Below are 70,731 nucleotides of genomic sequence, written 5' to 3'. Positions count from 1 at the left end.
TGAAGCAACACAAGGAAGGAAACCACAAAGTAAACCAGGAGATAGCAAACTAAATACAAGAAGGGATTACAAAAGTAAATTAACAAGTCCACATGAGTTCAGGCGAGCAGAATCATCACTCACACACACACACACACACACACACACACACTACAAACTGCCATTAAACATTAAACTGGTGCCATCACTTTAAAACACTTGAGTAATGACGCCTATGGTTTCACCCCAGAACAACACAACAAATGTCAAATAACCTACAGTAATGTACTGTAGAATACAGTAGAATAATTTCCTGACCAACGAAAAAAAAGAATCTAATACTGGAATAAATAATAACCTAACACAACAGGAAGCAGCATCCTGGGTGTGGTCTGCGTCAGCCGGAGAAGCTCATCCACATCACAGGCGACATCAGCCCGAGCCAGTCATAGACCTGCCACCGCTATGCCAAAAAAAACTCAATCCAATAGTCCCGCGGTCCATCCAGGAAACCCCACAGAGGTAGAGAGGTACGTGGACCAAGAATGGGATGGAGGGGGAGGACCCCTCGGAGGCCGATGGCAGCACACGTGGTCACATTCCCTCCTCGCTGGCCAGGGAGGCCCCTCCCCCGTCTCCTCCTTTTGATGAAGCAGGAACTCTCATCCACATCCCATGGACAAGGACATGGTCAACACGAGTCACACCAATTTCATCTGAAACAGTTTGTTTCCTTCCTCCTCCTCCTCTTCCTTCATGTGGATCCATTGATCCACAACCAGTGAACTGCCCCATGGCCCTTCTCTCCATCTACCCTGAGCTTCTGATTGGAGTGTGAACAAGTTGGACTCCTGTGTTTCCACCTGGGGAACTGTGTTCAAGTTGTGATGACTTGAGTTATGAATATTGATGATATTGATCAATGACAAATGAACCCGAACCCCTTTTGCACAAGTTCTTCAACAAGCCTGAATCGTGTGTGTGTGTAAACGGGGAAATAGTGTTTAGAGTTTTGGTAAAAGTCTGTCAGTCTTTTGGTAGCTTGGTTATGGTTTTCAATAATAATATCTGGGAATATGTCAGCAGTCGAGATATCCGCCCTCCTTGACCCGTGCTTCTAGGAATATGTATCAATATGATTAGTGGGTGAATATTAATTTAAACCCACATGTTCTGGCTGCAACCAGGTTTCCGTCATACACAATAAATCACATCAATGTGATGAGGGTTTTCATGAATAACTATTCTTCTGTCTACTGACTTAATCAAATTCAAGTGGTCCGGGGGCAGACAATCTCCATGTGGTGTTGGGTGGGGAGGGGGACTGCTCTAGTAAGAATAACAGAGAAGCATGTAAGACTGGAAACTTTGCCTCCGGGTCTTGACCGTCTAAAAAACAGAAACCAGGCACACAGAAAACTGCAAAGTCAGTCATTGATGTTGCATTGTCATTTGTAACCACTTCCCTGCATGTACGTTTGAATTTCGTCCAGCTCAGCTACAAATTATTTACAGTTCCTTCCCCTCCCGCAATCTGTGTCCACTCCACTTTTGTGCAAATGCTCTGATGCAACTGGTGCGAATGGTGTTTTCCTCTTCTCTCCGCTGTGTCATAAGGGCTCCTGAAGTGGGGAGTGGAGGTCGTGGTGGGTCTGGAGAGCATGGAGTCATCGGTGGACAGGCCTGCGGATCAAGTGTCATACACGCACAGTAACCCGCTGTTTGACATGTCATTCAGCCATAGTGAACTGAACAGTTTCCATCCCAACGGTGAGTACTGCGGCAGGACAACATGACAACCACACTACTGGAGAGAGCGTTCAGTTATCACGTCAACCAACCAGTTGTCATCACAGCTCTCATCTTATTTCTGTGAGCTGAAGTTATATTTGTATTCATCATGTGGGCTGCGAGAGGTTGCACATTTAAAACCATTTGCAGATGAGCTGCAGCTCCCATACCATAATAAATAATGGCATCTAGTTGTGAAAAAGCTAAATGTTGGATTAATTAATAATACAATTTGTTCACATTAACAACTCAACTCTTTTTCTATCAGTCTCTTTTTCGCCTGCTTTTGTTCCTCCGCCGACGGGATTCTTTGTCTCCCGCGAGCACGACTTGTTTTCGACACTATAACACAAGATAATGTACATAACAGATGAGTCAATGTCTTGAATGGGTGTAAAATGAAGGGAATAACAGCAGCAGCAGCAACAGACACTGTGATACGAATCAAGGTGGATTAACAACCTGATCAGAGTCAGAATGGTTGTTTCTGTATGAGCAGGGTCTCACATACAAGTCATTGCTTTAACAATTTGGTGAATACCAACAAAGTAAATATGGTGTAAAAAATAGTGTCACTTTGTACACGTTACTAGAGCATTGAATGTTTTCACTCCAGCCATATCATACGAAACACATGTTTAGTTTCAGTGGATATACTTCTTTTTTTATAAATGATTCAGTTGCTGACAAGAATTGGAAGATGCTTTTTCTCTAATTGAACTGAATTAAAACAAGTCCCCATTGCTCACCTGAGGAATCTTAATGTGAGTCCGAACCTTACACTCAAGTGCCGTGTGAGCCTCTACAGAACCATGAAACATTTGCCAGGGTCACTACAAAATGAACATTCATATATCATTTTTTAATATTTGTGTACTGTCATCTGTACTCTAAACTCCCACGTGTGAATCACAAGTGCGACAATTTGAGAACAAACTTGTATTGCATTGTCTTATGTCTCGCATTGTATGGGTAATGTCTTTTATTGTTTAATAAGGAATCTATCTCTCAAGTGGTAATTATACCACAACATCAGATATTTTGTTGAAGAAAAAAAAACATGTCTGTGAATATTTTTACTGATACATTCAGTATCAATGCATTTGCGGCCTGCCCAGGACATAGATTGATTGCAAAACAACATAACTGCTGTTGCACTTGTACAGTGAAATAGAAACATACAACGTACAACAGAGTAACATGACTCCCCCTTCACAACCTCACAGCTCGGCGCTACACTCCCAACAGCAGAATGACCCTTCATACATAGCGACAGAATTAGTCGACAGAATTCTTTGTGTTTCCTGCGATTTTTGCAAAACACATTGTTGCAGGATAATCCATGCATTCAGAGACAGAATGAAAAATATACACCGACCACCTGAATGCTTATTCCATATTCCTCTGCACCTCATGGAAGTAGTTTACCATTCAGTCATCGACTATCAATTACCAACCGGGTGTTTCAAATGTATTTCCCTCTTTGTGTTTCAGATCTGAAGCCGGCGAGGCCCAAAAGACAATGGTGTTTTCATGTGATTGTTGTGTACCTGATCTTGCAGACTGCCCTCAATGCCTTTCTCCTTTATAAAGGTACAACTGCATAAATGATTGGTAAAGGACATATTTATAGACCAATTTATATAGTAGACTACACAAACTACTTGTCATATTGATGTAATTGTGCACTGTACATGTGAAACAAATGTTACTAATTATTTGTTCTCTGTCTGTCCCAGTTTTCACATTGGAGTTGTCACTGCACCCCAGGACGGAGAAGCTGGTGGACCACCGTGTTCCTCAGGGTGGAGCGGCTGGTGAAGACGACATCCAAACTCTCATCCACAACAACAGTCAAGAAACCAGGACCCTACGAGGACACCTATGGGCCTTGCAAAGCCAGGTCACCCCTACTGTTTCAATGTTGCCAATTTTCTCATATTTTGAGTTAGTACGAACAGAAAATTAATCTTCCACTTACGCGTCATTTTTTCTTCACGTTGAAGCAATTATACATTTATAAAGTAAATAAAATGTGTGTATATATATATATATATAAATTTCACCTCATAATGTCAACATTATTCTGTTGAAGTTTGCAATTCGAATGTACCTGCTAAATGTTGTGGGGAGCCACGGGCGCGCACATCTTTGGTAGATGGAATTGCGTGGCTTGATATGTCAGTTGTTAATCGTCGCCATACCCAATATTTTCCGCTAATTTACCTCAAATTCACAAAAAATTAGCTTGTGACGTCAACCTGCAGACGAGACAGGAGCGTCATACAACAGGCGTCATGTGTCACTCGTGCCGTGGTAAAGTCAGAGTTGGTGATGTGAGGGCAGGTGATGAGCCTTAAGAGAGAAGGGACGTCAAATCATTTTCCCTTGCTGCATATTGTGTAAAATTGCAATGAACGGAGGTGTTCTGATCCAGCACCAGCAGACACGTCTGTGCAACATCACGTGTTGGCATGTTTTTTTTGTAACTATATCAGTGGGGTTAAAGACTTCAGCTTGACCTCCTTGCGGTCATCGATCACCTCGCTGTGGCAAGTGTTTTTTTTAAAGCCATTTTCATATGAATGCACTTCCTCTTTATTTCAGTGAAAGTGCAACTCACGGGCGACTCCGTATTAACATCTCTGCTTCATCCACACTTTATTCTTGCTGATGCTGCTTAGATATACTTTTATCTCTGGACCTGTGAAAGCAGAACCTTATATCAGTAAAAGGTTACAAAAGATTATTACCAAATATACAGTTTCAACATTTTAGGAAATAGGCTTAATTTGCTCTTTTTTTGAAGAGTGAGATGAGAAGATGCCTTTCAGAGTCATGTCTGTTTAAGTACTGAGCTGGAGTCAGCATATGGCCTTATGGATGACTGAGGAATTGCAATTGAATTAAGTTCAGATAAGGAGGAGGAATTGTGCTGAATTTATGTATTTTCTCACTTTAAATCAAATCTTCATTAATCTAACGTGGTCATGATTGACAGCAATGCTTTAACACTACGCTCACATTTGTGTTTCTGTCTTGACAACAGCTCAACGGTCTGTGTGGAGAGAATGGTCAGCTGGACAGTCTGAGGTCTGACCTGAGCCTGCTCAACACCAGCACCCACAGCCTGGAGGGCAAACTGACAACCATTGGCCTCACACCAGGTAAACTAGCGTTTATTTAAAGTCATCGCAATGTTAGCAACATTCACAACATTACTCATAAATAACACAGAGAGCATTTTGTCCACGTTGAGGTTAAAGGGTTGGTTACAAATATGTTCATGGATTGACCTCAGTAACTCAAAGCGCTGCAACTAACTAACTAACTGACACATTTTAAGACAGTAGCTACTTGAACAGGACATGCATAGTTTATAAACACAAAAAAAATCTTCCTGTGTGTTTCCTCAGGACCTCCAGGTTCTCCAGGAACAAATGGACTGCCAGGACATCCAGGGGCACCCGGAGAAAAGGGCCTCAAAGGTGAGTCATCCTTATAGAACAAGAAAGAAAAAAACAACCTCTGACATATTATGCAAAAAACATCTTTTCAGTGTTTGTGCACAAACATTTGTGTATGTGTGGAGCCTGCCGACCCACAAACTGTGAACAAAGACCACCCTCTGGTTTTTTGGTGAGCTGGCCTCTGAACAACTGGTTCAGATGTCTCTCCCACTGTGATGTCACAGTTGGACTCTTGCAGCCTCGCCTGCAGCTCCACTTCTCTGGTGAAGGAGCGTGTCATTTCCAAACATTTTGAAGTCGGTTGACAAATCACAACAGACTGACACTGATGACTTTTCTGAACATTAGAGCTTGTAAACCTTTTCAAGTGGTAACACAAATTAAAAAGTATGAACCTGAATGTGAGCATATGTCACCTTTGAAATAAGTTAGACATGTGAAGGTGTTGTTACTGAGTCACTAGGAGAAAGCTAACGAATTAAAGGAACAACTTGTACAGGTACAGGAATAGATGCAGCAATAAAAGCACCTTAAAATTGACAAATTTAAGATATCTGTTATTACTGTTAGAGCCTTGTTCCAATCGCTGATCTGAAAACTATCCCAGACTAACAGTTTCTCAGTGTTAAAATTTACCCAACTCATTTTGCGAAGGTGCCTATGTGTGAGGCAGGAGGCATTTGCTTTCAGCTGTTGTTCTGGTGATGATCAGGACATTGATGACCTGTCATGTATTGTCAGATGGCTGATGAAACCTGGCTGATGGATGGGCTGCAGCCTTTTTCTTAACATACCCTTGCAAGTTAGTCAATACACTGACATTTCCTCTATGAAATCTCTATCAGGGCCGGAGTTTTACTCAAATTGACCAACTCTGAGGCAAATGTTTCCCATTACGTCAATCAACACACAACAGCAACACAACAAAAAACTACCATATATACTGTATGTACAGGGTGCGATTTGCTGGGGGGGGGGGGTTCAACTTATAAAACATGTGAAATACCTAAAATATAAAATGTTAAACTCAGTAAAGCGCTGTCACATGAACAGTGCGATAGAACGGACAACTGGTCACTTTCCCAACACTCTTAATGCAGCAAGAGCTAATCCTCTCATAAAGGGACCTACACTCGACCCATCTGACGTGAGAAACTACAGACCTGTCTCTCTTCTACCATTTCTTTCCAGAAGTCTTGAACCTGCTGTCTTCACTCAACTTTCTGCATATCTCCACCAGAATAACCTTATTGACCCCCACCAGTCTGGATTCAAGGCAGGGCACTCAACAGAGACTGCCCTCCCAGCTGTCACAGAGAAACTCCACTTCCTCTCCTCTGTTGTCATCCTGCTCAACCTCTCAGCAGCTTTTGACACAGTGAACCACCAGATCCTCCTCTCCACCCACACTCTCCCTGTTCACATCCTACCTCAAGGGCCGCACCTACAGGGTTACTTGGAGAGGATCGATGTCCGAACCCTGCAACCTCACTGCTGGGGTCCCTCAGGGCTCTGTTCTGGGCCCCATCCTCTTCTCTCTGTATACCAGTACATTAAGCTCTCTCATTCCCTCACATGTCTTTTCTTACCATAGCTACGCAGATGACACCAGACTCATGTGGTCCTTTCCACAATCTGAAATCCAGGTGGCAGCACGAATCTCTGCATGTCTGGTGACATTTCTCAGTGGATGTCAACGCACCACCTGAAGCTCAATCTGGACAAGACGGAGATGCTCTTCTTTCCAGGGTAGCTGTCTCCCACCAACGACCTCTCCATCACCATTGAGAACTCTGTTGTGACCCCTGCTCAAACTGCAAGGAACCTGGGTGTGACACTGGACGACCAGCTGTCCTTCACTGCCAACATTGCAGTGACGACCCGCTCCTGCAGATTCATCCTCCTCCAACCTACCTCAGTTCTTCCACACTACACTGCTCCTACGCACCCTGCACTGACTTCTGGTGTTGACTCGATTCCGATTCAAGGCACTGGTACTCGCCTACCCTGCTGCGAAATGTTCAGGCCCTTCCTACATCCAGAACATTGTCAAACCTTACACCCCAGCCCGTCCACTCCTGCCAAACGGCTTGCTACTCCCCCACAGTGAGGTGTGAGCAGCCACCGCTCAACTAAATCCCGTTTGTTTTCTGTCCTGGTTCCTCAATGGTGGAACGTGCTCCCCATTGGCAGAATCCCTTCAATGCTTCTGTCGCAGACTAAAAACTCTTTGAAGTTGATTATTTAAAAGAGCACTTGAAGCTGTTTTTTCTTATGTACTTTCTTGATTCGTGCACTTTTGGGTAATATCTTGGTTCCTGGTCCCATCAGCCTTGATCAATGCACGGCTTTTCAGAATGTCACCAAGCACAAATATTTGGAAGGGGGATTTCATTTTTGTTTTGTGTATCGGTGGCAAACAAGTCAAGTGCTGTGACGTGCAGTGTGTGTGAACCTCACTCGCCGACACTTTAAGAAACGTGCTCGCGCCGGCCATCAATACCTATGTGTTTAGCCCCTTTGCTAGCACATCTGTCTCACAAACTGGAGGTTGTGAGTTCAAGACCCCCCCCCCCCCCCCCGTGACACAAGGTCAAATCTTCCCCCGCTCTGTTTATTTCACAAATTGCACCCTGTCTAACTACGCATATGACTGCATGGGTAACAGGAATGAACAGCAGGCTAACGACAAACATCACTGTGCTATTGACTGGACCATTGCAGACATCGTGGCTGCTTTCCTTCTGGCTTTGTGGCTATTCCACTAACTAAAGGGGTCAGTGGTTCGCCCCCGGCTTCAGGGGCAAGCTGAGTGGGAGCATTACACCAACTTTACCAAATCAACCAGCTTGATGTACAGACGGACTTGTGATTTAAATATAGCTACAGTATACGGGAGCCATGTGATCTAAACAACTTACTAAAAGACTGGAATTGTGGTGAGTGACTCAGAGGCAGACTCTTCAATGGTATACACAATACATAACCACTGTTTGTGTGCATTGTTCTTCATTCGTCACCACTAACTTCCATAACTGAATGATTCTTTCCAGGTGACAGTGGTGTTGCAGGCCCCCCAGGACTAAAGGGTGATATGGGAATTAACGGTCAACCTGGAGAGCGCGGAGATAGAGGGCAAATTGGTGGGTTTCAATCAGGTTATTTGTGTAATAATGTGCATGTTGTAATTCTTAAAGCTGACCAAGTATGACTAATAAGAAAAAACTCGAACCTCTTGGTTGGAGGTTAAATCACAAAATGTGGCTGCAACATAAAAGAGGGTCCTACATCCCAGGTCAGTTACCTCTCAGCTCAAACTCAAAACCACATCACTTTTTCAGGTGCACCGGGACCCACTGGACCTCCTGGACCCATCGGTAAGCTTTTTTTAAACTGTCACAAGATCCGAAACTATTATTAGCAACAGTTCTAGGGATAGCAGTGTCAACTACAATTGTCATATGGATGACAATTTAGTACAGACACTCAAGGTCCCCAGATGCTCAGTACAGCTTGAAAATGATGCAATATTCATTGTCCTGTGATCAGTGATGATCAGTCATCCAAAACTATAGTTTAGAAAGTTATTAGACATAGCATTCTTGATATGGTTCATCTGAACCTTTTTCTGTTCTTGATAAATTCAATTTTAGGAATAGTATTTCACAAAAAGTGAATATTGAAAATAGTTCTGCAATGAGGTTTTCAAATGCGGGCAACTGAATGTGTCAAATTCACTCAAATTAAAGGTGATAGAGTAAATTGTGCTGCTAGGGCAGGTCAATGTGTGAATGTGCTGCTCATTATGGCTCTCACATAATGCTTTAGCTATTAGGGTCATATTAAATGTCTTAAATTCAAATCATTGAAAAACAAATAAACAAACAAAATGGCCCAAATATATACTGTAACATATGAACGAGGCGGACTCACGGGTAGGGTTCTGGAACGTCATGACACGAAACACAGGACCAAACTAACAGAGGTCCCAACAGCATGTGTGTGCATTTCAGCAGAAAAACATCTACGTCAATACACCACATGTACTGTACACCACATCTCCGACCGCATCTCTAGAAATACTTCCATCGTGGATGTGTGCAGCCACAGCTCCTGCTATTTAACCTCCACTGGAAGTGGAGCCCCTGCCCTTCAGCAGCTGCGTTCAGGGAACAGATTCCAATTTGGCTGACATACTTTGTTCCAGGAGCACAAATACAGCAGCTCCTTTTCTGGTGTGTTCCTGAATATGACAACCTTGAGCTTATGATTTTCTCTTTCTTCACTCTTTAGATGCCAGCGTTGTCTTGTCAATCTGACAGCGCAGCTACTGTCATTGATCTGTTCATTAGTCCATCGTTGGAAAACAATGTTGCCATCAAAACAGAATGATTTCATCTCCAGCTCAGCAGTTTAGAAAATGAGTGCAGGTCAGTGTAGTATTCACGTGTTCCCTCGTCTGAGAAAAAAAACACAGAAAATGTTACTGAGAACAGTATGGCTGTATTAATAACCATCTCCCTCCTCCCACACAGTTTTGCTGTGAGTGCACCGCGACTGAGCCAGTCCCAGAATAAATAGATAGTTTTAAATCAATTTTATCATTAAAAATATACAAATAAAATTATCATTTGATGGCCAATAAATGGACTTCTACACACTGACATATGAATCTCACACTTTGTAAATGCGTGCGGCTCAACAAAAGATTGCGCTGAGGAAGATAAGAGCTGCGGCTGTGACTGAGCCGCTCCATGGTACGAACACTGTCCGCAAGTCCTGTTTTTTAAGCTTATATTTGAACCAAATTAGAATTCATTGCCTGGTACTGCTGAAGGGTGTGTTTGTTGTATGACTTACAGAATGGCATACTGACACCAAATGATCTTTACTGTGCGAGAGCAATGACCACATCACGTCGCAGCTTCATTGAAACTGGAACATAAAGCAATCAAGCTCTTCCTGCATGGACAAATGTACCAGCAGATTGAAGTTGTGAAATAGTTCAGTTTCCCTTCCTCATTCTCCTCATGAGTCTCAGTATCAGTAATATTGCTGACACTGCTATTTCGTGTAGAGAATGATACAATTTGCACAGCTTGCATTTAAGAAATATGCACCAAAAAATGTTTTTAGATAGCATACAAACAAAATGTAAAAATCAACACCCACATACACACACGGGGGGAGAGGTACAAGTGTGTCCAGTTCATCTGGAACACAAGTCCAAGAGGCTCAAACCCATAGATGCCTAGTAGTATGATACAAAACAAAACAAAAACAGGCAAAAACTAAATCAGTGCATTAATACAAGTAGAAATACAAGTAGAATCACATTGCGTCCAGATGTTTTAAAAGGGGTCTCCAAGATTCTTCCCATTTATACTGATGTTTTGAATACTTGGTCCTCAGTTTCTCCATGTGGAGAAAGTTTTTTTTTGCTAGAACCATGCCCATCAATAAAGCTGTTTGAATGTGCAGAGGGAGGATTAAAGAATCCCCTGAGCATCCAAAGAGAGCCAAGTCTCTGACCGGAGAGAGAGTCTTGTGTCAAACCCCGGAACAAAAGACAAATACTCTTGACCAGAACATAAAAATAATTAGACAGCTCCAGAACAAAGGCAACAATGTACCATCATTTGATTTACATTGTCACAAATTGGAGAAACAGAGGGGTAGAAGTAATGTAACATGACCTTAGTACAACAAGTATTTCTTTCTCCCAAGCCTTTGTAATACAGCTGACAGACACAGTTTCAAAAGAGAAATCATTTACACATTAGATGATAAGCTTCTTACTCTCTGGGGAAACAGAAAGCAGTGGACTCAAAGTGGGGGATGTGTTCCCTGACTTATATATACCATGTAGCAAATGTGTTGTCCAGTGATGCTGGGTCACTTCATGGTTGAGACACAATGGTGTATATATAGAAACCTTAGGGCCCTTGAATATGCGTTTGATTTGAATACATTCAAATTCTTCAAATATCTATCATATTTCTGGATTTGATCAGATTATTTAATGTCTGCACAGAGTTAATTGTTGGAGGAGATTTAGAGGATGATCTGTCTAAGAATGAGTCTTAATAGCAATTAGTCTAATTTCATTTCCACCAATGAAAATATTGGACGATCCTTCCTCTGGGAGTAGGAGTAGTGGGGTCGTCAGAGTTTGTGCCATAAATATTCAACAAGCTAATCGGGAATGAGTTAATATCACCGGAATTAAAATAAATCTCCCATTTGGATCTTTAATCTGGGATTTAAGTCCGAAAGGAATAGTTCAGGAAACAGGACTGCTACACACCTCGCTCGGGTTGTGAAGGGTGCAAGGTACACCGGTGAGACCCAACCAGGTCTAAGTTTGTAATCAGCATCTTTAAAATTACAATATCAGCTTTCAATGAATTTAAATGAGGAAAACCCTTTGCCACATTTGATGTTATTTCCAAGGCCTCTAACATTCCATGAGTTTAGTGTAATTTTAATACATATATACATGTGTGATATGAAAGACAATGGAATACCAGGACAGAGAACGAGAACCAAAATACTGAGCTGAAACACCAAACAGCAATGGAGTAAACCAAACCACAAAAAAATGAACAAAATAAAAAAGAATCCCTTCAACACGAGAGTTGTTCATCATCATCACTCTGACTGTGTGTGTGTGTGTGTGTGTAGGTCTCAGGGGCCCACCCGGGCTCCAAGGGGAACCAGGGACTCAAGGACCAGCCGTGAAGGGAGAAAGGGGCGATCCTGGGGCTCCAGGTAAGGGATTGGATGTGGTTGTTCAGGTTCTATCCAACCAGGGGCCTGTACCACGGAGCGAGGTCACTGGCTTGTTCAGGAGTAACCTTTGTGACATCGGTGGTAACTTCTCGGTTAACCTGTACTACAAAAGGAGGATAGGTTTATCCCGAGTTATGTTGCCATGTCAATCTACGCTGGATCTCAAAAAAGCAGCTTTTGTTGGTGGTCAACTCAGCCCTGTTCATGAACACAATGTTAAAGCCCAGTCGATGTCGGATCGAGAGAGGTCACTCTGCAGGCGACGGTGTTTAGAAACCGTCAGAATCCTCTGAGTTTTTGGGGCTACACCCACACAGAGGATAACTGCATTTCCTCTACTTGTTCATAAAGCCATGAACATGCATTAAGTAACCTTTCATAATCGATCCAACTGTTCATTTAGATGTTAAGCAACATGTGTATGTAGTTGTACAAGTTTTGAAACATCATCGAGCTGTGAAAACAGGAGAAAGACGGAGACAGGCGACAGGTGTTTTCTGTTCAGCAGCTTCGCCAAGCGCCACACTGCCTCCTACTGGCAACATGGAAGTACTTCAAGGATTCTCTGATCACTATTCCTTCACCTCGATGGAAAACGATGACATTGATTCATAGGACTTAAGAGAAGTCATAGGCGACGAAATTGAAAGGAAAAGGTTGTGACATTGAGAACGTTTGCTCTTGCTCATATGTAACCACCTGACACTGTATGGCATCAGATGTAAATGCTTCAACCGCAACGGTAACTGACATGATGACTTGTCACTTCTGTGTCATATTCATGCTCTTCTTCTTCTTCTTCTTCTACTTCTTCTGTGGATTCAATCGTGTACATTCGTGCATGGTGCGTCATCTTAAATATTGCTGCTGCAATGAATTGTGGGGCGTTTATATCTCCTTTCCTGACACACAGGAAAGCCCAGTGTACCCTATGCTAAAGGAGATAGAAAATGAAGCATTGAAGCTCCTTTCCTAAGCATTTAAAGAATCTGAACAGCTCTTATCAGGGTGCTGATCAAATACTTCTGGGTCATTTCACTCAGTTTAGAACCTTCCTAAGAAAATTTGACAATTCCATCGCAGGGCAAGTGTACTACATACAAAGATGCAAATATTATCATTCCTGAGAAATTTGTCAAAGATACGACCACATATGGTGGAGTTATGACAGTATGATGTTTCAATAGGGGGATAATAATTAAAGCTGCAGGCAGCGATGATCAGGCCCTTGCACATTCTTGAACATTTTTTAGGGGGCCCAATGGAGCCATTTTGCAATTCCCAAACCCACGACCCATCTCAGATTAAACTGCTTATCGTTAGTAATGCATGTGCCAAGATTTGTGCATTTTCAAGCATCCTTGACCCCTTATAAAACAATTTCCTGTTTCATGGCGAAGCATGTGTCGCCACAGCCACGCCTTTCGACTAACAATAAAACCTTGAGCGTGATCCTTAAGGTCCATTCTATAAATTGGCCAAGTTTGGCCATTTTCGCCACATCAAAATCAAACGGACAACTTCCTGTTAGGTGTAGGTAATGGCCCCTAAGGGGCTTTTTTGTAAGTCCTGACATAATACATGTGCCTACCAAATTTAGGGGGCGCTATTGAGCCATTTGACACAATTAGACTAAAGAGCCATTTCAAATATCAGGATTTGTTTCTCCTGACATGTCTGCCATGTTTCGTTGGACTCAAACCGCCCAAAGACAAACACAGATTCACAATATATCATCAGCAACGTCCACAACAACAGCTGACCACATTTGAGGTGGATCTGGTGAACTTGCAAGGTAGAGGACGTAAAAGTACAAAACATGTCACTTCCTGTTCCCTGCAGTTGGCGCTGTGACCTTCGGTCAATACTGACATGTAGATGTGTTGAGGGCGGGGCCGTTATCGGGACTGTCACGTCTGAGAAGTTGGGGTCTGATCGGACCATGTACCTGTGATCACGAGCAACTTCCTTTTTCACGGCGAATGATCAAAATTCGCTACGTCGTCACGACAAGGGCCTCTGACGAAAAGTCAGGATTTTGATACGTTCTCATCCAATAGGTGTTCAGATGACACACAGCAAATTTTAAGTTGCTCATGTGAAATCTGGGGCAGTGGAAAATGAGCGCAATGGGGAAAGAGAATAATAATCCCTTCAAATACAATAAGGACTTCGTTTTGTAGGGAGATATGAAATAAATACTTCAAACTTGTACAGTCTAAGTGCTTTATGGAAAACATCTTCAGTTATTATCAGTGAGTAACCGGCCGATTTCAGAAATGGGATGTGTAGACTCGAATTCAAGTATCCTCATTGTTTTCACATATCGTAGCCTGCGTGTCCTTCTATCTTAATCATATTGGCTGCTACAGTAACTCCCAGTCAGGCAACCCGGGTTTGTCAACGTCCTTCATTAACCCCAGGTTCAATCGGAGTAGGTTACACTCGCTTGTCGTACAAAGCCTCAGACAGAGAAACAAGTTTTCTTTTCTCATATGAATTATTTCATGGACTTTTCTCATGTACGTAAATGCTGTTTTAGAGACTTTTTTTAAACCTCTACAGAAGTAAATTCTAATTATGTGCGAGAAAAGCACCCAGGTTTTCATAACTTACTTCTGCCTGTGCACTTTGATTTCAGGCCCTCTTGGAAACAAAGGTGACACAGGGAACCTTGGTCCAAAAGGTACTCGATTCAATTCACACTCACGCTTATAACGGACCTCAGAATGTTAAATGCACCTTTATGTGAATGTGTCTTTATCTGTGCACTTAGACGTGTGCATGTGTGTGAGATACCTGATGTAATTTGGTGATCTGTGTCTCCAGGATCTGCGGGAGTTCCTGGTGCTCCTGGGCTCAAAGGAGAAAAAGGAGACGGAGGACAGCTTGGTCCACTGGGGCCCCAAGGTCAGCGGCATAGTGTGTCACATCCATATGGTTGGACTGATGTTTGAGGGGCCGATATTTCCTCTTTAAATCCAACTTTATTTATATAGCACTTTTCAAACAAATCAAATGCAATTCTTTAGAGGTGATTGACAATGTGAATTAAAGACTGATTTAGAGAGGGTAGGGTAGTTGATAATAAAAGATAGATTTAAAATAAAGTATAGATAAATGATCAAATAAAACGAAGTACTACACAACATAAATTCTACCAAGATAGTCAAATTTCATAAAGTTAAATACAGAAAACTGAATGATAGTGATCGACACTAACATTTTATTAAAACAGAATATAATAAAATAAATAGCCATACTAAATATGTTTTTTTTTAAATTATGTTGAACAATATCAACATGTTCAGTTCCTCTCAGATCTTCTGGAAGGCTGTTCCAATCACATGGAGCGTTAAGCCAAAAGCAGCATCACCAACACTTTTCATACTACTACTGCTGTGGAGCAGCTTAAAGGGCAGAACCAGAGGGTCTGAAGGGCCGTCCTGGTTCACACACCACCAGCAGTTCTGATAGGTACTCAAGTGCAAGTCCATGTAGTGATTTATAAACTAGTAACCTTATTTTAAAATCAATCTGAAGACTAACTGGTAACCAGTGATTAAAAGATTGTGCACTCATGGAGTGACCAGGAGCAGGACAGCCGCTGGAGGTCTGGACATGCGCATTTAATGGGGGGCTCAGGCAGACGGCCCAAGGGCAGGATGGACACAGAGCGGGGGGGGGGGGGGGGGGGGGGCTCAGGGGAACGACCCGGAGGTTGGGCACCCGGAGACATCCCCAGAAGTCAAGCTGTAAGCCGATGGCGAAGGACAGTCCACACAGGGGGCAGGGCTGGAGGCCGCCACTGAAGAAGCCAGGGACGAAGGCTGGGTCTCTGAGCAGGGGAATGTGGCAGAGGCTGAATCTTACCGGGGGCCACTAAAGCCCAGAGAGAACAGGAATAGAAGTCGGCCGGGCCATTGACGGGGGATCAGGAACAGATTCAGGAAAGTCCAACACTGAAGCAGGAGTGGCGTCTGGGTCACCTGACACTGGGCAGGAGGACCCCTGAAGCTGCAACTGAAGGGACGTCGGCAGGGACCCCCCACAGGCGCTGGCTCAGAGTCACTGGAAGTGCCATTCACCAGAGGCTCTGGACAGCTGGGCAGTTGTGGCTCTGGATCCAGTAGCTGGGCAGCTCACAAACCCGTGACTTAGGCGTCGACTGGTCACTGGAAACCCGGAACTGAAGCTTGTGGTCGTCCCACTGGGAGCTGGCAGGAGGCGAGCAGCAGTTGAGGGTAGAACTTTGAAAACCATGGTTTGGATCAGATCAGATTCTGAGTGAGAGTCTTGGCAGTGTACTTTTTGGTCCCTGTTATCATTGAACTCCTCCACAGAAACGCAAAAAGTTTGCTGGGTCCAGAACTTGGTTGGTTTGTACTGTTGATGTTTTGATCATGTCAAGTAGTGAGGAGCAAGTCGAGAACAGTCCCCCAATGAAACCCCATTTAAATCCACTATATCCACATTTTTGTTTGGATCCACACCAAATTCAATAAGTTAAAAAAAAAAAAAAAATCCATGGATTATTCACTGTGAAATCAGACAACAAGATGATCAACAATAAAACTGTAACAGTAGAACATAAACACAAGTGATCAGGATGAAACCGGATGGAATCAGTATGTGTAAGGATGTATTTTTGAAATTTTCCCCTCACAGGGCCTCCTGGTCCACCAGGTGCCAACGGAGTCAAGGGAGAACCAGGAATCCCAGCAGATTGTAAGCATGCATAATACTTTACTGGGAGCAGCAGTAAAATGACTCACTACACACACTTAATATGATTTTGAAGGGTTTTTAAAATGTCAAAAAGTAGGGTTTGGTGTTACCCACCGTTTTGGAAAAGAGTTATTCCAGGAAAGCCAGCTGTGTTCAAAAGAGAAGAAGGGGCTATTATTTAAGCCAGTTCCCCCCAACACGCGTTGTCCTTCACGTCTGGAGTTTTGTGTCGCCACAGTGAAAGTGCGTCTTGTGCCGGGGAGGAGACGAGGGCGTGTGGAGGTGAGGCACAGCGGGACATGGGGCACCGTGTGTGACGACAGCTTCGATACCACAGATGGCAACGTGATCTGTAGGATGCTGGGCTACCAACGGGCCATTTCCACCTACACTGACGCCACCGGTAAGACGTCTGCTGCCACCATCACATCTGCCCTCTGCACTAAACCATCCACTCCCCAAAACAGTCATATTAGAAATAAGACACCTTCTTGACCTCCAGCAGAAGATTGATACGATAACCATGTGGAAGCATTTCAAAAAAAAGAAACATTTGTATATTTTTTTATGGGACGGAGTGGGATGGTAAGGAGCCCCTTATATAAAAACCAAGCTTTGTACCAGAGTGTCTGTCCCTCATCATTCATGCAAACATTCACCATTGTACGTGTTTCCTGTCGTTCGGCAGGGTCCGGTGATATCTGGCTGGATGACCTCCAATGCCTTGGAACAGAGTCTGATATCTTTGACTGCCCACACAGTGGTGTCGGTAATCACAACTGCCAACACACCGAGGATGCAGGAGTGGAATGTGTCTAGATTGACATGAAACCAATAATTGTATCTCAACACATCGTCTTGAATCACAGTACACTGTAAACATAAGATAAGCAATTAAAACTACTGTAGAAGTTTCCTGTGTGTCTACTCTGTGCCTCCTCGGCCAAAATCATTTCCTGGTGCTCTTCTCATCAGTCAATATGTTCCTCCGCCTCGCCTCTGTCCACCACACATTCCTGCAGGTGACTTTGCAGAGGCGGCAAAGCTGTGGTTGCACGAGTCGTGCACAGGGAACATACTGTAGATATACACGTACGGCACGCCTAATGGCTGGATGCATGCCACACTTAGCAAAAGAACAACGATATGAATTACCCAGTATCCTCTTCTGAAACCCCTTGCTTCTATTTCACCTCTACACACTCTGGTAGACAAATGAATTCTTAATCCTGTTCTTTATTCATCATTAATGTTATGATAAATATTCCTTGTAGCTCATTCATAGCAATAGTAAAGTGACATAATAGAAGGTTCTGTCGATGAGTTTCGTAGGATAAAGTGCAGGAGGTTCAGGGAGTCCTGTAAGATGACCAAATAGAGAAAGAGAAACAATTTGATGAAATCCTCGACAAGTGTCTCTTACCATTTTCAACACCTCTGGTGTATGTACCACATAAAGTTTGATGCATGTTTCAAGTTTTTGCTGTCCATTCATTTCAGATAGCAAAAGTCAGAATTTTGGTATAGTGATAAAACTATTCAGTGGTTTCTATAGCCTTTAAAAAAGTAGAACTATAACATCTTCATCGTATTAGTCCAAAAGAACAGTGAGTCATTTCAAACTTTCGGGACATTGATACACTTTTGTTTCCCAGTTACCGATCCGTTTATTTTGTCCATTAAACATAAGGACATTTCTAGGTTTGTTAAAACATTTATTTGATCCCATTTCACCTTGGTAACACTTGATGACCTGCAACGCCAGTCAACTGCACTGACCCTGGAGTCATCGTTTGTGCTAAATGACTACATGAGAACTCAGTAATCATTACTACACAACTACATGAGTAATGTGCGTATGAGTACATTACTTTACGAGAACTCTGTAGTCCTTACCACATTACTTCGTGAGTACGCAACATTCTTACAGTCCTCATGGGACCAACTCTGCCGTCGCTCTGATATCAACTAGACACATGTACAATTTTGTGACTATATCCTGGAGTTATGACACAATTGCAGTGACAAAAACTCAATAGGCATTACTGCATAGAGGCTAATCTACTAGAGGCTAATCTACTACGTTTATTACATGAGAACTTGGTACTCATAATTAGATGAAAACCCTGTAGGTATTACTACATGAGTATTCAATAGTTATTAATGCATTATTACATGGTCATGGATCAACTCTGGCATTGGTTTTATCTAAGATACACATCTGTAGTTTTGTGACTTTATCTTGCACAGCTGGTGACGTAGTGACAAGTCTGTCGACAAACAGACTGACATGGAAACAGTAGGTGTGTGAACACACATCTTTTTCAGTCTTAAGACTTTTGCTGTGGTGAGATCCAATCCAACTCCATGCGATCGTGCAAGAATGATATTTTCCCGCTCTGCTCTCTCGCATCCACAAGTGCAAATCAGTTCTGCAACACTTTCACCGCAAGAACCGTCAAGGTGCAGATCCGTCACCAGTGATGCGAGAGAGGACATCTGTGAAGTCGCAGTGGCAGATTCGAGAGGTTGTAATGAGCGAGTTGTGGTTGTACCCAAAAATTGCCTCAAGTAAAAAAAAAAAAATTGGATTACAAGTTCGCAGCCGCCATTGTATTCAGGTAAACATCAATCTACACATTTGTAAATATTTTTCCTGTGACTTCCATTCAGGTTACATCATGTGTATGAATATTTTTTTCAACGAAAATTTAAACGCTATTTGTTCTACAACTTCACAAATCCAGTCTACAAGCGCTTGCATTGTGCAACATATTTAACCTTCATAGACCGCAGTGCAGAGTTATTGTTTGGTGGTGGAAAAATGACAGAGTAGGCTGGAACCTGTGCAAAGCAATTTATTTGCAGCAAATGACCAAATTTGTAGTGCAGTAAATATTACTCTGTTTATACTTTATTTACATATGTTTTAAAGCAACAGGAAACCAAACTATCAGACAGCTTTACTCCGCATGTTTTTAAAACAACACTGAAAAATAATGTTATGGTCACAATAACATTGTCCCTCTGCAAAACTGTAGTGGCCACCTGCCTGAAGAGCGCCACTAAAAAACCAAACCCTGTCTGAATGAATGACCATCGCCATGTTGACCTCACTCCAACAGCCATGAAATGCTTCGAAAAGCTTCAAAGACAAAAAAAGAAAGTTGGTCAAGTGAGGCGCATTAAAGGCTTCAATTTTGAAAACAACCCCACAAATTCTAACTCTAGAATGAACATGATGGCACAACTCTTGTTCTCCTTTTGGTCCATGCATGCTCAACCTTTGACCTCTATCCTTTAGGAATCTCCTCTGTGTTCACCAAGCAGTTTTGGGGTTTGCCTTATAGAGACCATAGTCTTCCTTCCTGAAGAAAGCCACTTCCGTTTCATTTGCTGAAATGACAAACAGAAAAATAATATACAAGTTAATTTAAAACTAAACTTTTCCTTGAGTCTTTCACAGACAGACGTGGTCAAATCTTACCAACACCAGCAGCTCTGAGGGTTTGGCCGTCTTGCAGAATGAGATTTTCATCGTCATCTAAACTCATCACCAGCTCATTAGTCTGCCCAAAGAAAAAGAAAGAAGTTCAACAGCAACGTTGAATTTCATTGGACAACACAATTCTACAACTGTATACATTTGTGAAACATACAGCGTTAATGAGCTGAACTACAGAAACATCCTGGTCTCTGTGTTAAAGGTCAAGTTGATAATGTACAGATGAATCCTAGCTCATTCCATGAAGACTCCAAACCTGAATCTTTAGGGCCCGAGCACTGGAGGTATTATTATACTATACTATTGTTTCTTTAAGGATTCTTAGTCTTCCTTTTCTGCCACATTTGGCCATTTTTGAGGCTGTTTCCGTCGGCGAAAACTCATGAAATTTGGTCTACCCATCAAATATTGTAACCACTACTCAGGGACAGAGGCGTGGCCCCCCGGTGGTGGCTCCATAGAGCCCCCTTATGTCAGTGAGTGTTGTACTACTTCGATAGATCACTCGTGTCCACGGTAAATCATCAGATGGCCCAGCCCTAATTTCAGTCTTAAGACTTTTGCTGTGGTGAGATCCAATCCAACTCCATGCGATCATGCAAGAATGATATTTTCCCGCTCTGCTCTCTCGCATCCTCAAGTGCAAATCAGTTCTGCAACACTTTCACCGCAAGAACAGTCAAGGTGCAGATCCATCACCTGTGATGCGAGAGAGGACATCTGTGAAGTCGCAGTGGCAGATTCGCAAGTTCAAGTTCGCAGCCGCCATTGTATTCAGGTAAACATCAATCTACACATTTGTAAATATTTTTCCTGTGACTTCCATTCGGGTTACATCATGTGTATGAATATTTTTTCCAACGAAAATTTAAACGCTTTTTGTTCTACAACTTCACAAATCCAGTCTACAAGCGCTTGCATTGTGCAACATATTTAACCTTCATAGCATGCAGTGCAGAGTTATTGTTTGGTGGTGGAAAAACGACAAAGTAGGCTGGAACCTGTGCAAATCGTTTAAGAAAAACTAGGGGAGAAGCTCTAAGGGGTTTTAAGAAGAGAGCGGCTTTAGAAGTGGAACAGTATCTCTCAGGAGACCAGTGACACACATTGACATCTGGTGTCATGTGCCGCTGAAAAAAACGTTACATGAGCTACACTTTTCAATCTTGGCATGTCTGAAATTGAATCACTCGAGGACCCGTAGCCCTGTTGTGACCCTGAAGAGTGGTGGTACCTTTGCTCCATGTGCTTGGTGGGTGATTTTCATGGTGTCTGATAACACAAGAGAAGAGGATCAAAATACAACCATATCAACTACCTCTGGGACACTACACGTCCTCTCACTCATTTGCCTATTTGATCACTTCAATAATGATTACAGATGTACAATTAAATCACTGTAAGTTATTTGAAATGAATACATGAAGTTTGTTTGCAACATGATGTCCCCTCTAACAACATCAATGACAGAGATTATGAAATAATGACAGGAAACGTCATGTCCCGCATACGTACCAAAAGCATATTTCCTGAAGGGCGGGGGAAGTCCTGGCCTTGTCGCAATATCTGGAAGAAGTTAAGGACACAATGTTTTTCTAATCCCATATGATACGTCATGATGTGATATTTTATGATATGTTAGGTCATGGTATGATACTTGATGATGTGATACGTCATGATGTGATACGTCATGCTGTGATACGTCATGATGTGATAAGTCATGATGTGTTACTTCATGGTATGATACTTGATGATGTGATACTTGATGATGTGATACTTGATGATGTGATACGTCATGCTGTGATACGTCGTGATGTGATACGTCGTGATGTGATACTTTATGATATGTTACTTCATGGTATGATACTTGATGATGTGATACGTCATGATGTGATACGTCATGCTGTGATACGTCATGATGTGATAAGTCATGATGTGTTACTTCATGGTATGATACTTGATGATGTGATACTTGATGATGTGATACTTGATGATGTGATACGTCATGCTGTGATACGTCGTGATGTGATACGTCGTGATGTGATACTTTATGATATGTTACTTCATGGTATGATACTTGATGATGTGATACGTCGCGATGTGATACGTCGCGATGTGATACGTCATGCAGTGATACGTCGCGATGTGATACTTTATGATATGTTACTTCATGGTATGATACTTGATGATGTGATACGTCGCGATGTGATACGTCGCGATGTGATACGTCATGCAGTGATACGTCGCGATGTGATACGTCATGCAGTGATACGTCGCGATGTGATACGTCGCGATGTGATACGTCATGCAGTGATACGTCATGATGTGACACGTCGCGATCTGATACGTCATGATGTGATACGTCATGCAGTGATACGTCATGATGTGACACGTCGCGATGTGATACGTCATGATGTGACACGTCGCGATGTGATACGTCATGCAGTGATACGTCATGATGTGACACGTCGCGATCTGATACGTCATGATGTGATACGTCGTGATGTGATACGTCGTGATGTGATACGTCGCGATGTGATACGTCATGCAGTGATACGTCATGATGTGACACGTCGCGATGTGATACGTCATGATGTGACACGTCGCGATGTGATACGTCATGATGTGATACGTCATGATGTGATACGTCATGATGTGATACGTCATGATGTGATACGTCGCGATGTGATACGTCATGCAGTGATACGTCATGATGTGACACGTTGCGATGTGATACGTCATGATGTGACACGTCGCGATGTGATACGTCATGATGTGATACGTCATGATGTGATACGTCATGATGTGATACGTCGCGATGTGATACGTCATGCAGTGATACGTCATGATGTGATACGTCGCGATGTGATACGTCATGCAATGATACGTCGCGATGTGATACGTCATGATGTGACACGTCGCGATGTGATACGTCATGATGTGATACGTCATGCAGTGATACGTCATGATGTGATACGTCGCGATGTGATACGTCATGCAATGATACGTCGCGATGTGATACGTCATGATGTGACACGTCGCGATGTGATACGTCATGATGTGATACGTCATGATGTGATACGTCATGATGTGATACGTCATGCAGTGATACGTCATGATGTGATACGTCATGCAGTGATACGTCATGATGTGATACGTCGCGATGTGATACGTCATGCAATGATACGTCGCGATGTGATACGTCATGATGTGATACGTCGCGGTGTGATACGTCGCGGTGTGATACGTCATGATGTGACACGTCGCGATGTGATACGTCATGCAGTGATACGTCATGATGTGACACGTCGCGATGTGATACGTCATGATGTGATACGTCGCGATGTGATACGTCATGCAGTGATACGTCATGATGTGACACGTCGCGATGTGATACGTCATGATGTGATAAGTCGCGATGTGATACGTCATGCAGTGATACGTCATGATGTGACACGTCGCGATGTGATACGTCATGATGTGATACGTCGCGATGTGATACGTCATGCAGTGATACGTCGCGATGTGATACGTCATGCAGTGATACGTCGCGATGTGATACCTCGCGATGTGATACGTCATGCAATGATACGTCGCGATGTGATACGTCATGATGTGATACGTCGCGGTGTGATACGTCATGATGTGACACGTCGCGATGTGATACGTCATGATGTGATACGTCGCGGTGTGATACGTCATGATGTGATACGTCGTGATGTGATACTTTATGATATGTTACTTCATGGTATGATACTTGATGATGTGATATGTCATGCAGTGATACGTCGCGATGTGATACGTCGCGATGTGATACGTCATGATGTGATACGTCGCGATGTGATACGTCATGATGTGATACGTCGCGATGTGATACGTCATGCAGTGATACGTCATGATGTGATACGTCATGATGTGATACGTCGCGGTGTGATACGTCATGATGTGATACGTCGCGATGTGATACGTCATGATGTGATGCTCACCGTCTCTGACCAGCTGGATGAAGTCCTGCACCGTCTGCTCCAGGCTGACTCGGTGAAACACCACAGGTTTGAAGTTCCTGTGCTCGAAAGACCTGATGAGGCGAACAGTGACGACGGCTCCGTCGGCCATGTCCGCGCTGCACGCCTCCCGTCCACCGGGGCAGACCCGAGCGGCAGACGACCACTGAGTCGGTGGTCTTCTGTATTACTAGAGACTCTGGCTGGTGTCGCACCTGTGAGTCGTACACGTTCTGGTTTTAAGGCTACTTGGTTTCCGGGTGTCACGACAGACCAGAAGAGTCGAGAATGTTCAGGAAATGAGACTCGATGAATCGATAACAGAACAGAAGCTCCTCCCCCTCCGTCATCTGTCGAGACAGAGAGACAGACAGACAGATACAGACAGACAGACAGACAGATACAGACAGAGAGATACAGAGAGACACACAGACAGACAGATACAGAGAGACAGACAGACAGATACAGAGAGACAGACATAGACAGACAGACAGACAGACAGATACAGAGAGACAGGTAGATACAGACAGAGAGATACAGAGAGACACACAGACAGACAGATACAGAGAGACAGACAGACAGATACAGAGAGACAGACATAGACAGACAGATACAGAGAGACAGGCAGATACAGACAGACAGACAGATACAGACATACAGATACAGAGAGACAAACAGACAGATACAGACAGACAGACAGATATAGACAGAGAGACAGACAGACAGATACAGAGAGACAGGCAGATACAGACAGACAGACAGATACAGACATACAGATACAGAGAGACAAACAGACAGATACAGACAGACAGACAGATACAGACAAACAGACAGATACAGACAGACAGACAGATACAGAGAGACAGACATAGACAGACAGACAGACAGAAAGATACAGAGAGACAGACAGATACAGACAGAGAGATACAGAGAGACACACAGACAGACAGATACAGAGAGACAGACAGACAGATACAGAGAGACAGACATAGACAGACAGACAGACAGACAGATACAGAGAGACAGGCAGATACAGACAGAGAGATACAGAGAGACACACAGACAGACAGATACAGAGAGACAGACAGACAGATACAGAGAGACAGACATAGACAGACAGATACAGAGAGACAGGCAGATACAGACAGACAGACAGATACAGACATACAGATACAGAGAGACAAACAGACAGATACAGACAGACAGACAAACAGACAGATATAGACAGAGAGACAGACAGACAGATACAGAGAGACAGGCAGATACAGACAGACAGACAAACAGACAGATATAGACAGACAGACAGATACAGAGAGACAGGCAGATACAGACAGACAGACAGAGAGACAGACAGATACAGACAGACGGAACAGAACACAGAGAGAGACAGACAGAGAGAGAGACAGACAGACAAACGGTCAGACAGAGACAGACAGACAAGCAGGCAGACAGACAGAGGACGTGTATGTGGCTGCTACAGCTGTGACAGTCACTTCTGTCTGTCCCACATCAATTTATTTAGGTGGGACTGTCCCATTTTGATTGCTTGATGTCAGTGAAATCGTATTAATTTGATCAGCTGTTTATAGGTCGAGAATAATAGTGTTTATTTTAACAAGCAACTGTGGTAACAACTTTTGAGTTGAACTGTCAGACTATACTTATTTAATAGTCTTATTGCCCTGTGTATTCATTCAGTGTCAGAAGACCCAACGCTGACTACAATATAAAATTATACATATTGCAGTCAGTGTAATGTGATCTGCAGACTTTCTGTATAAATGTGTTCATCGATAGTAACACTTTTGAAATTTTCCAGCATGAATGTTTGAGGAGGTTGATACAGTATGATGGTATTCTCCCAGAAAATTGAAAACAAGCTGTTCAGATATAGGACCACTGAATGTTTTTTTTCCTAAAAATGGAATTAGAAAAATTGGTACTGTACTGTGTAATGTAGATGAGATTTCTTTTGGAAGTATAATTCATTCAAATGTTCATTTTAATAAGCAAAAGTAAAAACAAAACAATAACAAAAACATTGTCATTTTCACCCTCAGGAGCAGGACTTTGCTCTGCAGCCTCATATCCCTGGAAGACAGAGGGCTGGTACAAATATTCATAAAATAAGAAAAATCACATTACCCAACATTTTATCATTGCTTACTTCTTTGTGGGATATAAACATGAAGCAGAACCTTTACTCCCCAGAAAATTAACTCTATGAACCATATTTACTTTTGCATGTAAATATACAGTAGAATGCTCGCCTACACATACTGCCCATCGTTCGTGTTACATTTTTACTTTTTATTGTAGCTGTTGTTCTTTTTTCCTGACACCATGTAAAATATACTCCTTGGGGTTGATGAGTAAGATTTTACATTGCAATAACTGTAAATCTTTCACGATGACCCGGCCCTTTTTTCATGAGGGGCTATAGTGATCAGAGAAGTTGGCATAGGATGACAAGGAGAGAGGAGATCCAGGTAAATCCAGGAGATCGTCGTAGAGTTCCTGAATCAGCTGATGATCCTCTACCTACAACAAAAAAGAAAAATTGTTAAGAAGTAAAAGTTAAAAAAATCTATCCTCACGTGCTTCTGGACGCACGTTGACAAGCTGACAGTAAAAACGGCAATAAAATTTCAAACCCACACTCGCGTCTGGGTCCACCTCCATGTGCAGATGTGGAGATGAGGGTGGTGTGTGGTAGCTGCGGAAAAAAATATCATATTCAAATATACTAGTCATGCAAATCATTCACTCCTGGTGTTTCGTTGGTTTAATTATTAACTTACACTGAGAAAGGGACGAGTTTTCTGTCAATGTACCCGCTGACGTCCGTCTTAGGGGCCGAGTTGACTGCACAGAGATGATGAGAGGCTCATGTTTAATAAAGAACATCATGCTTCTGCTTAAAGTGAACTGGATAATTAGTATATATTATGAATCAAATATTTCATTAAACATTAAATATTATAAATCCATTAGTCATTACAAGTTGTAGGGTGTGAGGAGCTTCAGATCACAACAGTATTATGCAAAGTTAATAAGGTGAGACGATACCAGTGTTGCAGTAGCGTCCAAAGGCGGCGTCTCTGTGGATGTCTGGGTAAAGGTAGAGCAGAGGGTTCCTGGTCACGTTCCCCTGCGCCCGCAGACTGTACAGGTAAATAATGTCCGGCAGAGACAGGGCCAGCAGATCCTTCTTGGTGTAGGGATCTACTGCATGGACGTGGGCCTCTGTAGGGAAACCACACAGAGAGAGAAAAGTAAGAAACAGCAGAGGACGAGAAACAAACATCATTTCAGTCGACACAGGTCAGATGACTGGAGGCGGCTGCAGCACCGTGAGGAGAGGAAGAACCCTCATGTCATGGTGGTTTGTTTTCATAGTGTAAGCAGCATGTTAACAACGCTGTGTCCACCCCACACTCCCCCCACCTTTACAACTGTGCGTCAGAGCAGGTCCAAGGGTGCATGTGTAGGACATACACAGCGTGAGTACATCATCTGTGATGGAACAGCACTGCCTCAACCTGACTGCCCCTCCGGACCGGTCTGGCTCTTGTCAAAGAAGAAGAAGTCGACCTGGTTTGTTAGCTCTCATAATGTTAAAGAGAGAATTGCTCTGCCTTGACAATACGTACGTCGAAACATCTGGGGGAAAAAAGGGCGCCAACATTTCTCTCTGGTATTTTGATTATTTCATATACTTTGATTTGACAATTAACAGTTTGAAAATGCTGGTAGAGTTACTCTGCTCTTTTAAAGTTTTCCCAAAGCTCAGGCCTTGAAAAAAACTATCATTACTGAAATATTGTAATTTGAAAGTTTTGACATTCATTCAACAGACATACCACCATTGAGGTGTTCCACCCAGCTGAACGTGATGGCTCCCTCTTTGTTGCTTTCGCTGAAGCGGAGCAGAAAGGTCCCGGTCACTTTCTCCCGCAACAGGACCTGTGTTGTCTTCCTGCTCACGAACCCCATGATGCACCTGAAAACACACAGGAACAACATGTTAGTGATCACACCATCCCATTACTAATGTGGTTTGATGTACACAGTTAAACATTACAGGATGATGTAAGAGGTGTGTTACCCGTCCCGCCAAAGATCCACCAAGTGTCTTTTGATCAAATCCAGGATTCCTTCAATCCAAATCCAGGCACTTTCACTCTGGCACACAGAGAAGTAAAGACAACATGTTAAGAGCGCACCACACACACACACGGGAACACACACACACACACACACACACACACACACACACACACACACACACACACACACACACACACACACACACACACACACACACACACACACACACACACACACACACACACACACACACACACACACACACACACACACACACACACACACACACACACACACACACACACCTTGAACTGGCTCCAGTGGATGAGACCATTAGGATCATCTGAGAAGAAACTCGGTCACATTAAAATGTCACAAAAATAAAAGAACATGAACTGAAATAAAGGGATTATCTTTTGTCTATATAAGCAATGATAATATAGAGTAAAACATTATAAACATGATCACTGACTACTGCAACGAGGGTGTCCGTGCTCGGGCAGCAGTCGATTCTACATTGCAACCCAAAGCTACCAAATGGTCCTGGCCTGGTTCTTTACAGATCTGCACCTCTACAGCTCAATAACTAACCAAAACTATCTTCTCTTTATTTGACCTGGACAAAATATAAACACAACGTTGTCCCAGTGACGTCAAAGAAGTCTCTGCGCCTGATCACAAAAAGGTGTAGTGTGTAAATCTTATTTGAAATTCAAAGTGTTGTTTTTAACTAATCAATTTTTGTTCAAAACTATTATTTTCATATAAATATCACCAATCCCGACTAGTATTTTGCTATTTCCATTTTCCTCTTAAAGTCCATTCAGATCAACTTTCCGAACGGGAGCTGAACTTCTTTTCACGAGCCCCACAGGCCAGTGGCGGGGTTCAGGCGGCAGGAGAGTACTCACCCACAATTTTGTCTCGGAGCATGGAGAGCTGGTTTTCGTTGAGTCCCCGTTGGCCAACGGACAAGAACTGCCAGCTCAGGACCTGCGACAGCTGCTGCCAGCTGAGTGGAGGAGGGTCGGCAAACAACAAGAGGTTCTGAGGGACGAAAAGAACGTTGGATGAGACCCGCAGCAACACAGATCCTCGAATCGTGCGCCGTCGGTCGTGTAGAGGTGTGGTGGCCTTACCCTCGGTTCGCTGCTGGACAACATGCTGCACCACATGAGTGCGGCCCAGGCACTGGGGATCTGATTAGTGCTGGAGACGACGACCACAGGCAACGAGCTGGCCTGAGCCAACAGGAGAAACAAGCATTCAGTTAACTGCCTCTCTACCATTTTCCTGGAACTTCCACCAATATCATAGCAGCGAACATGATATGTTCGCAGCAGCAGACAAATTCTCTCGTGCTTCACTGGAGTTGAAAATGAAAGTGCCATGTCTTAAACTGTGATTGAAAAGTCGTGGTCACTCACCTCGATGTTACACCTCAGTCCTGCGTACTGGAGCACTGTCACAAACTTGATGATGTGGAGTTCTTCAGTGACTCCCAATCGATTCTGACAAAGGAAGAATCATGCATGGTTCACAGAGGGAAATCGAGCTTGGTACTGACAAAATGACATGGTACACTTTATATCTGTGTTGAGACGTAAATGAAACATGTTCACACACGTGAGCCGGTCACCATCAAACAGCTCACCACTCACCATCAACATGTGGCTGCTACTGAAACACTACTGAAATCATCCTGTCCCTCATATCGTAGAATCATAGAAAACAGCACTAGCATATTATCACTTTATAAAGGTGCTTATTTACACATCCAGCAGATACAGAGAAACATAAGCTTCATTTCAGAAAGAATTTCCCCCAAAGGAAAAAACTAATATCGGTGTTTTAACATGCCGATCAAGAAGTCGGAGTTACAATCAGTAGGTCAAACATGACACAAATGCATTTATTTGATAATGACGAGACAGTCTATAACTGGCTCCACTTCCATGCCAGTGATACATTAGAGCTTCTGGAGCCAGTAGGTGGTGACAGAGTATCATGTTTCTTTATGTAATAATTCAATTTAATATAATCGTCTCCGCTCACCTCACATGATCCTTTGGCTTTCATTTTGCTTTCCTTGATAGACTGAAAAAAGGGTTTTAGAAAAACATAGTAAGTATTCATTTGGTTGAAGTGCTGTCCTGTATACATGCATTGTTCATAAATACAAAGTTTGTCGTTTAATCGAAGGCAGGTATCAGTACAAAAACAATCATCTTTGCTTCGTTCCATGTCTGTGGGAGTTTCATACCATGTGAGCAAACTCTGCCACCAAGCCTCCGGCTGGTGAGTCCACGTCCAGCACCTTACTGTCGTCCCTGTAGAAGGCAAACTGACGGAGCCTACGAAATATGAACATACATCAGACCACAGGGAGTCTATGAGAATATAAATAACTGATCAGTAGTAATAGGAGTCGCCTTTACCTACCCATTCATAATCAAGGCTTCTTCAACATCCCTTGTTTTCAGGGGGAAAGGTATACAAGATTTATAAGAAGACAAAACCAAATGGACATAATAATAATAATAATAATGTGCTATATCACTGGCTCAGACCCAGGTGTCTTCTACTTACTTGTCAAATACAGGTTTGACTTTGAGCAGGCACTTGAATTCAGGGAGGTTTGCCAAGAACCTGAGAAGACAAAAAGTGTTTAAGTAACAACAACTTTCCACAACGTACAGTACAGTAGCACCCAGTAGTCTTTCTAAAAAGTTTAATATGCCACGTCAGAGTCATGCTCCTGGCTGCAGCTCCGAAGTTATAGGTGAAGTAACGACAGTGTGGACACAGATGAAAAGCTAAGGAGTTGGTGATGCAGCAGGGGAATCCCTTGTTTCTCGTGCACACGTCCAGGCTGATGACAGCTGCCGTCCACCACCTAGAACAAGCTCGGCCATCTCAAGCCTACAGGCTGTGAGTTACTTCATCTTGACTTGGGAAAGCATTTTGTACTTCGTACAGAAGACAGTTCATGTACAAAAAAATATGACGAAAAAACAAAGGATTTATTCCATTATAAAATAATACAGATAATGTTCACAGCAAATTCCAAGTCACTTCCAGACTTTGTCCAAAAGTGTTTTTTCAATATGGGAAAGTAAATATGATTTACTTTTCAAAAAGCCACACAAGGGAATTAAAAGGAGATGTATTTCTATTGTGGGGGTTAAAGTATGGAACAATGCCAATTTAAATGTAAAAATGTGCAACTCTCTTTTTGTTTTCAGAAAAATGATTTGTAATAAATGATTTGTTTCTTTCTTTATGTCTTGGTTTATTTATGTTTGAGGTGGTTAGATTAAATGGATAAGAAAATAGGAAAGGCATATATAAAATATTATATTGTAAAACATCGAATGAAACGAAACAAATGAAAATTTATTTTAACGAGTTCAGCTCTACAACTGAACGACGTCTCCTAACTAAAAATACTATTGGGAGAAGGAGACAGAGAATCAGTTGCTGCACAATATGTATCAACATGCCATAACCTGAGGGACAGTGAATGACCGACACACACACACACTGTATATATAATTAATATAAATCAATCTTAATGTTGTATTAATGCTTGTGTTACTGTTTGTTGTGTTCTGGCCAAATGTTCGGACAAATTGTGTTTTGATGCTTTGGCAACATTGTTGTTTAAACTTTCATGCCAAAAAAGCTCTTTGAATTGAATTGATTTGAATTGAATATTAGCTTTTGCTTCAGCCTAAGCTTTTCAGTCACTACTGTTTGAGCTCACATTGTGGTATGTTCATAATTATTGTTTTATGATGATGGCTGAATAAACAAACAAACAATTACAAAACAGTCACTGTGGTATGGAATACAGTAACACTTCCTGCAGCACAACACTTTATTGGCTTATACAGCATGTTAAGATCCGCAGTGGAAAAAAAAGAAATCCAATTTCTTGTAACTTAGGTGTAAATAAGTAGAGTGAGGTCGCACCACAGTCAAGAAGAATTGTATTAAACCTATAACTCAGATGTGTTTAGTGCCGCCTCACCTCACTGCCGCTGTGAACCGCACACTGGTCTTCAGTATTAGAGGGCGTTGTGGTATACTCGGCATGACAGGTTGTTTCTCAACCACTAGAGCGCTGCAATGCAAGAACAAAACATGTTGAAAGTGTGCAAAGTGTGTGTGTGTACTGTATATATATATATAACATAGAAGAGTCCTGGTGCCATGTCTCACTTTGCAAGAAGTTTAGTGAGCAGAGACAGTGCAAACGTCTCAGGTTCTCCAGGGAGGCCGGAGGCGTCAGCGCTGTTGTACTTCTTGCTTTGCTCTTGTAGCTTCTGCAGCAGTTGGCGGACTTGTAGCAGCACTTCTGCCACAGTGGTGAACCTGCACATAAGCGCACACGCACACACACCCACACGCAGTCTGTCATTGAACATGAAGAGTGACAGCAGGGAGAAAAGGAAGTTGTATCCTCCTCCACATGAAGTGTCCTGCTCATTACTTCTCACCACTTCTGCAGGTGGTCCAGAGAGGTGTCGACCGGACCCCCAACACAGGCCTTCTGCTGCCTGCGCTTCCACTCGGGCAGCTCCACGTCAGTGAGCACCGCCACAATCTGCTCTGCCTGTTTTAAAATGTTCAGTATTTCCACAAGCACCATCTGCAAGTAAAAAACACAAAAAACATGGCAAACATTAAAAATACATAGAAAAAAACAACAACACAACACTTAAAGGGGCAGTGAGCGTTTGTGGAGAGAGATGGTTTGTTGTTGACTTTCTGACTGCACTCAACCACAATTCACCAGAGATGAATCTGGTGTACCTCCTTTGTTCGCATGATAAAATTGGCCTGGCGGAGACACTCCTCTCTCACGGCTGCCTGGGACTGGGCCAGTCCGACGTACTGCTCCACTGATGACGACAGATGAGAGAAACATGAAGCACGCACTCGACCCCAACCTATCGCCTGTTTCTTTATTTGTCCTGACATACCTTTGCTTTGCCAGGTTTTCTCTATGTAGTCATGGTTTTCATACAGGACCTCCAGTGACCTGATCTCCTTCTTTACCTCCTGCGTTCAAGTTCACACATTCAGAAATAATAATGAGGTATGCTGCTCCAGGATGACCGTGAGGTGAACAGCTGTGTGATCATGATCAAGTTTACCATAATCTGCCTTTTCAGTTCATCCACTCCGTTGTCCAAATCTCTCCACTGGTGTTCCACAGCTGGACTGCCACGACCCTGATCAAGATATGATATGGTTCTTACTAAACCGACTCGTGGTGTGTGTCGATTGAACCATGACCATGAAGGAGCACCGCTAAAACCATCCAGCATTATTAATGAAATGAGACAAAGCATAACATGTAGAGCTGCAAAGGTTAATCGATTAGTAAATTAATTTCCAACTATTTTGATAATCGAGTTGTTTTTATGAGAAAAAAAAGGCAAAATTCTCTGATTTCACCTTCTTACATGTGAATATTTTCTGGTTTCTTTGCTACTCTGTGACAGTAAACTGAATATATTTTGTCTGTGGGCAAAACAAAACATCATCTTTGGGAAACACCATCAACATTTTACGGACCAAAAACTAGTCGATTGATGGAGAAAATACCCCCTTCAGATTAATCAATAATGAAAATACAAACAGTACGAGAAACATCTTGGAGAACCGACAGGGACATCATATTAATATTCATATTGATAGCATTTGGTCAAACTTAAATACAAAGTTCGTTGGGACAATTTCTTTGAATTCATTTGACCTGGTATTGAGAGGCTGAAGCCAGGATTTGCTTTTCATCCTGTAGACATCCAGAGAGGATTCTAGCCAGGTTCTGTGGCTCATCTTGAAAGTGTCTCTGAGAAACAGAACAAAGTTGTGTTAATCTTCTAAATAACATGTACAGCACAGCTGAGGAAGCTCCCATAAAGAAACATCATCCAAACTGTACCCTACCACCAAGTAGTCTTTCATCCCTGGATAATCAGGTCCTGGCAGAACGTTGCTGTCCTGGACGGAGCGGTTCCACTGTTGTTCCAAATACAGCAGGAGTGCGTGGAAACAGGCGGCTGCTTTATTCTCGTCCACAGCTGCTGAATCCCTGAAGCACAGCAACAGAAACATTTACAATCAGTTAGGGGTCGTGTCTTCCTGCGTGTGCTGGATGAGAACATCACAATCTTAACATTTTAGTCTGGTCAGCAAAGCTTCTGGCTACTTGCTCAGACGAAGCACATTTAGGCCAAACCAGGATTTATGTAATAACATTTATTTAGTAGCATCTTCTTTTTCCTTATTTATGAGGGCCCGAGTCACTGACAAGCTTTGTCAAGCAAGGACCTATTGTAATTGAAGGTTATAATTATCCAGCATATAAATCGCTAAACGTGCTCCTGCTCCGACCTGCCTTGCACACGCATCAGAACTGGTGAAAGATTTTATATTTTAGGGGTCTCAGGCAGGGGCGTGCCAAAATTGCTTGATAGAGCCCCTTCCCACAATTTCGCCAGCCTTAAAATTGATGTTGATATCTGCTCGGCACGCGTATCACATCAATACCTACAAAAAAGACCAGGGGGCCATACCTCCGACCAACAGGAAGTCGACCATTTTGATTTTAGTGAGCAAATCTGGTTCATTATTATTATTTTCAACTAGTAATTACACACTGTATGATCATTGGTACGTGTGCATTTTCCCCAAAAGACTTGACATTTATGATTTCTTGTAACCAGAAATGAATTTCTGATGTACAGAAAGTAAAACATGTCATCGTTCAGCCACAGGGCCAGTGAACTGAGGAGGGGGCTAACTCCTTCTCTGTGTACATTACTATTTTTAACAGTTTTATTAGAAAAACAGGTCATTGGGTCATTTGATAAAGCACAATTTGTGTCAATATAAGTGAAAGGAGGTGGGTGGAGATCTGTGAAAGAATCTGTGTTACAAATGAAGTCTGATTGGTTGATTGATTGATTGGTTGACTGATTGGTTGATGCATAGCGATAGCTGACAGAGTGAAGAGTGTCGGTGCTGCAGCAGTCTGTCTCACCAGTCGTGGCTCTCGATGCAGAAGCTCAGGCAGTGGCGGATGTGTCGGGGGAACTTCCTCTCGTACAGTTGACTCAACCGGCCCTGGACCAGGTCGAGCCTCAGCATCTCCCCCCACTGGGCCATCTGGAGGTGGCCAACACAAACACCACTGAGAATAACTGAGAACACCTTGACGAGTTATATATATATATATATACATATAATATAATTATTTTTATAATGACAGGAGTTTGGGCTGCGTCTAATCTATGGATGGGAACAGAAACCCGGTATCAAACGAGCCAGGGCGCGCAATAGTACCGTTAAAGTACTGGTGCGATGAGCGGTATCGAGAAGAGTACCGTTAAAGTACTGGTGCGATGAGCGGTATCGATAAGAGTACTGGTGCGATTAGTGGTATCGATAAGAGTACCGTTAAAGTACTGGTGCGATGAGCGGTATCGATAAGAGTACCGTTGAAGTACTGGTGCGATGAGCGGTATCAATAAAAGTACCGTTGAAGTACTGGTGCGATGAGCGGTATCGATAAAAGTACCGTTGAAGTACTGGTGCGATGAGCGGTATCGAGAAGAGTACCGTTAAAGTACTGGTGCGATGAGCGGTATCGATAAGAGTACCGTTGAAGTACTGTTGCGATGAGCGGTATCGAGAAGAGTACCGTTGAAGTACTGGTGCGATGAGCGGTATCGATAAGAGTACTGGTGCGATGAGCGATATCGATAAGAGTACCGTTAAAGTACTGGTGCGATGAGCGGTATCGATAAAAGTAACGTTGAAGTACTGGTGCGATGAGCGGTATCGATAAAAGTACCGTTGAAGTACTGGTGCGATGAGCGGTATCGAGAAGAGCACCGTTAAAGTACTGGTGCGATGAGCGGTATCGATAAGAGTACCGTTAAAGTACTGGTGCGATGAGCGGTATCGATAAAAGTACCGTTAAAGTACTGGTGCGATGAGCGGTATCGAGAAGAGTACCGTTAAAGTACTGGTGCGATGAGCGGTATCGATAAAAGTACCGTTGAAGTACTGGTGCGATGAGCGGTATCGAGAAGAGTACCGTTAAAGTACTGGTGCGATGAGCGGTATCGATAAAAGTACCGTTGAAGTACTGGTGCGATGAGCGGTATCGATAAAAGTACCGTTGAAGTACTGGTGCGATGAGCGGTATCGATAAGAGTACCGTTGAAGTACTGGTGCGATGAGCGGTATCGATAAGAGTACCGTTAAAGTACAGGTGCGATGAGCGGTATCGATAAGAGTACCGTTGAAGTACTGGTGCGATGAGCGGTATCGATAAGAGTACCGTTGAAGTACTGGTGCGATGAGCGGTATCGAGAAGAGTACCGTTGAAGTACTGGTGCGATGAGCGGTATCGAGAAGAGTACCGTTAAAGTACAGGTGCGATGAGCGGTATCGATAAGAGTACCGTTGAAGTACTGGTGCGATGAGCGGTATTGAGAAGAGTACCGTTGAAGTACTGGTGCGATGAGTGGTATCGAGAAGAGTACCGTTAAAGTACTGGTGCGATGAGCGGTATTGAGAAGAGTACCGTTGAAGTACTGGTGCGATGAGTGGTATCGAGAAGAGTACCGTTAAAGTACTGGTGCGATGAGCGGTATCGAGAAGAGTACCGTTAAAGTACTGGTGCGATGAGCGGTATCGATAAAAGTACCGTTGAAGTACTGGTGCGATGAGCGGTATCGATAAAAGTACCGTTAAAGTACTGGTGCGATGCGTGGTATTGAGAAGAGTACCGTTGAAGTACTGGTGCGTTGAGCGGTATCGAGAAGAGTACCGTTGAAGTACTGGTGCGATGAGTGGTATCGAGAAGAGTACCATTGAAGTACTGGTGCGATGAGCGGTATCGATAAGAGTACCGTTGAAGTACTGGTGCGATGAGTGGTATCGAGAAGAGTACCATTGAAGTACTGGTGCGATGAGTGGTATTGAGAAGAGTACCGTTGAAGTACTGGTGCGATGAGTGGTATTGAGAAGAGTACCGTTGAAGTACTGGTGCGATGAGCGGTATTGAGAAGAGTACCATTGAAGTACTGGTGCGATGAGTGGTATTGAGAAGAGTACCATTGAAGTACTGGTGCGATGAGCGGTATTGAGAAGAGTACCATTGAAGTACTGGTGCGATGAGTGGTATCGATAGGAGTACCATTGAAGTACTGGTGCGATGAGTGGTATTGAGAAGAGTACCATTGAAGTACTGGTGCGATGAGCGGTATCGATAAAAGTACCGTTGAAGTACTGGTGCGATGAGTGGTATCGATAAGAGTACCATTGAAGTACTGGTGCGATGAGTGGTATTGAGAAGAGTACCATTGAAGTACTGGTGCGATGAGCGGTATCGATAAAAGTACCGTTGAAGTACTGGTGCGATGAGTGGTATCGATAAGAGTACCATTGAAGTACTGGTGCGATGAGTGGTATTGAGAAGAGTACCATTGAAGTACTGGTGCGATGAGTGGTATTGAGAAGAGTACCGTTGAAGTACTGGTGCGATGAGCGGTATTGAGAAGAGTACCATTGAAGTACTGTTGCGATGAGCGGTATTGAGAAGAGTACCATTGAAGTACTGGTGCGATGAGTGGTATCGATAGGAGTACCATTGAAGTACTGGTGCGATGAGTGGTATTGAGAAGAGTACCATTGAAGTACTGGTGCGATGAGCGGTATTGAGAAGAGTACCATTGAAGTACTGGTGCGATGAGTGGTATTGAGAAGAGTACCATTGAAGTACTGGTGCGATGAGCGGTATCGATAGGAGTACCATTGAAGTACTGGTGCGATGAGCGGTATCGATAAAAGTACCGTTGAAGTACTGGTGCGATGAGCGGTATCGATAAGAGTACCGTTGAAGTACTGTTGCGATGAGCGGTATGTGTGTGTGTGCGTGTTATAAACAGAGTTTCTACTTTCACAACAGTGCACAAACACAACAAACGAAACGGAGAACTGTCGTTTCCCTTAAAGAGTTCCAAGGAAGAGTCGTCGAATCAAAATCCCTACCAACTAGTTCAACACCTCTAAACGTAACTGTACTTCAGTATCGCGACACAAAGTCTACACCTGCGAAGGACAGTCATAAAGCGAGTTACCTTCACGCTGGTCCTCGTCGTGTGTCAGAGTGCGGACCTGTCCTGAACGCACCACCAGCAGGGAGGCGGGCCTTTATACCCGCTGAGCGTCACGTGACTCTCGGGAAGCGGTGCCGCCGACTGGAGTCAAGTTCACCGGCGGTCACACACTTTTCACTTCCGTCCTCCAAAGTAAGTGGAGTTGTCCCACTCCGCTTGTCACGGTGTCGTCAGTTAACTGGGGATTTGAGGTTTGAAGAGTTGGATTTTCTTCATTTAAATCTGTTTTTTGTAACCTTAGTTATTAAATACTCTTTTTTCCCGTCTTACCTTCATTTGGGTCCAGCTCCTTCAAACCCGTGACACTTAAACCTAACTATACTATCTAACATCTAATAAAAATATACTTTATTGATTTGAATAGATAGTACCTAATGTTAAATATATTTTACCCAAATGTAAAATATCAGATCAAAGCAGAATTTACTATAATTCTGCTGCTCTTGTTCATATCAAATAAGCTGCTGGGCTAACTGCATTTGTTTTTATTTATTATTGTACTTAGACCTAATTGTACTATTTAACTATAATAAAAAAATATATACTTTATTGATTTAAATGAACCCATGTATATAAGATATCAGATAGAAGCATTTTACCACCATGTAGCATATTGTGCATATGCTACATGAAACTCTCCGGGGGGGGGGGCTTTAAGATGGCGCCACTGTCCAGTTCACATCGATACATGAATGTTACATTATGCCCTCATGATAACATTGCCTACAATCTGAAAGATAAATTCCTTGCTTTTCTTAGTAATTTGAATATGTTTTGGAAATATTTCTCATGCAGACTTGTCCCTGACCTCATGAGACCTGGGCAGACTGTTCTCCGTGTCAAACATGTGAGGCGAATATTCTGGATTTGGTCAGAATTAAAAACCATAATAAATTAACCACTCAATTAGGATTAATAATCCATTGTAAATTATCTACAACATGTTAATATCCAAAAAGTTTATACATTTGGATTCTGTTTGGAAACCGGATTTGATTTTTTTGGAATATTGTTTGTTATCGTGTTTTGAAGAAAAAAAGAAAAAAAGAAAAAACATGGTACGCATCCACCCAACTCGCTCTCCGGTAATCACGTGACTCTTGGAAAACAACACTCCTTTAATCACGGTATCAAGCGAGAAGTAGTGAATCGTTCACTTCCGACTGCTTCCAAAATAAAACCTCTACAATTGCTTGCACTATGCTGCAAAGTTATTTGTCGACGTTGCCATGACTCCTCATGGTCGATAGGCGGCGTGTGAGCTAACCGTTAATTCATACTTGGACTATTACATGGATGAAGTGCACAGACTTCCACTGCACCACTCACAATCAAGTAAAGACAGGGATGCCTGTGATACATTCAAATGTATTTATTTACAAAGAGGGCTTAATAGAAACTCATTCAATTGTTAAAATATAATAAACTGAAAAACCAGGTTGTTACGAATCTACAGCAAAACCACAATGACAATTATGAATGTTAAAAAACAACAACAACAACATACAACAGCACATGTAATGAATCCAATTCCACCACAGAAACATCCTGGAACACAACAAACTGTTTCATGGTAATCCAGAAGTCGATGAGCATGTCCTCTCGCTTTACTCGGAATATGGAGAACTCATCTGTGAAGGCAAAAGAAGAACATCATCAGCAGCACTGATTTGAATGAGATTTATTTACAATAAGAGAAAAGACAATATTGCCTATATTATCCTTTAAAACCAAAGTGGTTCAGTCCACCCAAACTTACGGAGTCAATGTCGAAGCACAGTTGCTCGTTGAGCATGTCGAACTCTCCAGGGGTCATCGGGGGCTCAGGAGACTGACAGGGAGCTGATGAGGTGTTGACCTTAGAGCTGGGACATGAAGGAAATGATACAAGTGAGGGGGAGAAACTCATACACTGTATTGTATCATGCTTTGGGTTGCAGTGACAGCACAGACATTGTGCCAAAATCAATTGTGGTGTCAATTTCTCATATAATCATGTATTAACACATACTCTGTTTAAATTGTGTTTCTGGTATGTGGGAAAGACTGTCTACGAGAGGTAATAATTAGCTGAGCCTGGGGTAGAAAAGCAGATGAGGGAAGGGGTTAATGAACAGCTGGTTTATTAGGGGTAGTAAGACATTTGGGCCAGGAAGACGGATTCAGAGAGATGATAGGACCACCATTCTTGTTGACCCGGCCGCCGTGGCCTGGCTACTGAAGATGTCTTTTCCGTGTGATCTGGGTCCGACCTCTGAACCAGCTGAACAGACTCTGTTGTTCTCTTGACTTTGATTCAATTAAATATGACTTGTAGACTAACTTGTTATGTTTGAATGATTATTTGTTCATTTCTCGAGGAAATCAAGATTTCCACCACATCAATGAATTACTCATTTACTCCCCAACGTTGGACCAAAAATGATAAGTCAGAATAAAATTATGATTAAAAAGTACACAATTGTTTTTTCAAAATGGTTCAAATTCGGTCCACTGTCAGCCAAGCATGGATACTCTATAATATAATAAACTCACCGTAATTCCGAGATGGGGATCAGGGTGGATGGTATGTATGGATGGACTGAAGATTGAACAGAGACATGAGAGACATTAGTGTCGTTGTCCACAACCTAGTCGGACAATAAAGAAAAAACATGAACTCTCAGTGAAGATGTGCCCTCCTGCCTTTGCTGGGCTGACTGTTGTAAAGCCGACCGAAGGCCTCGTCTTTGGGGATGTCGGGGTAGAGGAACTTGAGTGGGTTCTCTGGGACAAACCCGTCTGAGATCACTTTATAGTCCCGTATGATGTCGGCAAACGGCAGAGCGCTAAGTCGGTTTTTAGTGTATGGCTCCACAGAGTTGAACTTCACATCTCCTATTGTGAAATGTTACAGAGCATGGCATTAGAGACAGTACACTAAAACCTCTTAATTATCTGTCTTTAATTCGGTTCCACATTGATATAAGGGATAATAAAATAAAACAATAAAAGAAGTCTTGGTGGAAGCAGCTTATTTGAAAGAGACCTCACCATTGTCACTGTGCTCCACCCAGGTAAACGTGATTCCTCCGAGGTGGCTCTCACTGAAGCGCAGGAGGAAGGTGCCCGGCTGTCTGTCCTTCAGCAGAGTGCGCTCCATCTCTTTACTCACAAAACCCATGATGTAGCTAAAATGAAAGGCAAATTAAAGGAGACATATTATTCAGGTTCATACTTTAAATTTGTGTTACCACTTGAAAAGGTTGACATGCTCTAATGTTCAGGAAAAAAACAATTCAATGAAAGTAACAGCTGCTGCAATTTTAACACTTTGAGGCTAGAATAGTAGAATGACAGCTGCCATTTCGTGAGTGTGTGTCGATGTGTAGATGGACTGATCAGTTAGTGACTGACTCCATGAGATGCCTCACGTCTAAAAGGAGTCCTGTGTCATATACACTTAACTAATTTAACCTTGTTCAAATTGAGGGGACAGGAAGACACATAATGACAACATTTTCCTTTTATTTAACATGCCACTACTTTGGATTGGAAGCAACTTTTTCAGGATGGTTCTGCAACCTGTAACGGAAAGGACACGTCCTGTCAACACAGACTGAGTTTTAAAGGAATAGTTCAACACTTTGGAACGTAAGGCTTTTCCTTTTCTCACTGAGAATAAAGCTGAGGAAACTGACACCACACTCCTGTCTGTCTGTCTGCTACAGGGATCAACTAGAACCAACTGCCGGAGACTGCTGTGATTTCAGAGTAACGTGTTACTGGGACAGCTGGAGGGGGTGGAGGTCAGTGGCTTACTTCTCATTCCAAACTGGCAGCAAGTGTTTCTTGATGAGCTCGAGGATGGAGTCCAGCCACATCCAGAAGCTGAAGGGCTTCCCTGGATTATTCTCCTTGAAGACGTGCGACACATTGATAAACACCAAATTATATGTGTGATGTAGATATGAATCATGAACAATATGAACACAACGCACCATGGGGCAACAGAACATGTCTTCAATCAACCACTAGATGGCATCAGATTCAGTACTTACCTTGGAGAACTTGGACCAGGACACTTGATAGTCACTGCAGGAGACATGCTGACCTACATGAAGATACAGTAGACAACATGAGTGACTTAACCCAGGTGCAGTTATTCCAAAAATCAAGGGTAAACATACCGAGGAGCTTTTCTCCCAGCATGGTGAGCTGCTCCTTGTTGAGGCCCCGGCTGGCCAAGGTGGAGAACTGCCAGCTCAGGACCTCAGAGAGCTGGCTCCAGCTGGCCCGAGGGGGGTTTCCAAAGAACGCTAAGTTCTGTGAAGGAATAGGAAGGAGAAGGGAAGTGATGATGTGGAAGTGTCCAGCTTCAAAAGTGACCATAAAGTTGGAATGATGTCCCGCTAAAACTATTGTATTGGCTCAGCTTTAGCTCGATGTACCTGTTCTATAAACTGGTAACTTTTTTTTTGAAAGCACTTATTGTCAGAGTGTGTTGGCTCACCCTGGGCTCATTCGTCAGAAGGTTATACCACATGACTGAGGCCCAGCCTCCGGGCAGCTGGCTCACGTTGGAGATGACCACCAGAGGCAGGGAACACGTCTGAAACAGTTCACATACACCGTTAGGCAAAAGTTGCTGCTGCAGCAAGACAACGGCGAAACAGCGAGTCAAATCTACACTGCCACTGACCTCCAGGTCAATGGTGAGGCCCTGCAGCGTGAAGCAAGCCTCGAAACTGAGAGAGTGAAGTTCCTCCGTCACAGAGAGCAGACCCTGCAGGACACACGCGGTACGACGGGTTTAACACTATAAAGATTTGTCATTGCTTTTTATGATTTCTTACTGAAAATGTAACATGGGTCACCAGCACAGGTGATACTTTGCCGGTACGTCGATGGTCTTACCTCACTCCCCTTTGTGCCATTGATATATTTCTTCTCTTTCAACTGCTGTGAGATACAAACTCAATGTCAGTCGGCTCAACTTCAACAACTCGCCCCACTGACAAAGTAATTCATGTTTTGCACCAGATCCAAATGTATGTGATGCTGGATTGAGTCGAAAACTCAAGTATGGACTCAGGGAGTTAATACAATGACTTCATGATGTTGTGGGAGAAAAACTGCTGGACTGCTTATGTGCACTTCCCAGGTGTTGTTTTCTTCCCAACCATAAATGACACATGAGCATGAATACAATCGGTCTCACCAGGTGTCTGAACTCCACCGAGAGGCAGCCATTGGAGTAGTCCTCGATGTCCATAACCTTAGTGTTGTTGGTCGGGATGAAAAACTGTCGACTTCTGAGGAGAAAAAGAAGAAGGAGGTAAAACAGAATAGCCTCACACATTTGACGAAACTCATTTGTAAATATGCGGCAGGTTGTATTGATCCATTGAAGGAAACAGTGGCTGAAAGATTTTTGGATGGTACAGAGCTTCCATTTCCCTCCGGTCGAGGCAGCTTGGAGCTAACCAATTTCTAGAGGTGATGAAGTGATATTTCCTTAACAATAATTTGGTGTAGAATACTGTTGGCCTTGTTCTTCAAACCTTCTATTTTAATTCTGCGCTGCTTCTATCTGTGCTAAAGTTGAACACCAGCAGTACATCCTGTTTCGAGGTTGTGGTGTACTCACACTCCAGGGGGGAGGTCCCTACAGACACACAAAAATGAAAAGATCAGTGCTGAGACAAATCCATCTGCAGGATGTGACTTTTACATTACAGATAGATGGATAGATATGATAATACAGAGTTATATACACGCTTATATTTATATATTGTCACAAGACTGTAAACATGAAAATCTCACTTGTCAAATGTTGTTTTAACTTTCAGCTGATAATCCACTTCTGGGAGTTTGACCAGGAGTCTAGGAGTAATCAGGAAGTGAATAAATGTTACTATTTATTATTCACCCAGCAATAGCATAAAGCAGATACAAATGAAAACACTAACATATTGAACCGACGACTGATAATATGGGCACGTATAGCAGAAAATCATGGCAGCACATCAGGTGACAGAAGGATACCTGACTTTGGTGGTGAACTGTACTCCAGTCTTGATGATGAGGGGTTTCTGTGGGTGTGTGGGCATGCATGGCTGCTTCTCCACCACAAAGGAGCTGAGGACAAAAACAGTTAACACAGTTTCATCACGTCCACTGCACTCATGCCGCAGAGAGCGTATTGAAGCCACAGTGGCTTGTGTTTGTCCTCTACTGTTTGGCACCTTTCTATATAGAGCAGCTGCCAGCGCTGTAAGTAAAGGTGGAAGTCATGCACCTCGTTTATACATGTTGGCACTGAGCCCTCTGTGTATGAATAAAACCATCATCTATAGTCACTGACAAACTCTAAGAAAATGCTGACTTCCCCTCAGGTGCTATTAGATGATGATGTTGGAAAAGGAAACATGCTTCATTTGACACTCTCAAAGGAAAATGGAAACAAAATAACATTGTTGGAGATCAGAATAGTCATGCTCAAACCACCAAACACTGGGAAATAAAAGGAGGTCCATCATGTGGTGCTGTGGACTTTTTTTCAAGTTCATGTCCATACCGTTGGTGTGTTTCATTGCCTGTGCTGTGTGGTGTTCACAGTACCTCTTGATGAGGTGATAGATGAGGCATTTAACTCGGTCCTCCATCTGAGGTTTTTGCAGCGGGATGGGGTCACTCTCATACGTGACCTTCACAACCAGCTCCCCCAGTTTGTCCAGCTGACGCTTGATCTGGAAGAGACTCTGGGCCGTCAGGGTGAACCTGAGAGGGGACAGGTGAGACGATGAGGGAGACGTTTGATATACATGTGTGTATATTACGTGAGACTGATCTGGTCTCCGCCATTGTGGGTGAGAAGTCACATTCTTGTTTTTTTTATTTAATTTAATTTAATGCTCCTAAAATGCAAAGCAATGCATGTCTACGTGTTCTGGATATTCTGTATGCATGTGTGTAATGTATGTTACCTACATATGCACGTTTGATCGTGTAACTGAATTACATAAAAAGATCCTCATGAATGGAGAGATGTCAGATGACATTCGGGGATGCTCATTACCAACTCTGCAGCTGGTCCAGGCCAGTGAGCAGGGGACCACCTATGGCGGCGATCTGCTGCCGGCGCTTCCAGTCCTGCAGCTCAGGGTTGAGCTGAGAGGTCATCAGGTCGTCAATCTCCTTGACCACCACATCCATCTTCGACAGGATCTCCTAACAGGAGTGTGAAGAACAACGGGGATGGTTTGTCCAGAGCTCCTAGCGTCTTAGCCACTGGAAGCATCATTTGCCCTCACATGTCAGATACTATTACTAATACTATACTAATGCATACCTTCCTTTTGAAGTCCAGCCTGTTAAGCATGTCCTGTAGTCTGGTTACTTCCTGTTTCATCATCTCAGAGTTCCCATCTGACGATTCTGCCACACAAACCCCAAATATACAGTTTAGAGGACGTTCTTGAGCGTCACAGGCTGTGCAGTGTTTTTCAAACTGTTTTACATTATCACAAGTGTGCACATCTTATAGCAGCGCTCACCCAGAGACTGTAGCCTCTTGTAACGGAAATCAAAGTCGTCCTGCACGTCCTCAATGTATTTCACAATCTGGTCCATCAACTAGACAAAGACAAATGCAGTTTTTTAAAAATTCATATCATCGGGTGACTTTGTTTTGAAATGTTTCAGTTACCTGCACGCTGCCCCTGATGACCCCGACTCTGTTGTCCATGCTCTTCTGCCTCTCAAAGGCCACAGAATTCTGTAACGACTTCTCCAGTGGACCCTGTTGAGGAATGTTCCTTTTTAGTCATATTTCTATTTGCTATTAATTCACTAACTGTATTTTTAAAAACATGAATATCAACAATTTTGTGAACCGTTATCTTTCTTTCAGTCTGTCATTTTTATGCTTTATAATGGAATGATGACACAACTAATTTAATACTTACTGACAACCAGTGAACACAAAGTGAAGAGCTAAAACACCTAATACAAAAAAAAGGTGATCTGATTCAAAAATAATAGCCACATTTTTCACTGGTACCTGTTCTTGATATTAAAGAATGAATCTTGTATATGAAAATGAAAGGTGCCATGACAGGTAAATGCGAACACTGGCAAGCTAACATGCGTAATGCAAAATCACACCATGCTGATGTTTGGCAGGTTATCTTTGCAATATTCATCACCTTTGTTTAGCATGTTAGCATGTGAGCAGTCTAACATTTGATTATTAGCACCAAATACAAAGTACAGCTGAGGTTGATGGCAATGTTGTTTTACAATTTTGTCACAGACCAAAAAGTATTGGACTAGCTGAAACTTTGACCTGACGACGGCTCGTGGTCACACGTCAGAGGATCTACAATTATTAGAATGAATCCTCTGAGGACCATGAATGTGCCACATCTTTAGTAATCCATCCAATTTTTGTCAGAATGAGTGTTGTTGTAAATACACTGCACTGAACGATGCCACTGCAAAAGATGGTTACTCTATGATTTAACACATTAGTTAATGGAATATGAAACGGAGGACATATCATTTTTCTAATATCAGAGTTCATCCGTTGTCTGTTAGCCAACTCGAAAATGCTCTAATCTTTTTCCTCCCAATCCTCTTAGTTTTGATTTAACGAGATTATTGAGATTATTATTGTAATTAGTCATAAACCTGCAGTTACTGTTCATCTGGTTGTAGTTTGGCGATTTGAGTTCATCAGAGACAAAGACAGTTTTGCTCCATTATTACAGTTGGAAACATTTGCCACCTGGTAAACCTCAGTGCAATAAGCGCTCTGTCGGGGGTACTTTCAGTCTCTACCGACTCCTGAGGAAAACATCTGACTCTTCAGCCGTCAATGTTCCACACAGTATGTTCACCAGCGAAGCAACAAGAGTCCTCCAGGACAGGAACCTCGCAGGTCGGAAAAAACCCAAAACACTGAGCTAAAAGATGCTGAGAGAGTTGGACGATCATTCTCTGGGTGACGTGGTCACGTGGTCCATTGTAAGTATAAAGTTTAAAAGTTTCATACTATCTGACTAACACATCCATGACGATATTAAACAATTAGATGTCATAAAAATGTCTCTGTACTGTTGTCAGCTAATATGAATTCTGTTTTATAAGCATTCTATCGCAGCCTCTGCTGGAACAGTGCTGCAAAAAATGAATTACCATTATCTGGTTTATGGTTATTGCAGCACTTGAGCAGTTACCGTAAGTGACAGGTACCGTCAAAGTCTTTTTCCATTACACACATTATCCATCATCGTTGGTTTCTCGGGAATAAATTGAAGTGACTGGGAATGTGGTGGTGCGTCGTCCCGGTAGTGGCACTGATTTACCGGCAGCAGTTGGTATTAATGAGGCAGAGGGACTTTCCCACTGAGGGAGTCGGTGACAAACCTGTTCCTGCATGCAGGCACTGGAGAGGATACGACGCTCCTCCCTGAGGCAGGTGGAGATAACCCTGGCCATGACAGCTGGGTGGGTCGTGTATTTCACCTGTGGACACACACACACACACACACACACACACATATCCCAAGTTACAAAAACAGCTGAGCAATAAAGATAGAATAAATAAACAAAGACAGTGCTCACAGAGATCTGTCATGGTGGCTCCTCTCAGAGACCTACGTTTTTCACTGGAAGTGCTTTCAGGTTCTGAGTCAGCGAAGGAATGAGGCTCGACGTGATTCCAGCAAGAAATACGAGGACAACACTCCAGTCATTGTGAGTAAGTAAATAGAAAAGTCAAAGGTGTGCACAGGTACTTGGAGCACAATCACCTTCCCAATGCGTTATAGCCTGGAGCCATAACGTTCATTTGAGTTTTGGAAAACATTTGGAGGGTGTGGCCCTCCTTAATAAAAGGCCGAGATGCACGAACGAAATAATGATGAGGTCTTTTGCCGCTATGTGAAATAATTAAAAAAGACTTGTTTTAAAGGTAAAAACACTTCATTCCTGACATGAATGACTGTGTATCTTAAAGATTGATGGTTTTTTTAATATGGAGTTTGGTATTTTGCTGCTGATTTTGGGTTTGTGTCATCTGGTTCTATTTTAATTTAGGACCACACTCTTGTTAATGATGATCAGCCTGATAACCAATACAATTTGAAAGATTCCTTGAAAAGAATGAGAGAACTTAATCAAATGAGGCCCATGATGACACCTTTAGTTCCTGTGGGTCAAACTCAAAAACACGCTGGATTCTACAGTATATTTCTATTGATGTTGCCACATTACACCACTGGTTCACAGTCCACTTCTTCTTCCCCTGAATTCCCCAGACCTTTAATTTGTGCTGTTTTATACGTCGAGCGGACAGAGTTCATTCAATGCACACACACAAAGGTCGATGTGACCACGACAGCTCAGAATATATCTAGAGCACAGGATCTTTGACAACAACAATGGAACAACAGAAACACAAGTTCATTTTTAGTTTTATATCCCGTCAGTGCATGTACAGTAAATATGGAGCGGCCCCAAACTTTCCCTGGTGATTCTCATGCTGTGGTGTTGTTTTGCCCCATTGGCTCATTCAAAAACCTTCTCAGAAAGGTATGAACAATTCTGCTGTGGTTAGAGGAATCTTGTACTGCCGCCTCCAGCTGTGACGAAGTTGTCAGGCATCAGCATCACTGCCGGCATCACGACTGAGGACGCATCAACACACCTACACGCTGACTTTCATCACAGCCACAAGCGAACCATTTGGCAAAGGACAGTCGCACATTAGATGAATGTTCCTAAAGATACTAATCATAAGCTCACTTCTCTGTTTTCTCTCACTTCCTTGACCTGCATGAAAAACATGTTTTGGTGCTCATCTCTGACTGCAGTCCACATCCCAGGTCACTTGTCAGTGAAACCAACAGACAGGATGCCGACACTTCCTTTGCTGGTTCTCCTCAGGATCAGTGAAGGTCAAACACAAATGTAAGCAGCAGAGGGGGTTTTCTCTCCCAAGAACGATTCCGCTCAAATCTGAGTGATGAGACGTACAAAAGGACGTTTGTTCAAATTTCTCGTGTAGAATAAACCGAAGATACAAACTTCACACATCACTACAAGGACAACAAGCCACACAAGCCGCCCATCAATACCACACACGACTCAACTCCTTCCTCCGAGAAGTGTTGAGTTTGGCACACACACACACACACAGACACACACACACACACACATTCAGACACACAGGAAACAGCGGTACAAGCCTCGCTGGTTTGTTCTGCAAAGGTTTGTGTCTTTTCCAGAATCAAATGTGTGCTGTGGGCTGTGACGTCAGAGAGCTGTGACTTCAACCAAACATCCTGTGACAGCTCCCGGACCTGCCTCTGCACTCGCATGAGAGATTACATCCAGATAATTATATTGTTACAGAAAGAGAAGAGTCGGTTGTGTAGCCAACGCCCTCAACTGCGCAACTTGACGATTAATAAAAAAAAGAAGCACAAGCTCCCGCTCTGCAAGTATTTCTGCTTGTCAGCTGCCTACTTTTATATTGTACTTTGACCCAGTATCCTGGTTTGTAAAAGGACAGACACCTTTACTTTTGTGTGACGTACTTGGCCTTGACTCACTTCTTTGACATTTGAGACACTCAACAGTGACAACAGTCGCTGCTGCTCTCGTGTAACAGAGAATAACACAAAACAATAGACACACACTACAACTGACTGTCAGACTGAAGTACATTCTACTTCCCAGTCACCTCCAGCACACACACACACACACACACACACACACACACACACACGCACACACACATACACACACACACACACAAACACACACACACACACAAACACACACACACACACACACACACACACACAAACACACACACACACACACAAACACACACACACACACACACACACACACACTCCACAGATCACAAAAGTACTTCTGCTTATTCGAGAGGTTTTAAATTGACTGTCACAAATGACCACGGTGGAAATGTTCGTCCCTGATGAGGAAAGACACGCAAACATTATTGAGCAATTTGTAATTCTTATCTTATTCCCACACATACATCATCTCGGACCAAACTCTCGCTAGTATTTCTACGACAGAGGTTCTTCCTTTGCGTTGCACTACAACTGCACGTGTCAGTTAAGTGTTAGTAAAATGAGCCACAGCTTTCCGTCGAGACACGCTGCCCTCTCATACAGAGCATGCAGTAGTGAAAGTTGTCTGTGTCATTTCTGAGGTACTGTGTGATCATGAACAATAAGAAAAGAGACAATCATTTGTTCTCAATGTTTTTTGTGTTGCGAGTATTTGTTCATCCCCGTCGAGATAATTACAGTACAGAGTAAAATACATCATCTACCGCTTCATCCTTTAAGGGTCGCGGGGGGCGGGAGCCAATCCAAGCTGACATTGGGCGGGAGGCGGGGTTCCCCCTGGACAGGTCGCCAGCCAATCACAGGGCCACATACAGAGACACACAAACATTCATCCTCACATTCACACCAACAGGTAACCTCCAGTTAATTTAACCCCAATCTGCATGTGTTTGGACTGTGGGAGGAAGCCGGAGAACCCGGAGAGAACCCACCCAGACACGGGAGAACATGTAAGCTCCACACAGAAAGGCCCTGGTTGGTTGGTTGGCTGGTCCGAACCAGGATTCAAACCAAGAGCCTTCTTGCTGTGAGGCGATGGTGCTCACCACCACACCACCATGCCACAAAAACAAGAGGAAAACACAACGTGTGGTAAAAAAGAAAAAAAGTAAAGCAAACAAATGATTCTCTTGTGCTACTTGCAAAGGCAGATCTTAAATATTGTTGCAGTAAAGAAAATTTAAAAACTTTGGTCAGAATCAATCTGGCCGTGTGGGAAGTGGAGGGATGGATGGGGGATGGATGGAGGGATGGATGGGGGATGGACGGAGGGATGGATGGAGGGATGGATGGGGGATGGATGGAGGGATGGATGGGGGATGGATGGAGGGATGGATGGGGGATGGACGGAGGGATGGATGGGGGATGGATGGAGGGATGGATGGGGGATGGACGGAGGGATGGATGGAGGGATGGATGGGGGATGGATGGAGGGATGGATGGGGGATGGATGGAGGGATGGATGGAGGGATGGATGGGGGATGGATGGAGGGATGGATGGGGGATGGACGGAGGGATGGATGGAGGGATGGATGGGGGATGGATGGAGGGATGGATGGGGGATGGATGGAGGGATGGATGGGGGATGGACGGAGGGATGGATGGAGGGATGGATGGGGGATGGATGGAGGGATGGATGGGGGATGGATGGAGGGATGGATGGAGGGATGGATGGGGGATGGATGGAGGGATGGATGGAGGGATGAAAGACGAGTGACACACCTGTAGCTGTTGTTGTATGATCTTCATGTTGTGCCTTTGGAGGAAGTTCTGCTCCTGCGAGCGCACTCTCTCCAGCTGGGACAGCAGGTTGGTGAACAGAACCGTCGCCAAGGACTCATCGTTCGCTGCTGTGTCCCTGAGAGCACACGGCGGGATGTTTGGGAGATTACCAGAAGATGTCCAACTAACGTTTACTCACAGTACAAGTACATGAACCTTTGGGCAGCCACTGATCAGATATACAACTGTAAAACTTCATCATCAGAGGTGACGATAGTCAACTGAACACCCTTTTGGTTGCTCTCTTAGGAAACAAAGCCAAGATAAAAGACAGACGTATTAAGTTGTGACAGTCTCCTATTTACACTGTCAGGATACATACTGTACATTATAGTAAAACTGATCTAAACTGTTGTTTCTGTCCACCCAACAGTCCATAATTCAGCCTTCAAAGGTCACATCTGATTGGATGTGAGGGAAACATCTGGCTCTTCAGCCGCTAAATGCTCCACCATGATCCCCAGTGAGTGGGTGATGTTGTCTGTCTGTCTGTCTGTCTGCTGCAGGACAGGGAAAGTACAAGAAAACCAAATATCACTGGCTCATCACTGACACTAGACGTACGCTGGAAACAAAGCTGATGACAGGTACAGTTGCATGCTGAGAAACCTAGGCAACGAGCAACGAACCCCTTTCACATCACATTTGATACAGAAAACTGAACAGCATTAAATGAGAGACCATAATAATCACTCAGTGAACGGGAGCCTTTGGCCTTTTGCCTTCTTACAGATGTTGTAGTAAGACTGGGTTGTTTCCCCCTGACACACTAGATGTGATTTTTTTTCTTTAACACTAAAAAGTTGATTGCTTTTGTATTACAAAATAATATCAGGCAGTGGGACTCACCAATCCTGAGACTCGATCCAGCTGGCCAGGCCCTGACGGATGTCCATGGGGAAGTTATCATCATACAGATAGTCCACATGTTCGAGGAGTACGATCTCCAGCTGCTGGATCTGCTTCCACTGGCTCATGCTGCACACACGCACACACACGCACACGCACACACACACACACACACACACACACACACACACACACACACACAGCCCGTTACTACCAGAGTTTTACTCCAGAAAAAACACTCATTTTGATTCTATCGTCCGTGAAGAAACATCCTCGTCCACTGAAGTGATCAGATGTGTGGCTGAGGGCTGTGTTACTTACCTGAGACGTTCCTGCGCTGCTCTCAGTCTCTCACACTCACCATGCGTGACTGTTTCTCTCTGTGACTTTCGTTTTTCAACGTGTCAGGAAGCGACCTCATTGACATTCAGAGGCTGTACTCTCAGATAGGCATGTTACACACACACACACTCACAGGCGTGTGATAATCATGAATATGAAATGAAACAGTAACCACATGATCGTTATGTGGTATTTGACTTCACAAGTAAGTAACAGGTTGTGTTTAAACAACAGAGTTAGTTTGTGTACATATGGAAGAGTATTCGGGCCAGGCATACTATTTCAACAATAAAGTCCAAAATTGTAGCCCCCTCATTTAAAAAAAAAAGTTAAATCTTCCCCCTCATTTTTTCTTCTTATGTCTGGCCCTATTACTCTTCCATATGTAAACATGAGGAAAGAATATTATCTGATAAATCTTAATTATTAGTTTACAGAACCAAATAAAAACTTTTGAGTGAGCGCATTGTGATCAGCAAAGAAATAAAAGAAAGACGTTTTCTCATAATTGACCCTATTCAATATGTTGAAATGATGGCCTTTTTTGGGTCATAACAATCAAAACATACAACAGTCTTGTAATAAACTATATCGCTAAGAGATCTGACATTTCTAATTGTTGGCGGTAGACCTGTGCTGGCTAACCAACACTGAAGAGCAGAATCATCACTGTAATGAACTGATGGAAAACTAGAGGTTCTGAATTAACTGACAACTTTCACTGCCAAAGTACTGTATGTGAGATTATATTCAGATATTATATAATATATACTATATTCGTATGTTAAGAGTACCACATGTAAGGCAAGGCAAGTTTATTTGTACAGTATATTTCAACAACCAAGTGCTTTACATAAAACTTTAAAAGCATTGGGAAGAAACACATAAAAGCACATTAAAATACAATAATTAAAAAGAGAAAATAAAAAGTAGAATAAGACAGGTGATAAAAGTTACAGTGCAGAACAAGAAGTGCTGGGAGTTTGTTCCAGGTCCGTGGAGCATAGAAACTTAAAGCTGCCTCTCCATGTTTAGTAGAGGAGGCACATCATTGATTCTAGGGGATGAAATCAAAATAATATGTTTGTTCTTTCGTGGGGTGTGTGAATGTCACCTTGCATGTGGCCAGCAAATGGAAGTGGGGTCTAAGAAACAGGAAACTGTGTATACATCGCACACTTCGTTTGGTGGAGGCCACGTGACACTGGTGGTGCTGTAGGTAAATGAATAAATGCAATACAAAATACACTGTAGATCAATGTGCCACTCACATATTCTAATTCTAAACAAAATTGGGACACAAGTGACACACAAAAATGCATCAGTGAAAACAGTCAATGCATTTTGATTGGCAAACCACCCGATCAAAATATTGTGACTGTAAGTCAAACTCATCACAAAATGAAAACTCATCATGATTTGACTCGGTACTCCTGAGATCCAGCTCCACCTAGTGGAGAGTTGTGGTGACGACTGGACTGTTTGTGTGTTGCTTTTTACTCCTCACAATATTCGTTGTTGTGATAAACTGCCAGATGAGCCAAATTATATTTGACTTGATGCTATTATGATTTGATTTATTTCATATCTCTTTACCATCAAGGCTGAGATGTTACTGATACTACTGATGCAACCCTCAACGGCTGTAAAAATATGTCTAATCTTAAAACGGAACCCTTGACTAAAGGTTTTAGTTTTCGTTTGAAGGCAGGTCCGCAGTGTGGAAACAGGACCTACTGTATAACCGGCCTGTTCACACTTCTCAGGTGGGATGAGAGTCAGGTGCCAGGCTGACAGCAGATGAGAAGAGAACCGGACGGTGAACAATTTTTCCAGTGTAGCCCTTTTCTTCAACTTTGAGGCAAAGTTTAATACCAGATTTCAATATCCATCCCTGAATAAAGACAGTTTTCTTATTCATTCCATCTCCAGGAGTCTTTCGCCATGTGTTTATGGCACACGGTCAAATGTGTGTAAAGACTTCTCACGAGTATCTACGTCGCTCTCTGTGCTGTCAGTTGTCACACAGCATCTTGTTGTCCGTTCACTAAGCATTAGAATCCATCTGCACCACCGACATGTGCTGATCCATCCAAGGTGGGACGGCCCTTCAATGCTGCTTTGATATATTGTTACAGTCAGCTCTGCGATTTCAGCTATTAGAATAAATGTCAAACATCATTATCAAATGGGCTCGGAAGTGTAAACTTTTCAAGTGGTCATAAAGGGTCAATAACCTGTTGTTGGTGAAAAATATCCACTGAATAAAAGGTATGGGGATCATACTGAAGATTATCAGGGCCAGGCATAATAAGAAAAAAAAGAAGGGGAATATTTTTAAAATTTAATTAATGTTTCGAGAATAAAGTCGAAATGTTGACAATAAAGTTGAAATACTATTTCTACAATAAAGTCGAAAACTGTGACCCGGAAGCACATTTTAAGAGCACCAAACAACCGGATGTTGATGTTTTGTTAGCCAGTTTGCTCGATAACGCTAGCTGCTAACCAAGTTGTAAAGTGGCGATATTATTATGATTGACAGGCTGAATCTGGAAGAAACGACGCAGGACAACGTGTGTTTGCACGTGAACGTCAACGTGTGCCCTGACACGATAACGTTCAAATACAAACAACCGTTCATAAATTTTGAGAGGCGTGCAGTTACCGAAGCTAGCTTAGCTTTGCTAACGTGAGTTAACGTGGATGTGTGACAGCTGAACTGGAACCACAACACGGACGTTTGGGGCAATTTCGATTTTAATCTCGACATTTTCACTTTATCCTCGAAATGTTCTTATACCTGGCCCATATACTCTTCAGTGGGATCTAGACCATCGAGAGGTTACACATCTGTGTCAGTCCTGACGCCACACTCCAGTCCAGCAGGTGGCAGTAGGGCGGCGAAGAAACAGCGAAGAAGAAGAAGGGTCGGAGGTCAGAGGTGGAAGTTGACTTCAGTGACAACATGGTCGAGCACGGGGACATCCGCGTGGTCCACCGAGGGGGCAGTAAGATCAACTTCAGGGATCCTGTCATCAGCCACGACTCCAGGTCAGTGTGTGTTTTCAGCCCGGTGAAGTGTCGCGGTGGGTGGAAGAAGCTCTCGTGTGTGTGTGAGTCTAACGCGAGCTCGGCCGGTGCTAGCTGTTAGCATTAGCACCGAGCTCACGGTTCAGGTTTGCGCTGCTGTGAACACGAAGCATCGCCGCAGCGTTTCCCTCACATCAGTTTGATTTACACAAGAGAGCGGTCGAAGCCCGGGCCGTGTGGAGTCCGAGTCGTAGTGTAACGGACGTGCTTGTCGGTGCCGCAGGTTGCTCCTGTGCGCCTCGGGGGAGTGTGTGAAGGTGTTCAGCACCTCCACGGAGGAGTGTGTCCACGACCTGCGGGGCCACACCGGCCTGGTGACGGGACTGCTGCTCAAACCCTCCAACCACCTGCAGGTACAGTCGAGTCTTCCCTGTTCCACTGTGTCGCCCCCCCCAGTCTGCCCTGTTCCACTGTGTCGCCCCCCCAGTCTGCCCTGTTCCACTGTGTCGTCGCCCCCCCCAGTCTGCCCTGTTCCACTGTGTCGCCCCCCCAGTCTGCCCTGTTCCACTGTGTCCCCCCCCCAGTCTGCCCTGTTCCACTGTGTCCCCCCCCCCAGTCCCCCCCCCCCAGTCTGCCCTGTTCCACTGTGTCCCCCCCCCAGTCCCCCCCCCCAGTCTGCCCTGTTCCACTGTGTGCCCCCCCCAGTCTGCCCTGTTCCACTGTGTGCCCACCCCGTCTGCCCTGTTCCACTGTGTGCCCCCCAGTCTGCCCTGTTCCACTGTGCCCCCCCCAGTCTGCCCTGTTCCACTTTGTGCCCCCCCCCCCCCCCCCCCCCCCGTCTGCCCTGTTCCACTGTGTGTGCAAAAGTTATCGTTGTCCAAAAATTTACCCCCAAACCAAAGGATAGCCAGTTATGAAACACATTGATAAACAATGTATTCATTGCTCATTATATCATTTCTACTATGTCCGTACATCAATAATGAGGAAGTCATCTTTTCAGCTCTAACACATGTTAATGTAGTGTCCTTCACCTTGGCAGCAGACCTGGAACTGACACTAAGTTTATGTCCTTATTTCATCATTTAGTTGTTTTCCATTTTCACATAAAGGTAATTTAACCCTGCGTAAAAGGTGTGGACATCCTAATTATAATCACTGAAATAACTCATGAGAAAAACATGTAGCAGCTTGAAAACTTGCAGAATCCACCTAACCCCTATTGTAGGTCTAGTTTCCTTTTCAAATCATGGGTATGAATCTGTTTCTCAGTCAAACTCAGTCAGGTACATTACTTTGAGCCATTTCTTTAAACAGTATTGGGGTTTGGGGTAAAAAAACAACAACCCCGTATTCAAATATTAAACACCTTTAATCAAAGCGTGCAAACGATTTAAAAAGAATTGTCAGTGTTCTCCCTGAGCTTGTCCAGTGAACACACACCTGACCACACTCTGTCCGTCCTCCTGTGTGTTGTGCTCTGGTCCTGCTGCAGGTCTACTCGTGCTCAGCAGATGGCACTGTCAGACTGTGGGACTTCACAGATGGAATCCTCATTAAGGTACAACTTCCCTCTCCTGTCCCCTGTCTGCCGTCACTGTGGCAGCCACCTGCTCACACTGTCGTCTTTGTCTCCGAATGAATCTGAATACTTATGTGTCTGACCCTCCACCACTGCGAGGGCGACTGTATGTGCAGCGACTCAGTGGTGTTTCCTCTGATGTCTGAACCTTACGTGTGACAACTGTTCGATCTCTTCCAGACTTATGTCATCGGATGCCCAATTTACTCCATCTATGCATCTGCAAACCATGTAGGAGTCATCTTTGTGGTCACCACCACGCCAAGTGACAGAGGATCTGGTACGTAGTCGGTTTCCTCCGCTGTCTCAGCATCTGTCACCCTCTCTCTGGACTTTGACAGAAAACAAGTGAGGGATCATTTTGCTGTCGGTGACTTGAGTCTGATCCCAAAACCTTCAGCAGTTAGTGTCATGCACTTATTCATTGAGCTACATGACACTAATTAATAATCATGCTATAATGGTACAGAACCAAGCTGGCTGTAATAAGAAAGCTTCACACCAGTATTTACAACAGCCTATCGTGTTTGTAGACAAATGAGATGGTCCTAATGAAAAGCTGGACCATGACTCTCGTGTGTCCAGGTCTGGTCAGGAGGAGCTGTCTGTTACATGATCTGTTTAATGCTATGTACGAGTCACACACTAATTCTCACAGTGGCTTTAGCGTGTGCAAAGTAGAAACTGGGTTGGAGGTCACGGGGTAAGAATGTTACAGCCGGATTTTTGATTCTGTGTGTGCGCATGCAGAGTTGTTCCAGCTGGTTGCGGCCCATCTGCCGCAGAGCGGAGATCAGCTGGTAGAGGCCAGAGAGCTCTCTGCTGTGATTGTCGACGTCAGCTCGAACCCAGCGGCTATCGCCTTCGGGAAAGAGGTATGCGCACGCACGCGCACACAGACACATATAACTTTTCCATTCCCCCTGCTCAATTAGCTTCAGAAGAAGATCAGCCTTTCTTCTAATGTGCCTGATTAAAATAGTCCAGTAGACAATATATGTTTTTTGCCACGACAGAGATCTGTAGCTTCTGTTCAGTTTGTCCTAGAAAACCCCATAAATTTGATACATTTAATAACTCCAAATGGAATCTGGATAGTGGTTCTTTTTCTCTTAAGAAAAATACGTAAAGGGCATCACAAATATGAACTTTAATGAGTATAGTTCAATTACTATTGTAAGAAAAGAAAAAAAAGTGACAGATCCCACTGGCATTCAACAAGCCTCAGGTGCAGATCCTGGGTCAGCCCTCTGACGTCACCATCCAGCCTGTACCTGGTAATAACCACTGTCATTGTCCCACAGGGGGAGTTCATTGCTTCAGCGAAACGCCTGCAGCTGGAGGTCTACTTCTTCAAGAAACAGAAGTCATACAGGTGAGCCAGTGTCCGGGTGGAAAAAAATTGTAAAAAATAATTTTGGAGTGAAGTGTTCATATGTTATAAAGGTCGAGACTTATAAAACCCACGGCATTCACAGACTATGAGGATTGTCCTTGTGTGGGTTTCTAGGTTTTTCCTCAAAGAAGACAACAAGAAGGGAGGAAGGAACACATTCACGTGTGTGGCCTGTCACCCAACAGACGATTGCATCGCCACCGGGCACGAGGACGGAAAGATCCGCCTGTGGTGAGTGTTGTCATCCCCATCCACAGTGGGTCGACAAGTCTGAACCATTATTTTGACAAAATACCGGCTGCTCAATTTTGTGGTATAATGTTAATAATTTGTTTTATATTATTCATCGCAACAAGGCAATTTTTCCTTCCTTCCGCCTGCGCAGTGTGTGTGTACAGTATGGATGAAAGTCAAGGTGAAACTTTCTGACTTTCTCCCTCCAGGAGAAACTTCAACCAGAAGAAGGAGTACACGTACTCCACTCTCCACTGGCACCACAATGCTGTCAGCTCGCTGTGCTTCACTCCAGAAGGTTCCCCTTCATTCCTCGTCTTACTATTTGTTCCATTTATTTTCTAAAACTATATGCAGTTGAGTTTGATTAAATTTTTCCACATTGATGTGGTTGTAGAATGACAGAATAAGTTTGTTTTAAGTAGAGGTTTTCTGGTTTGTTTGACCAGGCACCAACCTGCTGAGTGGGGGTGTGGAGTCGGTGCTCGTCCAATGGCGATACAACCAAGAGAGCCAGAAAGACTTCCTGCCCCGCCTGGGTGGTGCCATCACACACATCAATGTCTCACCTGACGGAGCACTGTTCTGTACCTCACACAGTGACAACAGTAAGGAGCCTTCACCCGCATTGCCCACTAAGATTGTGTGTGTGAGAGTGTGAGTGTGTGAATGAACCGTCACCTGAATCCCATTTTTGTGGGCGTCAAAGCCCCAGTGAGGATAACCGGTGAATACTTTGTGCTTGCAGTAAATGGCAGCCATGACTGCAGCTGCAAAATGAATATAGACTTGATGCAGAGTTTTTAGAATGAATGTAAAGCTGACTTCTGTCTCTTCCTCGTTCTAGAGATCACCATCATCCAAAGTTGTGTGAAAGTATCAGCCGTCATTCAGGGCCTGGTCCAAGGTGAGTACAGGCTGATCCTCTGAGGAAGATCCAGAATTTTAATTCACCAATGTTTTCAACTTAACCAGTAAACCAGTCTCCCAACCTGCCGACACTGTCATAACAAGTACAAGTACATAAATGAAACATTACATCATCACAGACAATCACATCAGAGAGATTAATAAACTCACACACACCTGTGGCATTTCAACCAGGTGTATCAGATACATTAGGATCAACATGAACGCCATCAGTGTTAAATCAGTGGATATAAAGGTCATATCACTGTTACGATTATTTTCTCGATTAATCGATTAGTTGTTCATAAAAGGATGGAAAATCTCGATCATGTTTCCAAAACCCCAAGATGATGTTTTGTTTTGTCCACACACCAAAGATATTCAGTTTACTGTCACAGAGGAGCAAAGAAACCAGAAGCTATTCACATTTTAAGATGCTGGAATCAGAGAATTTTTTTTTTTATATAAACCACTTGAACCAATTAATTGATTATCAAAATAGTTGGCCATTAATTTAGTAGTCGATTACAAATCGATTAACTGTTGCAACTCTAATTATTTTGTAGTCAGAGTGAAACAAAAATAGACTTTTTAAATGTCATTAACAATAAATACCTTGTTTTGTATTATATCTTGTATATTTTTCCATCAGAGTGTCTTAATGGAAACAATATAGATTTGTCGTTGCATCATTCTTTCACTAGGTAGATTTGTAAACATTTTTTTTGCTTTTATGTCCTTCTTATGAAACTTTTCTTGACATAATAAAAAGAAACCAAGCATCTGCTTGGAAGCTATCGTGTTGCGTTGTGTCGTAAAGAAATTCACTGACGCTTCTGTTCTGGTGCAGGCGACAGTGTGAAGACGGACTTGATGGTGGATCCACGCAGCAAAGCCTTGGTGCTGAACGGTAAACCAGGCCACCTGCAGTTCTACTCCCTCCAACGAGACAAACTGCTGTACAACGTAAGCCCTGTGCTCTATAAGCTTTAGATATCACACACACACACACACACACCCACACACCAGATTCATTTGTTTGAGTGTAAAAGGCTGTAACGTTATTTCAGCCCCTGAAATTCAATGTTATAATTTCTCAGCAATTTGAAATAGACCATTTCAGAAATTTCTGAGGACATGAACACGAATCCATCACTTGACTCTACTGCCAGCAACACCCTGATTTCACTTCACTCTGACATCTAATCTGAGGTCATCGTGTGTGTCCTATGCAGCTGGACATCGTGCAGCAGGAGTACATCCATGAGGAGGGCCTGCAGCAGTTTGAGGTGGTCAAGGCGGCTTTCAACGCCTCTGGAAACTGGCTCGCGACAGTGGAAGAAAGACAACAGAAGGCCGCGGAGCTGGAGCTTAATTTGAAACTGTGGGAGTTTGATGAACAGACACAGAGGTACAGTTGTCTGAAGTGAACCTGACTTGGGTTTGAACTTCAGCTCAGTGGTGTAATGATAGCGGAGGTTTTTTTTGTTGGTGTAAAATACTGAATCTCTTACAGTTTTGTGCTGAACACGACCATCTCGGCTCCCCACGAGGCCCGGATTACAGCCATGTCTTTCTGCCTGGCTGCCGACAGCCAGACCACCGTGCTGGTTTCCACCAGTAAGGACCGACACTTCAAAGCCTGGCAGCTGAATGCAGCGGCCCACACAGAGGGTGAGTACGGGAAGGCGGAGTTGGGCTGAGCTGGTAACCTGTGGTAATGTTCTCTTTAAACAGTGTTCGGCTCCGACTCCTCTGATTCTTGGTGTGTAATCTCCAGTTCATTGTTGATTCATGACTCAATGTCTGTGTGAGCTGTAAATCCTTCACCACAGAACTCCATGAGAGCTAGTCAAACACACACCCGTATACTGTATATTATTTTAAATCACGCACACATATCAGGACAAACTGACCTGACTACATCTTGAATGTTGAAATGTGACATATCAGTTTAAACCACTGCATGACACCATCCGTGTCATGCAGTGGAAGCTTTAATCCAAAGTGCTCCGAGGGACCATGATCAGTAAGAACCAAGTTACTTTGTCTGTACCAGGCTCCACCCTTTCACTTTCTCAACTCATCAATCCAACTTAAGCTTTTAGCCAAATGAAATGTTATTTCTCCCCCTCTTGACCGGGCCGGCAGATGAGGGTCCCTCCTGGTCCTGTGAGTTTGTCGGAGCCTATCACGGGCTGGTGCCAGAGTGCTGCTGTTTCTCAGCCGATGGTTCTCTGCTGGCGGTCAGCTTCCAGGAGGTGGTGACCGTGTGGAGCCCGTCCACCTGGGAGCTGCTGACCACTCTGTCCCAGCCGCCAGGCGCCGTCAGGTCAGAGCATGTACATGCACACAAATACACTCAGACTCTCTCCAGTCTTTAAATGACGTGTGTATGTTGCCATCTGCTTGTACTGCAGAACAGATTAAAGAGTAATGCATTGGACGAGCAGGACCTTTATCACAGACACACGCACACACGTGTAATCGAAAAGACTTGACTAACATGAAATACATTTAAAATCTGTCATGGTGACAGTGTATCTAGTGAGTAAGATCAGTACAAAGTGATATAACGAGTACAGAAGCCTCGCCAGCCGCTCTCCACCAACTCCCACAATAGAACCGCATCAATATCATTTTTAAAGATAAGGTTGGATGAAAAGACCAAACTCAACAGTGTAACTCCCCTGCCTCGTCTGCTATTAGCACTTAACTGAGCACTTTATTAGGAACAGACTGCTTAATAATCAGTCAACTAGTCTGATATCCTGTGGCAGCAGTGCAATACATGAATGAATGCAGATACAGGCCAGTAGCTCCAGGTCATGTTCACACCGCTGGTCGGAGTTTTTCTGAAACTGCTGATCTTTTGGGATTTATAAACACAACAGAGAAACCAAAAAAGGAATCCGGTGAGTTGCAGTTTAGTGGATGGAAACACCTTGAGAGGTCAGGAGAATAGCCAGAGTGGTGAGAACTGTAACTCCAGAAGGCACAGCACATCCAGCCTGGAGGTAGATGAAGACCACGTCCGGTTCCACCAGCCAAAAACAGAAGTCTGAGGCAGCAGTGAACTCAGACTCACCAGAACTGGACAGTTGAAGGATCTAGATTTCTGCTGAGGCTGCAGAGCAGAGTGATGCTTGGAACCAACAGCATGAATGCCTGGAGCCAACCTGCCGCACAAATCATGTGGACTGTGTAGAAACATCTTGTTGAATCCATGACACAAAGAACTGCTGTTTTCAGAGGAAAAGGAAGATCCCGCCCAATATCGGCCTGGTGTTCCTAATAAAGTGCAAGTAAAGTATAGTTTAATTTGTGAAAAAATCCTCCCAGCTTGGATCTGTAGTTTCCAGTTGATCTTACTGAAACATAAGGAAATGGAGAATTTGTTGTGGTTAATTATCAGCCAGTGGTTAATACACATTCAATACTATAGTTAGTGATCACAACAGCAGGACATGAACACAGTGTGTGTTATGGTGATGAAGGAGGATGGGACCGAGGGCACATTGTGGTGGACAAGAGTCACACGCAAATAATTCATGGAGTCAGTCTCATTCAGGTCATTCACAAGAAAAAGAGATAAAAACAGTAGTGGACAGTAGTTTGTTAAAACGTCACACACACACACACACACACACACACACACACACACACACAGGTTCACTGAAGCGTTGGATTGCCATCGGACGTCTTTGAGCAGTTAAATGAGCTCTTCAGCTCTTTGGCAGACGTCCAGACTTGTTTCTCACAGCGGATGAGATGTAACCGCCGGGCAAAAGGAACTCTGATTAACACGGGAGGGGACGCAGCTTTGCAAACGTTGCTTGAGTCTCAAAAATGTTGGCAGATGTCCCTCTTGCGGAGGAGGGGCCACCCAGGTCAACGAGGACACAGAACTGCTGCTGCTAGAAAAAAGCTGAAAACGCCGAGTCATCCTTTAGTAGATTTTCAAGAAAAACTAAAAGAGATGACTTGCAATCCATCCTCAAACAAAGGACCCAACAGATTTACAGTGGCAAACGAAGGTGTGAGCCCACTCTCTGATTCACAAGAAAGGTCTTTTGGATACGACTGTAAGTTCGAAGAAAAGTGTCTCAGTCAGCAGCATTAACAGAGGGCTCTTTGTAGCGCCTATTAAATAAATGTAAGATAAACAAATGAAGTATAACCAGTCGGCCTCACTCCCAAACCTCAAAGTCCTGAGAAGGAAAACCTTTTCAAATGAGCAGACATTTCCTGTAGAATTTGGGAGCTGAAAGTGAATTTCTGGGTTAAATGGGGGGGGGGGGGTCCTGTTGTAACAGCTGCCCAGTGCCCCTCACATAACTACCACCTATGGATGTGTCGAGCCACCAACTCTTCACACGTAACCTCTGGATGAAAGCCTTGGCCACCTTGTCAGTGGCTGATGGAACAGAAACACTTGACCTGACAAGAGTTGTTTTTATCAGGAATTCATATGGTCTGTTTTTATTTTTACCTGCTCTAAACGATATGTAGAGGGCGGGACTTTGAAGTCTGGCACTTATTGATTTGTCAGCGTGTCTCTTGGTGTTCAGACCTCCAGACTTGCTTGTTCCCATTCAAAGCCCTCAAAGTGTAAAAAGTCTTGAAAAGCTAATCCTGTGAAGTATGTGTGCTGCTGGGTCCAGGGGAACTGACGGGACTTTGTTTCTCCTTCAGGGACCTTTGTTTCGGGCGACTGAGCTGTTCCAAGTATCTGCTGGGAACCACGGGAAACAACCTGCTCTGCTGCTGGAACCTCCTCACCTGCTCCCGTGAGGCCACCTGTGTACATGTCATGAACAAATACATTCACTTGTCCACGAGTGCAACCACACATACTCATTGTCCCTTCTGTCCCCTGGCAGTGGAGTGGAGCACCGTCATGGACATCAGCCTGCTGCTGGCGGACCCCCTCTCTGAGGACATGGCTGCCTTCTGCTGTCAGGATGGATGCACCGACTGTAAGCAATCCACACAATTATTATTTTGTCTGTCAAATGTACATGTAGCACAAATCCCACCTGACCAGCTTGTAGTAATGTGGCAGACGGTACAAAGAAAAGAAATCCAATTCACCTTCACTCTTGTTTTTTCATTGTGTTCCTGATGGCGTACGGACTAATTCATTCAGTGCATTAACATTTACAAGAATGAAGTGAAAAGTCAATAGATGATTATTTTCAAATATCCTCAGGCATGGTCCAGTGTGTAGGACTTCAGGGCAAGTGGAATATAATAATTATAGTTATGTTTTTGTCGTTGGATGAGGAGAGCATGACCTCTTCCATGTTTCACTTCATGTTTCTACAGTAGAACAGATGAAGCAACACTGGCTCTAGAGAAGGGCCGGGATGTTCTCATGTCACGTGAAGTTACCATACTGCTACACTCAGATGCAATCTGCACCCTCACCACTAGGTGTCTCTAAATCCTACACACTGAACCTATTGAAGTTGGGCAAATGAATCTGACAGAACAATCATTCCATGTCTTTTGGAATAAATGTGTTTCCCTTCTGATGGTTTTTCCGTGTTTTTCCCTCCTTCTGTTTCAGTGTTTGTGTTTAAGCCAAATGAGCCTAGGCCACTGTTTTCCCATAAGGCGGTGTGTTCAGGGAAGGTTGCTCGGGCGGTCTTCGCTCCACGCGAGGAGATGCTGGAGAGCTGTGTGGAGAGCAGCCAGTGGCTTAATCGCTCGCAGCTCTACTTCCTCACTCAGTACATGGTAAACACAACCCTCAGAATGAGTTCATGTCAATGTGACGACGGTCTGGTTCTGCTAGATTCCATAGATCACAAGTATGTTGTGTTGTACAGGACAGTCTTACTCAACGTTATGGAACCTGGTTCACCTGTTGTTGAGGTCAAACACATATGTCCTTAGGTTTTCCATGTCATTCCAAAGCTATCAGTTTATAGTGTTTAGTCATTTCAAGCCTCTACTCAGTTGTTCACATTTTATCACATTTATTCCCGATGTGGAAAACGTAACGTAGATGTTTTTGATTCATAGTTACTTAAGTGCATTGTGCATGTAATTGTTGTTTCCATGCTGTTGACTGACGTGGACTCGTCCTGCAGGACCTCATGACGTTCAGCACCAAGGCAGAGGAGGAGCAACTGATGGCCTCCAGCAAACAGGTAGAGACCACTGTCAGACGGGTACAAACAGGTACATACAGGTACAGACCACTGTCAGACGGGTACAAACAGGTACATACAGGTACAGACCACTGTCAGACGGGTACAAACAGGTACAGACCACTGTCAGACGGGTACAAACAGGTACAGACCACTGTCAGACGGGTACAAACATGTACAGACCACTGTCAGACGGGTACAAACAGGTACAGACCACTGTCAGACAGGCACAGACGGGTACAAACAGGTAGAGACCACTGTCAGACGGGTACAAACAGGTACATACAGGTACAGACCACTGTCAGACGGGTACAAACAGGTACAGACCACTGTCAGACGGGTACAAACAGGTACAGACCACTGTCAGACGGGTACAAACAGGTACAGACCACTGTCAGACAGGCACAGACGGGTACAAACAGGTACAGACCACTGTCAGACGGGTACAGACCACTGTCAGACGGGCACAAACAGGTACAGACCACTGTCAGACGGGTACAGACCACTGTCAGACGGGTACAAACAGGTACAGACCACTGTCAGACGGGTACAAACATGTACAGACCACTGTCAGACGGGTACAAACAGGTACAGACCACTGTCAGACAGGCACAGACGGGTACAAACAGGTACAGACCACTGTCAGACGGGTACAAACAGGTACAAACAGGTACAGACCACTGTCAGACGGGTACAAACAGGTACAGACCACCGTCAGACGGGTACAAACAGGTACAGACCACTGTCAGACGGGCACAAACAGGTACAAACTGGTACAGACCACTGTCAAGACGGGCACAAACAGGCACAAACAGGCACAAACAGGTACAATCAGGTACAGACCACTGTCAGACCACTGTCAGACAGGCACAGACAGGTACAAACAGGTACAGACCACTGTCAGACCACTGTCAGACAGGCACAGACAGGTACAAACAGGTACAGACCACTGTCAGACCACTGTCAGACAGGCACAGACAGGTACAAACAGGTACAGACCACTGTCAGACGGGCACAAACAGGTACAAACAGGTACAGACCACTGTCAGACGGGTACAGTCCACAGTCAGTGTAAAAATAAACAGCTTAAGTTTATTGTTTTCAGCGGCATAAGTACCTCATACAACCCCACTTCAAAATCACTGAACTACCCCTTTCAAACTGGAGCTAGACTGATACCTTTATTCAGTGTCTGCGTGTCGTTTGTTCTTCTGATGGAACATCCAGCTCTTGGTGTGTAGCTACAGTTCCAGGCAGGAGGTCACTGACTGTGTCTGAGGGGAACTCCTCAGTCGTTACCGTCTCTCTCCACTCAGATTCACTTCTGTCCTCCCTCTACAAACTGCAGACCTGGTTTCATTATTATCAATGTGGGACGTTTACTGCTTTTCCCTGACATTGCTTGTCTTCCCCCCCCTCTTTAAGCTTGTGATAGATGACAGCGTCGCCATGACACCGTTCTGCCTGTTGCTGGGGAAACACAGGCGGCAGCAGGAAAATGAAGACCCTCTGAGCAGCCTGACAGCCGAGAGAACCCCTCTGCCACAAGGCTCTGCTGCGATAAAGGAGGTCAGTAATTCAACACACTTGTTCTCCTCACACCCACTTTATGTTCAAGTGAACGAGCGAGGAGTTTGTTTGTGCTTTTTAAATTATTTCATTTTTTTGAAATGCAAGGACATAAGTATATTTTCAATGTGTCCCTTCTGAAACCTTGTGTTTCTGACAGCTGCTGCAGACCCCAGCCCACGTGCTGCCCTCCACCTCGTTCCTCTGCTCCATGTTTGTACGGTCTCTGCTCATCTCCGTCACAGACTCCAGGTCAGTCGTCCACGGAGACAATTATCTGTCAGTAAAAACAGATCAAGTCCTAACTCTAATGTACAGTCAGTTACTGTGGCTAATCATAGACTTTTTGATGTTATGTGACTGGTTGGGAAAAAACATCACAATGTCATATGTTGTTATATACTGTTGGTCTGACCCGACGAAGCACTGCTGGAATTCAGGCCGGTCGTGATTTTAGCGATTTCAACTGGTTCTGTTCCCGTTTGTCTTTGAAAACACTCAGTCACGTTCACCCTTTCTTTCCTCGTGTTTTCTCGTGGCTTTAGGGAGGAAGACAAACAAGTAAAGGAGGAAATGGAGAGCGAGAAAGAGGAAGAGGATTCTGAAGGGGAAATGGAATCCAGCACCTCGAGGCCCGAGGCAGCGGCGCAGGGAGGCCAGGCCTCGGAGTCGGTGGCCCCCCCCCTGACCAGAGCCCAGGTTAGGGAACTGAGGAGAGTGAAGAAACTGGATCACAGCTGGCTGTCGGACATTCTGCACACGTGAACGTCACACACGTCACGTGTCTTTATTTAGGTTTATTTTCAGGTTATGTTCATGTTTTTTTTTTATTATTCAACCAGAATGGATTTATTTGGATAGAAAAATAGTCAAAGTGTAAACAGATCTCTGCAAGTCCAAAACCAAAGAAATGTGCTTGTGCAAGTATCTGACCATGTGGTTACACTTACAGCCTGAATCATTGTGGATCAGTTTGACACATTTCAACAATAAAAACAACATTTTACAGTTTTTCTCCGTAAAACTTGAGTCTCTGTTTTCCCACCTGGAGTTCTGGACTGAACTGCAGACAACTCCTGAGTCGTCCCTGTGTCGTGGTCCCAGTTGGAGTTCTCTGTATAACACTACAGGTTTCACTAGATTATCCACATGCAAGCTACTATTTCACCACTCTTTCTTTGACATGTTTCACACCATGTATCTGCAATTTGGAGGCAAAAATCTCAGAAAATGCTACTTGCAATTGAACTTGATGTTGCAGAGAAGCATCCCCACAGTTCTCCACCAGACAAGACATTCTGTTTACAGAAAACATTGTAATGTCCTTTAAATATGATGAGTCAAAAGAATACACAACTTACACATTACAACCAGAATGATCTTCTGACTTCTATTTCAGTTAAGTATTGTCACAATATTTTTGACTTCATCACCGATTTATCAGAGTTGTTTCGCACCGTGTTGGTGTTTAGGTCTCCTCTTGTTCAGTGCTGTGCCTCGTAGTGGCAGAAGTCAGAGCTTAAAACTATATACAGCACTTGAAGAAATCATTTCAATTTGCTAACTAACTTTTTCTACATTCTCAGTCACAGGACAGGCTGTTTCAACCGAGTCAGTTTAGTGTGAAACTAAAGTGCAACATTATTGTCACAATATAATAGAGAAGTCTTCCAGGATAACTGGTGGTGTACACGTACCCCGAGGGAAAACCACAGGTCTTTGTGATGGATCTTTTGGCAGCATGTTAAAAAGAAGCACATCTGGATCTTACAGATTTAAACATTTATTTGACCTTAAATCAACATTTTACTTTCGCCATGACCTACTGTACGCTGCAGTGAGGGCACCAATATGTTAAGGGATTAAATAATCGTGCCATCATTTATTTTGATCAGTGATCAATGTGTTCTGTGGAGCTTGTTCACAAACCCTTAATTACATCCTCTTTGATCCAACTTAAAACATGGAAAAGTCCAAGGTCCTGGTGACAACTGTTTATAGAAACTGTATGTGTAGACATCTACTTACAATTACACATCCTTCTATTGTTTTTAAATGTCTTTTAAACCTCCATACACACTCAGCCTTTGTCCACCGTCGGTGCTGGGCGAAGTGGTGGAGTGAACTGGTGAACTATGACACACTGAGCGAGCTTGTTGCTTTCAAAAACAGATCAAGTCAAGTTTATTTATATAGCACATTTCATACGGCAGGCGTAGACTCAATTTGCTTTACAATTAAAAGCAAAAGATCATACATGACAAAGACAAACTGTTATATCAAAACATAGATCGTAGCATAAAACGGGTATTATATAATGAGAACAAAACATCATATATGACAAAAACCAACAATAAAAAGTTGTTACATAGAAACAAAGAGCATAGCATAAGAACTTATTATTACACATTTGACACCCCTAAAAGCTTGTGATAAAAGATATGTTTCTAGTTTGCTTTTAAAGGAAGGTCCTGTTGTAGTCAAGCTTTGTTCCTGTGGCAGAGAGTTCCAGAGAGTAGGACCGTAGTGACGCAGTGAGCTGATGTAGAATTTATTCTAGGGAAAGACAGGAGACCTTCATTTGATGATCCAAGTGCTGCGTCTTGTGAGTATTCAGTGAGCATGTCAACAGTGTATGAAGG

The 70,731-nt window shown here is 43.5% G+C and overlaps 5 protein-coding genes across 9 annotated transcripts; 2 read left to right on the top strand and 3 right to left on the bottom strand.

Annotated features, from left to right (window-relative positions):
* The first annotated feature begins 1,506 nt into the window (after nt 1-1,506).
* On the top strand, nt 1,507-17,675 carry marco (macrophage receptor with collagenous structure). Its single transcript, XM_035604357.2, has 13 exons — nt 1,507-1,749; nt 3,265-3,363; nt 3,510-3,673; nt 4,820-4,937; nt 5,187-5,258; nt 8,294-8,383; nt 8,582-8,617; nt 11,925-12,011; nt 14,674-14,718; nt 14,862-14,942; nt 16,701-16,760; nt 16,999-17,163; nt 17,449-17,675. Exons 1-13 carry the CDS (start codon nt 1,641-1,643, stop codon nt 17,577-17,579), a joined length of 1,257 nt encoding a protein of 418 aa, XP_035460250.2. The 5' UTR covers nt 1,507-1,640; the 3' UTR covers nt 17,580-17,675.
* A 1,927-nt stretch (nt 17,676-19,602) lies between these two features.
* On the bottom strand, nt 19,603-24,574 carry c14h2orf76 (chromosome 14 C2orf76 homolog). The gene is made up of 5 exons (XM_035604614.2): nt 24,252-24,574; nt 21,781-21,831; nt 21,500-21,537; nt 20,248-20,329; nt 19,603-20,156 (listed from the first exon to the last, which is right to left on the bottom strand). Exons 1-5 carry the CDS (start codon nt 24,379-24,381, stop codon nt 20,080-20,082), a joined length of 378 nt encoding a protein of 125 aa, XP_035460507.1. The 5' UTR covers nt 24,382-24,574; the 3' UTR covers nt 19,603-20,079.
* Nucleotides 24,575-26,248: 1,674 nt separating this feature from the next.
* On the bottom strand, nt 26,249-38,692 carry LOC118282950 (signal transducer and activator of transcription 1-alpha/beta). 2 transcript variants are annotated; one of them, XM_035604530.2, is made up of 25 exons: nt 38,546-38,692; nt 35,437-35,561; nt 34,341-34,485; nt 34,147-34,242; nt 33,542-33,619; nt 33,368-33,446; nt 33,198-33,286; nt 32,882-33,033; nt 32,604-32,756; nt 32,413-32,505; nt 30,969-31,028; nt 30,822-30,851; nt 30,643-30,733; nt 30,435-30,476; nt 29,807-29,890; nt 29,519-29,620; nt 29,291-29,426; nt 28,685-28,722; nt 28,378-28,454; nt 28,133-28,272; nt 27,717-27,839; nt 27,339-27,515; nt 27,071-27,134; nt 26,928-26,985; nt 26,249-26,810 (listed from the first exon to the last, which is right to left on the bottom strand). In XM_035604530.2, exons 2-25 carry the CDS (start codon nt 35,559-35,561, stop codon nt 26,697-26,699), a joined length of 2,346 nt encoding a protein of 781 aa, XP_035460423.1. In that variant the 5' UTR covers nt 38,546-38,692; the 3' UTR covers nt 26,249-26,696. The 2 variants fall into 2 exon arrangements, with proteins under 2 accessions (XP_035460423.1, XP_035460424.1); XM_035604531.2 differs by lacking the exon at nt 27,717-27,839 and having other exon boundaries at nt 38,546-38,691.
* A 1,249-nt stretch (nt 38,693-39,941) lies between these two features.
* Nucleotides 39,942-53,346, bottom strand: stat4 (signal transducer and activator of transcription 4). Of its 4 annotated transcripts, none has more exons than XM_035604183.2 (24): nt 53,188-53,346; nt 52,867-52,995; nt 51,958-52,093; nt 47,996-48,094; nt 46,275-46,367; nt 46,123-46,201; nt 45,918-46,003; nt 45,645-45,796; nt 45,188-45,346; nt 44,612-44,704; nt 44,390-44,449; nt 44,214-44,231; nt 43,785-43,878; nt 43,481-43,525; nt 43,266-43,349; nt 43,077-43,175; nt 42,754-42,889; nt 42,625-42,677; nt 42,386-42,480; nt 41,618-41,754; nt 41,270-41,461; nt 41,120-41,165; nt 40,344-40,449; nt 39,942-40,215 (listed from the first exon to the last, which is right to left on the bottom strand). In XM_035604183.2, exons 2-24 carry the CDS (start codon nt 52,992-52,994, stop codon nt 40,192-40,194), a joined length of 2,214 nt encoding a protein of 737 aa, XP_035460076.1. In that variant the 5' UTR covers nt 52,995; nt 53,188-53,346; the 3' UTR covers nt 39,942-40,191. The 4 variants fall into 4 exon arrangements, with proteins under 4 accessions (XP_035460076.1, XP_035460078.1, XP_035460079.1 ...); XM_035604185.1 differs by having other exon boundaries at nt 43,481-43,522; XM_035604186.1 differs by having other exon boundaries at nt 43,785-43,875.
* A 2,405-nt stretch (nt 53,347-55,751) lies between these two features.
* wdr75 (WD repeat domain 75) lies at nt 55,752-69,100 on the top strand. Its single transcript, XM_035604194.2, has 22 exons — nt 55,752-55,900; nt 56,032-56,262; nt 56,525-56,654; nt 57,737-57,802; nt 58,004-58,103; nt 58,574-58,698; nt 59,128-59,198; nt 59,334-59,450; nt 59,663-59,751; nt 59,903-60,061; nt 60,301-60,360; nt 61,213-61,328; nt 61,598-61,773; nt 61,879-62,036; nt 62,514-62,694; nt 65,058-65,152; nt 65,246-65,341; nt 65,935-66,104; nt 66,461-66,520; nt 67,946-68,089; nt 68,250-68,341; nt 68,635-69,100. The coding sequence occupies exons 2-22, from the start codon at nt 56,177-56,179 to the stop codon at nt 68,852-68,854; spliced, it is 2,511 nt and encodes an 836-aa protein (XP_035460087.2). The 5' UTR covers nt 55,752-55,900; nt 56,032-56,176; the 3' UTR covers nt 68,855-69,100.
* Nucleotides 69,101-70,731: the final 1,631 nt, after the last annotated feature.

This window comes from Scophthalmus maximus, chromosome 14 (genome assembly GCF_022379125.1).
Source record: "Scophthalmus maximus strain ysfricsl-2021 chromosome 14, ASM2237912v1, whole genome shotgun sequence".
Classification (NCBI taxonomy): domain Eukaryota; kingdom Metazoa; phylum Chordata; class Actinopteri; order Pleuronectiformes; family Scophthalmidae; genus Scophthalmus; species Scophthalmus maximus.
This window is presented reverse-complemented; position numbering and strand designations above follow the sequence as displayed.

Coding starts and splice junctions, on each gene's coding strand:
- marco (XM_035604357.2), top strand. CDS start 1,641: ATGGAGTCATCGGTGGACAGGCCTGCGGATCAAGTGTCATACACGCAC. Junction 1,750..3,264: donor GAACAGTTTCCATCCCAACG/GTGAGTACTGCG, acceptor TTTGTGTTTCAG/ATCTGAAGCCGGCGAGGCCC. Junction 14,943..16,700: donor TGGTCCACTGGGGCCCCAAG/GTCAGCGGCATA, acceptor TTCCCCTCACAG/GGCCTCCTGGTCCACCAGGT.
- c14h2orf76 (XM_035604614.2), bottom strand. CDS start 24,381: ATGGCCGACGGAGCCGTCGTCACTGTTCGCCTCATCAGGTCTTTCGAG. Junction 21,832..24,251: donor CATCCAGCTGGTCAGAGACG/GTGAGCATCACA, acceptor AACTTCTTCCAG/ATATTGCGACAAGGCCAGGA. Junction 21,538..21,780: donor CTTCAGGAAATATGCTTTTG/GTACGTATGCGG, acceptor TTGTGTTATCAG/ACACCATGAAAATCACCCAC.
- LOC118282950 (XM_035604530.2), bottom strand. CDS start 35,561: ATGGCCCAGTGGGGGGAGATGCTGAGGCTCGACCTGGTCCAGGGCCGG. Junction 30,734..30,821: donor GAAGCCTTGATTATGAATGG/GTAGGTAAAGGC, acceptor CATATTTCGTAG/GCTCCGTCAGTTTGCCTTCT. Junction 28,455..28,684: donor TCCACTGGAGCCAGTTCAAG/GTGTGTGTGTGT, acceptor TCTGTGTGCCAG/AGTGAAAGTGCCTGGATTTG.
- stat4 (XM_035604183.2), bottom strand. CDS start 52,994: ATGAGCCAGTGGAAGCAGATCCAGCAGCTGGAGATCGTACTCCTCGAA. Junction 42,890..43,076: donor TTCTGACGAATGAGCCCAGG/GTGAGCCAACAC, acceptor ATTCCTTCACAG/AACTTAGCGTTCTTTGGAAA. Junction 41,166..41,269: donor CAACAGTCAGCCCAGCAAAG/GCAGGAGGGCAC, acceptor TTCAATCTTCAG/TCCATCCATACATACCATCC.
- wdr75 (XM_035604194.2), top strand. CDS start 56,177: ATGGTCGAGCACGGGGACATCCGCGTGGTCCACCGAGGGGGCAGTAAG. Junction 58,104..58,573: donor GCCAAGTGACAGAGGATCTG/GTACGTAGTCGG, acceptor GTGCGCATGCAG/AGTTGTTCCAGCTGGTTGCG. Junction 62,695..65,057: donor CAGCCGCCAGGCGCCGTCAG/GTCAGAGCATGT, acceptor TTTCTCCTTCAG/GGACCTTTGTTTCGGGCGAC.